At 20.4% G+C, this 72,089-nt stretch overlaps 2 pseudogenes; both read left to right on the top strand.

Annotated features, from left to right (window-relative positions):
* The first annotated feature begins 51,429 nt into the window (after positions 1–51,429).
* LOC149514048 (uncharacterized) lies at positions 51,430–52,937 on the top strand (annotated as a pseudogene).
* An 8,389-nt stretch (positions 52,938–61,326) lies between these two features.
* Positions 61,327–62,739, top strand: LOC111274756 (mediator of RNA polymerase II transcription subunit 15a-like; annotated as a pseudogene).
* Positions 62,740–72,089: the final 9,350 nt, after the last annotated feature.

The raw sequence follows: 72,089 nt of genomic DNA, 5'->3' as shown, positions 1-72,089 counted from the left end.
TATTAAAATATTTAATTGTTCAAATCGTTATCAATTAATAAAAAGCTTAATATTAATATCGATATTAAATTAGTATTAATATTAAACAATATTGATAATTGTTCTTATCAATTATGTTATTTGAAATAATAAAACTACAATTATATAAATATCGGATAAAATAATATTAATCTAATTAATTACTTGAAAATTAATTAACTTATTTAATATTTTAATATTTTTATTGATATCTATATAACTAAAGTTATGTACTTGCCATTAGATGTTGGATTGAATAGTTCAACTCTTTTCAAGATGTAGTTTGATTTTTATGAGTTCAGTTCAAAAAATAATCAAGCAACTTAAGTTTGACTAATTAGATTTTGTTATGATTAATTTGTACAAGAAGCATGAAATTATAATATTGTATTATTAAAATTATTAATTAATATTTATAATGTATTAAAAATATATTAATATTATTATATATTTATTAATAATATATTATAATAATATATCAATATTACAATAATTATAATAATATATAGTAATAATATTTAATAATATTAATTTAATTTAATTAATAATATTTAATCTTCATTTATAAATATAGTATAATAATATCTAATTTATTAGTTAAATTAATTATAATAATATGTAAATTAAATAAAAAATAATTTTTAAAATATTATTAACTATTTTAAATAATATTTACCATTATAAACAACAATTATATATTATTTATTTCAGTTAATATATAGTACTATATAATTAGTAAAATTAATTTAAAATTTAAGTAATAAACAATTGTTTATTTATTCCATTAATTATCTATTTTAAATAAATTAATTATTTGATAATATAATTATCAAATATTACTAATTTAATACTATATTATTCTAATCTATTATAATTATAATAATTATAATTATAATATTACAAAAGGATTAAGTTATTATATTTATTATTAGAACAAGTAAATTACTAATAATTAATATTATTTAAAATAATTTAATAATATATTTGATAAATATACAATAATTGATAATATTGTTAAGGTACAAAAGTAATAATATTTATGTATGAAATAAATTAAATCTATTATATTAAACTTGTTTGATATTATATTAATTATTTAATTTTTAGTTATACTTATAAAAATAATTTATAAATAGTTATTAATAAGACAATTAATAAGTAAAAGATTTAAAAAATAAATGTATTTATCGAACAAATTTAAATCATTATGACTATATGAATAATTATTTATTTCAAATTCTTATGACTTTTTTGTTTTGTCATAAAACAACTGTTTAGAATAATTATACTATAATTATTATAGTTAAATAAATTAACAATATAATTATTATTAGTGTTAATATAATAACTATATATTATATTAATTTTATGTATATAATTTAGTAATTAATTATATCTAATGAATATAATATAAATTACTATATATTAAATCTATTTAAATAATTGATATTATTTAATAATATATATTATATTAATAATCTAATATAAATTAATTTATATATTATATCTATATAATATAAATTTAATATAATATCATTATGAACATTGTTAAGGAAAGAAATATAATTAAATGTATATGTGAATAGTCTAATTTATATTATATATATTATAAATTAACATAATATTAAATAAGTATATTTTGATATTAATATAAATTATTATTATTATAAATATAATATAAGTTATAAACAAATTAATATAATATTATTAATATATTATAATTTATTAATTATTAGTATATAATTATAATATATTATTTCTTTAAATAATATTTAATATATATTACTTTATTTTATAAAATTAATATTTAAATCTCTTATTAATTTTCAAAATAGTAATAAAATAGTATTATTTTATTTTGAAGAAACAATTGGTTTTGGAACATTAATTTTTAACTAAATTTATTTTTAAAATTTTTACTTATTAATTTTTGGAACATTAATAAATTTATATTATTTTATTTGAAATAAGCTTGAATGAATAGAACAATTGTTTTATGACAAAATAAAAGGTTGTAATGTTTTGAAATAGATAATTATTAAGATAGTCCTAATTATTTGAACTTGTTCGATAAACAGATTTATTTTCTTAATTCTCTTACTTTTTAATTTTTGGAATATTAACAAATTAGTATTATTTTATTTCAATTAAGCTAACATGAATTGAAACAATTGTTTTATTACAAAACAAAATGTTGCAATGATTTATTAATATATTAATGAATGATTAGGTTTTTATATAGTATTAGTAATAATGTTATTAATAGTTATAAATTATAAGAACATAATTATTTATCTTAATTATTTAATTTATCAAATAATATAATTTAAATAATAATATAATAATACTATATAAAAATTAAGATTCGAAATAATACTAATTTAATAATATTTTGAAAATTAATAAGTGATTTAAAAAATAAATATGTTTTGTAAACCAATTCAAATAGTTAAAAAAATTAGAATAATTATCTATTTCAAATCGTTCAAAACTTTTGTTTAGTCATAAAATATTTGTTTCATGTCTTACAAGCTTATTCAGAATAAAATAATCCAAATTTATGAACATTTGGAAAATTAATAGGCAAAAGATTTGAAAAAATAAATTTATTTACCAAACAAGTTTAAATAGTTATGACTACTTGATCAATTATTTTTATAAAATCACTATTAGTACAATTATTTATTAATAATTATTTATTATTTGATAAATTAATTATTTTATTATAATAATATATATTTCAATTTACAATATATAAATTAAAAAATAATTAAAACTATAATCATTGATATTTTCATTATTACTATAATGAAAATATAGTCTTAAATATATTATATCAAATTTTAATTTTATTAAAAAAAACAATTGTCTTAAATAATAATAATATTATTATATATAATAAATAATAACAATATAATTTGAAACTATCTATTTATAATTATTAATTATCGATAGATAATTGTTAATTTTCTTTTTTTTATTTTGTTCCAAAGGATAGAGAAGTGTCCAAGAGTTAATTAGAAAACATAGCTTCAAACAATCTATGTCTGTATATATATATATATTTATTTAATACATTCATTTAACATACATAAAATTTAATTTTCAAAATACTATTATAGATCATATAGATTTTAATAATTATTATATTAGTTATATATAAAAAATAATCAGTTATTATAGTATTAAATTAAATAATACTAATTATATTTAATAAAATTTTCAAACTATTTATTAATAATAAACTAATATTTTATAAATCTTTAATAATTTAATTAATTAACATTTCAAATATTATAATTATAATAATTTTAAATAGATAATTATTTAAATAGTCATTTATTTGAAATTATTCAGTAAACAAATTTATTTTTTTAAATCTCTTGCTTTAATTTTTCGAATGTTAATAAATTAGTATTATTTTATTCCAAATAAGTTTGTATGAACTGAAATAATTATTTTATGACTAAACAAAAGGATAGAATGATTTGAAATAGATAATTATTCTGATAGTCTTAACTATTTGAACTAGTCGGCTAACATATTTATTTTTTAAATCTCTTATTAATTTTTGAAATATTATTAAATTAGTATCATTTTAATTCGAATAAGCTTGTATGAAAGGAAACAATTGTTGTATGACAAAATAAAGATCATTATGATTTGAGATAGATAATTATTCAAATAGTCATAACTATTTGAACTGGTTTAGTAAATAGATTTAGTTTTTAAATCTCTTATTAATTTTTAAAATATTAGTAAATCAAAATTATTTTATTTTGAATAATTTTGTATGAATAGAAACAATTATTTTATGATAAAACAAAAGGTCATAACAATTTGAAATGAATAATTGTTCTAATGGATGTAACTATTTGAACTTGTTCAGTAAATAGATTTATTTTTTAAATCTCCTACCTATTAATTTGCAAAATATTAATAAAGTAGTATTATTTTATTTTGAATAAACTTGTATGAATAGAAACAATTGTTTTATGACAAAACAAAAGATCACTACTATTAGAAATAAAAAATTGTTCAAACAATTGTAACTATTTAAGCTTACTCAGTAATTATAACTAAGAATAAAGATACTTAAAATAATAATTATTATTAATTATTTAGTGTTAATTATATAACTAATTTTATAGTTAAACTCTTTATTATAACTTCATATTTAATTAATAATTTAATTACAAATAATAATATCAATATCATGTATAATTATTCAAATAAATAATAGTACAATTGTCACTTAGATGTCCTAATTTATTTAAATTATTTTAAATTATTATATTTATTTAAACTATTCAAATAATAGTACTAATCGATAGTATATATTCATAAGTGTATATATTTATTAGTATATTATAATAAATCTATTATAATATTATAATAAAATAGTTATTTTATTTTGGATAAACTTTATTAATAATTATAATAGAAATTATTAATAAAGTTATTAATATTATAAAAATATTAATTACTTTTAATTTAATAATTAAAACTTATATTATATTAATTGAATTAAATATTAATAGTAATTATTAATATTTTGATAAATTAAAATTTATAATAAATAATTAATATTTATTATTAATAAGTAATATAAATAAATTATCTATTAGCTTAATAAATTAGAATAATTTTTAAATTAATTATTATTAAAGAGATTATTAAAAACTATTTGAATGTTTTATAACTAATATTATTATAATTATTATAATATTTGGATAATTTATTCATATAATTGATAATTATTAAATAACTAATATTTAAACGTTCAATTAGCTTATAATAATTAATATTTAATTAAAATAAATTAAAAGTACATAATTTATAATTTTATCATAGTATAATAATTATTAACATATAAATTCATATGTTATGTACAATTTGTTTAATTAATATAAGTATTAGTTTATTGATAATAAATTATAGAATAATATTATAATAATATTAGAAATCTAAGATAATTAATAATATTAATTATAATAATAATTAAATAAATTATATTAATATAATTATTTATTGAAAAATTATAATTTGTATATTACTTTATTATCTAATTTAAATGATTATAATAATTATAATATTATAATATTATTAATTGTTTAATTATTTGAATTATTAAAATTATAATTTATTAATATATACTAATTTAATAGTATAACAATTTATTAATTAATATTTCTAATATATAATAATGATAAATAGTAACTTCATTTATAAATATAGTAGAATATATAATTATAATTTAAAATTATATAATATTAACAATTATATTTATATATAATTATAAGTTATTAATTAATTAATATTTTATATATTATTATTAAATTAGTTTACTATTCCAAAATTTAGTACTATATAATAATGATTATAAGTATCAATGACTGTTAGAATTATTGTTCAAATAATTATAATATAATATTATAAACATTTATATTATAATATTATATTACTGATTTATTTTAGATTATATTATTATTAAATATTAAATGTTAAATATAATTATAAATTATAAATTATAAATTGATTAATAATAAATTAAATTGTTAATTATATAATATAATAAATTTTATATTATAAATTTATAATATTAATTAACGATAATAATGCTTATAATTAAAATAAGGTTTTTTAATAATACTATTTTTAATAAATAATATGACAAATAATATTATTGTTTATTAATTAAATATTAATTAATTAACATTAAATTGAATTAACAAAAATATAAATACAAAAATAAACTTTAAAACATAGCTTGTTTTATAATAAATTCATAATATATAATTAATGTTATTGTTTATTAATTAAATATTAATTAATATTAAATTGAATTAACAAAAATATAAATACAAAAATAAACTTTAAAACATAGCTTGTTTTATAATAAATTCTTAATATATAATTAATTTAGTTTATTAATTTATAAATTAATTTGTAAATGATAAAATATCATTTTATAATTGCTAAATGACTTATGATAATATTATGTTAGCTTTATAGGTTAGATGGTGATCCAAGAGGCGACGTGAATTGGATCTCTCCAAATTCTTCCCAAATAATGATTTCAATATAGTTGAATGGAAATTAAGACAATAAGCCCTTTTGATGAAAATATAATGAAAACAATAACAATTAATGAACTTAAAATCAAATATGAACAATAGTAAATTATAAGGAGATAGGGATAAAGAAATCAAATACAATTGTTTATAAAGGTTCGGTCTTTCTTCACAAGGCACCTACATCCTCTCTCTTGGTTGTTCACACCAAGGCTCCAATCCACTATGTGTTGAAGATTACAAACAAGCTTCTCAAAGCTTTACAAACTCAACACTACACACTCTTAAGGGTTATCCTCCCCCTTAAGCTTACAAGCACACAATACAAATTTTTTGAAGTGTTTTGCAAACTCTAAGAACCTTTCAAAGGTTAGGTGTTTGCTAATTTGAAGTATACAATGGTATAGACAAGAAAATGATGAATGAACAATAAAAATAATTTGAATACAATAAATGCAAAGATATAGACTTTGAAGCTCTAAAAACTCTTGATTATTTAAGAGGATGAAAATATTACTTGTTGGCTCTTTCTCTCTTGATTCATCAATCTTCTTGGTGTGTTGGAGTGCCCAATTTATAGAGAATTTGAAGAAGCAGCCATTGGAAATGTTTGGGAAGTGAAAGTAGCCATTGAATCCTTGATAAAATAGCTGTTGGAGTGATTTTGGCCTTCAGGGGATCGATTGGTTTATGTTTTGAACCAATTTCCCTTTGAAAATAGCCTAATCGATCGATCCCTTTTTTGGATTTTGGGTCATGGGAGCATTCTGTTTGAAAACCAATTGATCCCTTCTAGAGGAGATCGATCATGTCCATGCTGGGTGGTAGTTTCCCATTTTACACCCTACTTACTAATTTGATTATAACTTGAGTTATACAAATCCAAATCACAAACTGTTTGAAGATTTAGAAACTAGACTTAAGGGCTTTCTATCCATATGAAGTTCATCACTAATTCACTGTGTACGAATTATAGTGAATTTTCAAAGTTATGCCTTGTGCAATTTTTTTACAACTACAAAGTGTCTAGTAAAAATTCAAAATCTTTTCTTAGAAAATTTGGATTTTGATTTTGTTTAATCCATTAGAAAGTAGACTCAAAGATCTTTCTAACCATATAAAATTCAAATATTAAGACTTTGTGAATTAATACAGAAAAATAAAACAAGTTCAATGTTGGAAAACTTTGTTCTTGTAAAATAGCTTTCTTAAGTTAATCTATTTCTCAAAACCAATATTATCAAAATTGTATTAAGTCCAAAATGAATAAGTTCACATTAAAACCAACAATTGAACTTTCATTTAAGCTCAAATAAATAATCTTTAAAGGTAGATTTGGTTTGAGAAATATGAAAACAAAGAAAGGTTTGTTTAAGCTTTGAAAATCATATTATTTATTTAGTACCAAAATATAAAACTTAAGAACATGTACTAAATAAATCTTTTTCAAAATCTTGATCAAGTTTATTTAACGTTAATGTTTTATCATTTCAAAATAAGGATCAATTCAAGGCTAACAATCTCCCCTTTTTTGATATGACAAAACTTAAAGATAAATTTGCTTGATGAAAAGCTTTCTTTGAAACATTTAAGATTTTGAAAGACATTTTGGAAAACTCCCCCTCAATTTATGCAACCTAATCCAACACAACTCAACAAACATATGTTAGAGCATATATAGCAATTAAGCATGCATAAACATATGTATATCAAGCACAAGCAAATTTGTCTATATGATATTTCTCCCCCTTTTTTTCATAGCAAAAAGACATGTGCATATTAATAAGCAAATAAACACAAAGAGGCATCATTAACAAATATATTCATGAAACATTTCTCCTCCTTTTTGTTGATGCTATTTATACCAAATGTTTAAACTCCTATATCAATTGCAATAAGCATACAAGAAGAAATATCTCTAAACTTTCTCTCCCTTTTTGTCATTTCAAAAGAAAGAGAGATCAATTCAAAGCATAAGACAAAATGCTTGATACCAATAATATCACAAGTATTTTGAGTGCATGTAATCAAGTGTAATATGTACAATGAAGTTCACATACATGTATTCAAGCACAAAAGTATAAGTGTATCTAAATTTGGCATTTTAGCACAAGTCATCAAATTTACTACATGAAATTTATGAGCAAAGGATAATGAATGATATGCAATCTACTCATAAATCATGTTATCATAAGATGTGCTTAGAACCTAAAACATCAATAGCAATTAAGCATAAATTCAAGCACATGCATACAAGCTCATACCAATTATTAAAGATATGTCATCAAGAAGCATACCGATTGTTATCACAAAACAAATCAAGCAAAATTGTATTATAAGATTTCTCATCATTTTCAAAATAAGGATTAATCAATATAAGGCACACACAATTTTTCATGAGAGGTACAAGCTATATCAATGATAGGCACATAAATAAGCATCTATGAAAGTTAAAAAATCTTTAGCAATTTTGATACCAATCGTTACCAATTGTTAGCAATTTTATATAACTTTCATAGAACAAACATACTTTAAGCATATGAAAGATTCATTCAATACATGCGTAAATGATAATAGTAATCTTTCATAACCTATCCTATCCAAACAAGAACCAAAAGCTCATATGTATATAATAAATCATAAGTACTAATGAACAATGAGGTTTAATTATCATCATGTCATAACAAAAATTATATAAGCATGATTTTCTAAACATGATGAGCACATATGCTATAGCAAAGAAATAATGAAAGCATAATTGTTCAATTATAATCCAAATTATTTCAATGCATAACAATGTATTTAATCTAAGCATATGCAAGTAATCAAACATATATTTATTTCAAAGAAAATCACACAAGCATGTGCAAGAACATTTCAAAGCATGTATAGCAATATACCAAAAAAAAATGCCAACTTTTAGACACAATATGGTACATGCTATCTCAATGGACTCAATCAATGAACATGTTCAAAGAAATCAATCTATTTAACTCATGTCAATGTCCAAAGATTCAAACGAATATTCATGCAATTAAAACTATCAATCAAAGCAATCAAGAACTAGGCATGAATATTAATGAAGGTGAATTAATCAATCCAAGCTTTAAAAAAATATATTAAGACAAATTTTATCAAGTAGCTTGGTGATTAATTTGTGCAAAGTGTTCACAAATTCAAACACAATATCTCATTTTTGCACCTATAAAAGCAAGCATTTATCAAATCATGCATTAAATATTATAAATCATAGGCATATAGTATAGATTCAATACAATTACCTTCATCCTTATCGAGCTATGTTGTTGTACTCATTGTAGTTGAGTGAGGCTTTGAATCCTCCAATCCACATCATTTGAGCTAGTCTTTAATGTACTTGGGCTTGATTGATGGGGATGACATGTTCTGCTTGCTATACTTGAAATTTAAAAAATGTAGGCTCATCCATTCTTATTTCAAGTTCTCCTAGCATAGACTTAGAAAAATTTCTTGACAAAGGATTTTCATTAGAAGCATCAAGAAAATCAATTGATCAAAATTATACCAATTGTTAAAAAACAATTCCATATTCTAAGTCATTATAGGCAAAAGAAAATTTATTCACTAAGCATAAGTTGCCAATTGCAAGGGAGATATATACTTAAGCTAGAGGCCATATATCAATTTAAACATCAAATAGCACAAAAGCAAAGATTCTCATGTAATGTGCAAAAATCAAACCTTTTAGATCATTCATGAACACAAAATGGACATATTCAATATTCATTGTCATAACGTCTAGATCCGAGAATCTATTGCTAGACATTTACTTAAGGAGTCGCCACTAATCTTTTTTATCTAGGTGCGATTGGCCACCTAAGGAATCTATCCTTTCGGGGAACACCTAAGTTTAAGGATCCCTAAAAGAATAGGTTCAGGTCTACTAACCAGAATAGGATTTGGGAGTTTGGTTACGTGTGAAGAAATTTATAGCACCCTCACAACGCCCATCGAAAGATGGTACCGGTTTAATTTTGTCTTATCCAATAAGCCTTAAAAATTTGCCAAGTAATTTATTATTGGAAATTACTCTCAATTGACTCTAATACTTTTAGCAAAAAATTGAGAAAATTCCCTCACCTCAAGAGTACGCAAGAAAACTACCGTTTCACTTGCAGAGGCTCCATCGTTGGATTACTCAACATTAAAAAAAATTCAAAAAAATAAAAAGAAAAAAAATGATTGCTTTTGTACTGAAAAAATTGATACTTTCAACTTTTCCCTAAAATATTTTTTTAAAATTTTAATTTCAAGGAAAATTGATACTTTCAACTTTTCCCAAAAAATATTTTTTTAGAAAGCTTATTTTCAAGGAAAATTTTAGAAAGCTTATTTTCAAGAAAAATTGATACTTTCAACTTTTTCCCAAAAATATTTTTAGAAAGCTTAGTTTCAAGGAAAATTAATACTTTCAACTTTTTCTCAAAATTTTTTTTAATTTTATTTAAAGAAAATAAATAAAATAAAAATAAAGAAATAAAATAAAATAAAATAAAAATAAAATAAAAAGTATTAAACAATTCTAATCTAATCAATAAATAATAATAATAATAACAACAACAACAATAATAATAATAATAATAAATAAATAAATAAATAAAATAAAATAAAAAAACCTGGGAACGGCTCAGCTTCAGGAAGAAAAACAGCTCAGAGACGTGGCTCAAGGCGTCGGCTTGGCTCGAGAAACGCCTAGGAGACGCGGGTTGAAAGCGGGTTGGCCCTCGGGTCGGGTCGCTCGACTTCAAAACGCACAGATCCTCTGGGCACAGTAACGCCAAAACGACATCATTTTCAGTGAGTATAAAAGGCTATCCCTTCTGTTTTTTCAGTAGATCTCTCCTCCCCTCTCTCTCTCTTCCCTTTCTTTTCTCTCTCTTCTCTCCAAATCGATGAAGAACTCCGATTGAATCTCGTCGGATTCTAAAAATTTTGGTCGAAATCTGGGTTTTTGCCGAAAGTTCATCAGAAAACTGATCGGTTTCTAAAAATAGTCGTCAAAAACTGGGAAGCTGGCCGAAAAAGTCACCGAAAAATTCAAACTTCGCCAAAAAATTCAACCGAAATCTTAAAATTTTCCAAAAATTTTTAGAAAAAAAATTCACCAAAAATCCTAAAAAATTCACACCGATTCCTAGAGCTATTTTAGCGTACCAAAACCCTTCTTTAACTTTTATTTCCTCTCTGTGTCTGCGTTTCTCTTTGTTGGTCCTTTGATTCGTGGATCTATTTATAGGGATTGATCAGAAGAGTTTCTAATCAATCCCACTTCCTACTTGGATTGGGATTCAATCATTGAATCTAATATGGACTCTGATTGAATCCTCATTCACGGTAGGATTCCCCAAAAATATTCTAATCTCAGTCGAAAAAAAGAAAAAAAATCAAATAAAAATATTAATAGATAATTAAAAGAAAATAATCAGATAAATCAAAATATTAACAAATAAATAAAAATAAATAATAGATAAATTATAATATATAATAATAAATACATATATATAATAATATATAAATAGCTAAGTAATAATAAATATATATATTAACATAAACAAATAAAAAAATAAAAATTAATAAATAGCAATAATAAATAAATAAATAATACATAAGATACAAAGAAGAAAAAAATATAAAATATAAAATATAAATATAAATATAAAAATAAAAAATAAAAAAACAAAAACAAAATGGGCCTACCCATTTGGACCAGGCCCATTTGATCTAGGCCTAGACCAAATTGGGTGTCTATAGCTGTCCCTCTTTGCATATTTTCTGTGAAACAGAAATTGCGTAAAGACGTAGACACCTATTCAAGACTCAACTCGACCTTTTTTTTCATTTTTTTGTGTTAAAGATTTGATTAAAACTCCTCTAAGCAAAGGCTCAACGACTTTGAAAAACATAAACAATGCTCATCTAATCAGAGGCTCCATGACTTTGAAAATGAATAAAGCTCCTCTAATCAGAGGCTCAACGACTTTGAAAATGAATAAAGTTCTTTTAAACAGAGGCTCAATAACTTTGAAAAATAAATAGCTTCTTTAATCAGAGGCTCAACGACTTTGAAAAAATAAATTGTTCCTCTAAATAGAGGCTCAACTACTTTGAAAAATAAATGGCTCCTCTAATTAGAGGCTCAACGACTTTGGAAAATAAATAGCTCCTAGCTTCTCTAAATAGAGGCTCAACACCTTTGAGAAATAAACGGCTCCTATAATCAGGGGCTCAACGACTTTGGAAAATAAATAGCTCCTCTAAATAGAGGCTCAATGACTTTGAAAAATAAATGGCTCCTCTAATCAGAGGCTCAACGACTTTGAAAAATAAATAGCTCCTCTAAATAAAGGCTCAACGACTTTGAAAATTAAATGGATCCTCTAATCAGAGGCTCAATGACTTTGGAAAATAAACTGCTCCTCTAAATAAAGGCGCCATAACTTTTGAAAGTAAATTGCTCCTCTAAATAGAGGCAACCATAACTTTGGAAAGTAAATTGCTCTTGAACAATCATGTTCAAAGGAGTTATAGATCGTGACTGAAAGAATTTTGTAATGGGAACTCAAGGATTCATAATTTGAGTTCAACATTTAGAGGTTCAGATTTGTAAGAATCTTTTAACTTTGTAAGAATTTACTGAAATTTGATTCTCAAAATTTCAGTTTCATTCAAATTTGTAATATCTTGAGATTTGCATTTGCAACTTGCAAGACTCGCATCCAAAATTTAAAGATGTTTATTTGAATTTTGGAGATTCATATCTAAAAGTTCAAGGCTTTTCAAAGGTTTTTATTTGGCAAACTTGGAATTTATATCCAAAAATCTAAAGCTTTTTGTTCGAATTTTGGAGATTCACATCCAAAAATTCAAAGCTTTTCATTTGAGTTCAAAGGCTCACATGTAATAAAACTTAAAGTTTCACATCTAAGTTCAAAAGTTCTCATTTAAAAATTTAAAGATTCATATCCAAAAAGTTGAAGCTTTGTATTTTGGATATTCACATCCAAAAGTTCAAAAGTTTTCATTCTAGTTCGAAGATTCACATTCGATGAACTTTAGGGTTTCACTCCTCAAAGATTCTCATTTTGAAACTCAAAGATTCTCATTTGAGTTCTTAAAAATTCTCATCAAAATATTCATAATTTGTTTTTCGAGTGACTCAAAAATTTGCATGAATGAATGTTATGACAAAAAATGCAAATGCCTTCTTAATGATGCAAATGCAACAACCTAGATTCTCATAGTGCCATGCATGTCCAAACAAAGTTTAATTCATCAAATTATGTGTATGTACTATTCAAGCAATGATGCCAACATGATACATGTAATGTGGATGTCAATAATGTCATGAAATCCTAAATTATTATGGTAATATGGCTCTCAAAACTCCACCATTTCACATTTCTTCCTTGTTTAGTTTCTCAATACTTTGGAACAAGTTTCATCAATTGATCATCACTTGACCACCATTCATGAACTTTATAGCACTAACAAATTTAAGAACAAGTTTCATCCACCATCATGAGTCATTACTCATAGGTGCATTAACCATTCCAAATCAAACTTTGTCCACTGATTATTTTCATCATTCAATCATAGCTCGCAAGTCATGTCGATCAATTTATTCTTGTATTCATCACTTGGTCATAGCATCTTTTCAAGTTTTTGCATTCTCTTCATTTGTTGACCAACCTAACACCATTTTCATCATTTGATCACACTTCGTGTTATCTTAAATCATCATTCTTAGGTTTCTATGATCTCTTCATTTTCTTTATCATCTTGGATTTCTTTTCAAAAGGATGCAAGACTCTTCTAAACACATATTCATTCATTCATTATCATTTCAATTCTTGACAAACATAATGCAATCAAACGTTTCCTCGATTCACTTTAGGGTGTGAGAACAAAAGAGCATATAGTGCATTGCGAGAAAAGCAATCAATGAGAAGTGAGTCTTAATGTAAAAGTAAATGGGGAAAAAAACAAGTTGGCTGTATGTCATTAGGACAAATGAATATTCAGACAATTTTGAACATTAATTCAAGATTTTTTTTCAAAAACTCATTCCATTAATTGTCAAAATCATTTTGAGCTTATCAAACTTGACCCCAGTTTTGGAGGATCTTTGGATGCATTGATCTTCTATATATTTGAACTGTTCATCTAACTTTTAGCTCAGAGATTTGGTCTACCCAAATTGCCCTTTCGAATTTTTAATTTGAGTCTTCATTTTTCCTCCTTTCATCTTTTTTCTTTCTATTTTTTTTCACTTTTCATCATTTTTTTTCTCATCATTCATCCATTGTTGATATCTCTCACACATTAATCTTTAGGGCAATAACATGATGAGCACACCTTTGCCCAACATATGATTATTCAATTTGAGCATTCACACTTGATCCAAATAGACTTTTCAAGGTTGTAATATAGGCCATGGTATAGGGTAATGAAAGAAATGGATAAAATAGGCTCAATATATGTTTAAAGGGTTCAAAACCAAAGGATCATCACTTGATGTAGCTTGGCATTTTTCCTCACTCTATATCATTTTAATATTTTTCCCTTTTTCTATCTCATTTTAAAAAAATTCTCATTTCTTTGCCCTAAATCATTTGTGGCATTTTTCTTTGTTTTCTTTTTTCTTCTTACTTTTTTTTTAAACCATTTTTGGTCTTTAAGCTATTTTCTTTCTCAAAATTTACCCTTCAGTGTGGAGAGTGATCCTTGGTCGGGGTTTTTTTTTTAAAAAAAGAAATCATAGCAAGCTCAAAGGGGTAGCAATGAATGGTTTTTCAAATGATAAAAGAAAAATGGTCATTTTTCATCTCAAATGTGGATACTTTCCTCGAACATCATCTATTGAGCAAAAACAAGCTCATGGATCTATATAAAAGACTGAACATCTTTAAGACATATTAATTTCACACCTGCTAGTAGCTGGCTTCTTTTACTCAAATAATTTCCTCAGATCAATGTGAATGAGTTCTCAAAATTAAATCCCAAAATTATTGCTATCATTGTCTGAACATTCATCACTTGAAATTTAAGAAAGGTAACAAAGCATGGGATAACGAAAGAGAAAATGTAATGAAATAAATTATCCTTGCCTTTTATTAAAATGCTAACAAATGAAATCCTATTCCCTAAAAGAAATCCTCACATTACTTTGAAAGAAATCCTAAAATAACAAAAAACTTTCAACCAACCTTATCTCCATTCTCCAAAATTGTCCTCTTATGCAATCAGGTGAAGAATCTCTATTGACATCTTGCCCCTCAATTCATTGTGACTCTTTGAACCCTTTCTGACCAATGTGTTCTTGATTTTCACTCAGAGCATTAACACTGTGATTTGGTAATAGATTGCCACTAACATTAGGTGTTGTTGCTTTTTCTTGATCAAAACTTACCATTCCATCATTGATCAACCATTGCACCTTATGCTTTAAAGCAGTGCAATTTTTAGTAGAATGGCCAGCAATTCCATGGTGGTAGTCGTAGTGGGCTGTAGGATCATACCACTTAGATAGAGTGGCTTAAGTGGCTCCACATGGTTGGGGGCAATCAAATGGCTATTATAGAGTTCTTGATATAACTTCATATAAGTCATGGGGATTAGATCAAATACAAGTTTTTCTCGAGTAATCCATTTTTCTCGTGAACCACTTGTTGGGTTAGTAGGGTGAATTTAGGCTCTTGCAGGAGTTTGAATGTTAAGGCTATATGTAAGATCTTGAAGACTAAAAATTGATCGGTATGTAGATGAATAAGCTGGTTGTGGGGCTGGTTGGTATGGATAAGATGAAGTATTGTTCACAGCAGGATAGTATGGAGAGTAACCTTGGGGTGGATAAGGTTGATATCCCCTGAACTGTCTGTCAAAGCTCACAGCTTGAGCTTCAGTTTCTTTCTTTTTTGATGCCTTTTTGGTTTCTCCTCCTTTCAACTTGCCCTTCTTGATGGCACTTTCAATAATTTCTTCAGAGATCACCATGTTGGTGAAATTCTTTATTGCATTCCCTAGCATCTTTTCATAATAGGGAGATTTCAAAGTGCTGACAAACAACACTATAGTTTTTTTCTCAGTCAGAGGAGGTTGTACTTGAGAAACAATATCCCTCCACCTCTGGGCATACTCTTTAAAAGTCTCATTGGCCTTTTTTTCCAGGTTTTGTAAAGACAAACAATTAGAGGCCAAATCCATAATATGTCGATATTGACTGATAAAATCATGGGCCATGTCACTCCAGGAACAGATGAGATTTTTGTCTAACTAGATATACCACCTAATAGTAGAACCAATAAGACTATCTTGAAAAATATGCATTAGTAGCTTTTCGTCATGAGCATGGACTGCCATCTTTCAACAATACATGGTAATATAAGTTTTTAGGCACTTTGTGCCATCATATTTTTCAAATTCTGGTACTTTGAACTTAAGAGGAATGACCACATCAGGGACTAAGCAAAGCCCAGTAGCATCAACTGAACTATAGAAACCAATTCCATCCATAGCTCATAGCCTTTGTTCTAGCATACTAATTTTAGAGTTTTTCTGAGCTTTCACTTTTATCTTCTCTTTGTCTTTTCCTTTCAGTTCATCTAGATCAGGGATTTGAATTGGTTCAACTACCTTTTTAGTAAAGATAGGATTCACATAGCTATGGTAATGTCCTGGATTAGAAGCTGATGACATTCCAGGATATGTAGGATATGTGAAGTGTTATGGTGGAACCTTTTATGTAGACTGGGCTTGAGGTGGACCAAAACCAGGTGGATATAGGGGGTCAGTCACTTCTTACGATACAAGGCCTTGTTGGCTTGTATTCTCTTCTACTCCTTTCCCCTTATTTAATTTGTTAAGAGCATCCAAAATTTTACTTAACTCATTCTCAATCTTTTCTTGAGCTTTTTCCAATTTTTCAAATCTGTGAGAGTTTTTCTGCTCCATTTGTCTGGCTCTGGATCTTATGTTGTATCGATGGACAAGGTTCTCACTAAATGGAGCTATCCTTGAACCTTTAGCACCACAATTATGATTAGAAATGCTATGCTATGCTTTATGTATGATATGTTGATACATGAATGAAATGTACATTTTCATGGATGAAATCTAATATGAAATGGATGCAAATGATAATGTTAAAACATAATCATGAAAATAATACAGATGCACAAAATTAGACAAACAACATAGTTAGTTTCACAGATGAACTAAAAGTGATGCACAAAGTCAGACAATCAAAATGATTAGATAAACACCCTTTTTATGTCCTAGTTTTAGGGTATATCTATTATTGGGTAAAAAGGGCTCTATCTCAGGGTTAGGCACTTATAAGGTTCACTTATATGTAGTTCAAGGCTAAAGTCTAAGGGTTCCCAAATTGCTTCTTATATCATTGTCCATCACAAATTAGTAAGGCACCCTAATCCTCACCTATTACAGGCTACAAGTGAAAAAGGTTCAATTTGAGTGGGAGTATTTCGCTAGCCACTACGGAGGCATTAAACCTCACGAAAGCAATAGGTACTTTACTCCCTCTAGAGGGATGGAGCTCGGGTATAGAGCTCATGTTATGCATATGCATATGAATGACATAATTAATAAAGTAAATAAACATGAATGAATAATAACATATATATACAAAAAGGTTCAATTTTATTAGGCTTTTGGATAACACAAATTTATTTGCTGGCCTGACTCTTAGAGATCCCCAGCAGAGTCGCCAAGCTGTCATAACGTCTAGATCCGGGAATCTATCGCTAGACATTGACTTAAGGAGTCGTCACCAATCTTTTTTATCTAGGTACAATTGGCCACCTAAGGAATCTATCCTTTCGGGGAACACCAAAGTTTAAGGGTCCCTAGAAGAATAGGTTCAGGTCTACTAACCAGAACAGGGTTCGGGAGTTCGGTTACGTGTGAGGAAGGTTATAGCAGCCTCACAACGCCCATCAAAAGATGGTACCAGCTTAATTTTGTGTTATCTAATAAGCCTTAAAAATTTACCAAGTAATTGATTATTGGAAATTACTCTCAATTGACTCTAATACTTTTAGAAGAAAATTGAAAAAATTCCCTCACCTCAAGAGTATGCAAGAAAACTACTATTTCACTTGCAGAGGCTCCATTGTCGGATTATTCAACATTAAAAAAAATTCAAGAAAATAAAAAAGAAAAAAAATGATTGCTTTTGTACAGGAAACTTTCAATTTTTCCCCAAAATATTTTTTTTGAAATTTTAATTTCAAGAAAAATTGATACTTTTAACTTTTCCTCAAAAATCCATTTTTGAAAACTTATTTTTAAGGAAAATTGATACTTTCAACTTTCAACTTTTTTCCAAAAATAATTTTAGAAAGCTTATTTTCAAGGACAATTGATACTTTCAACTTTTCCTCAAAATTTTTTTTTTTAATTTTATTTAAAGAAAATAAATAAAATAAAATAAAAAGTATTAAACAATTCTAATCTAATCAATAAATAATAATAATAATAAATAATAAATAAATAAAATAAAATAAAATAATAAAAAATGAAAAAAAAAACCTAGGAACGGCTCGGCTCAGCTTGGCTTGAGGAAAAAAAAAGGCTTGGAGACACAAGTCGCACGCGGGTCGAAAGCGGGTTAGCACTCGGGTCGGGTCACCCGACTTCAAAACGCGCAGATCTTTTAGGCACAGTAACGCCAAAATGACGTCCCTTTTAACGAGTATAAAAGGCTATCATTTTTATTTTTTCAGTAGATCTCTCTTCCCCTCTCTTTCTCTCTCTTCTCTTCCTTTTCTCTTCCTTATCTCTAAACCGATGAAGAACTCTGGTTGAATCTCGTTGGATTCTGGAAATTTGGGGTGAAATTTGGGTTTTTTACCGAAAGTTCATAGAAAAACTAATCGGTTTTTGGAAATAATCGTCGAAAACTAGGAAGCTGGCCGAAAAATTCAAACTTGGTCGAAAAAGTCGTCGAAAAATTCAAACTTCACTGAAAAATTTAACCAAAATTTGAAAATTTTTCAAAAATTTCCAGAAAAAGATTTGCCAAAAATCCTAAAAAATTCCCACCAATTCCTAGAGCTATTCTAGCGCACAAAAACCTTTTTTTAGCTTTTGTTTCCTCTTTATGTTTACGTTTTTCTATGTTGGTCCTTTGATTCGTGGATCTATTTATAGGGATTGATCAGAAGAGTTTTTGATCAATCCTAATTCCTCCTTGGATTGGGATTCAATCATTGAATCCAATATGGACTCTGATTGAATCCCCATTCATAATAAGATTCCCCAAAAATATTTCCATCTCAGCCAAAAAAAAAAAAAGAAAATAAAAATCAAATAAAAATATTAATAGATAATTAAAAGAAAATAATCAGATAAATCAAAATATTAACAGATAAATAAAAATAAATAATAGATAAATTATAATATATAATAATAAATACATATATATAATAATATAAAATAGCTAAGTAATAATAAATATATATTAACATAAAAAATAAATAAATATATATTAATAAATAGTAATAATAAATAAATAAATAATACATAAGATAAAAAGAAGAAAAAAATATAAAATATAAAATATAAATATAAAAATATAAAATACAAAATAAAAAAACAAAAACAAAAACAAAATGGGCCTACCCATTTGGTCCAGGCCTATTTGATCCAGGCCTAGATCAAATTGGGTGTCTACATTCATGTATATTCAATAAATCACCAAAGAATATGCCAAAATTATTTTTAGGCCATATGAAAACTAGAAACTTAAAGAAGACATATTTATCATAAAAAACATATTCAAGAAAATTTTAGCACAAAAGCATAAATATGTCTACACAAATTATAGGCCATAATCAACAATGACTTAAGCTAAAAATAAGCATCATAAGAAAATCACTCATTTAAGTCATGTTGCAAGCATGTCAAGTCAAGAGAAATCACATTTATCATATATGCACACACTTGACAAGAACAATAGATGAACCAATAACACATATCATTTACAAGTAGTTCATCATATTTAAAGTCACAAATAAGAAATATATCAATTGAGCACAAGATCCAAAATATTTCACAAAATTAATAAAACATTTTAAGCACAAAAATAAGCATATTTCACAAAATATCTTTCACAATCAAGAGATAAACAATTCAAGCATTTTAACCACAAGCATTAAGGTCAAATTGAATTAATGATCATACAAGCATATATCTTGACCAAGACTAGAGATGAACCTAGAATCAATATATTCCATTTAAGCACATAATGTTCATCAATTCATCAACACAAGAGAAGAAATAAATCTTGAATTAATAAGGATAAAGAATTAAAGCATATTTCAAGACTATTTCATAAGAAATCAAAAGATGAACAATCAAACAATAATATTTATAACTTAAGCACAAGATGTTCATAAATTCATAAATCAAGAGTTATAACAATTTAGAATATAACAATCAAGTTTAAATAATATTTCACAAGATCCAAGCACTATAAACAAATTGAGAAATTTTTAAACATCATGGTCATTCATGTTAAAATCATTCCAACAAATAAATTTATGCAAAATAAATGCATGTTCAATTCAAGCTCATATTTTCTCAAGTAAAATCAATATATTCAAGATATATCAATAAAGCATATACCAATATCCATAAGCATCCTATGTCTAAACAAGAATAGACAACCAAAATTTCCATAATCAATCAAGCATCCAAATTTCATCAAGAATAGGTAACCAAATTCAAATCTTCTTCAAATAAAAGTTTAGAGGTTACCCATCTCCATTGTGTGTCTAGAGTATTTAATCTTCAATCTCACATTGTAGCTCCTTGCTCTAGCACACCTACAAGAGATAATCTCATTTGATTTTTAGTACCCAACTTGCTTTGGGTTCTTGAGAGTTAGTCACCAAGTCTCTTGATCCTTTTGGAACCCATACTTGCCTAATTTTAAATGGAACTTTTCTTCTAATAGGACAAGTATGTGTAGTATGACCATGAAAATTACAAAAATTGATTTAATCATTTTACTACTTAAACTCTTGTTTAAAAGCTCTTGTTTTTCATTCATCAAAACTTCAAATTTCTTTCTCAATTCTCAATTCTCTTTTTCTAGAATTTCATACCTATTTTGAGAGGTTTGAAAATTTATTTTCAATTTTTTATTTTTTTCTAAAGCATTTTTTGTATTCATTAAAAACTCGTTCTCTACATTCAACTTTGAAATCATTTTCTTATATTTCTTCTTTATTGATTCACATTCAACATATAGCTCATTATAAGCATCTTGCAATTCATCAAAAGCATATGAATTTGAATCAATAGAATTAGAGGTTACCTCCGGATCTTCAAGAGCCATGAGACATGATGCATTTTGGTTGGATTGTTGTCTTTCATGTATTTCATCCAACTTCTCCTATATCTCATTTAAGGTTAGACACTTTGATACCAAGTTGAATTTGTGAGAGTCAAGAGCTCCATATAGTAAGCACTTGGCCTTGGCATCATCCATCACTTGCCTCATGTATTTTGCATCATTTGAAGAAGTTTCAAGCCTTTTTTCAATCACATTCCAAGCTCTAAAATCTTGGGCCATAATGAATACCTTCATCCTTCTTTTCTATTCACAAAATTTAAATTTATTAACCATAGGTGCTTTGAAGACTTCCTCACCATCTTGGAACCAAAATTGAGCCATAGAATCTTTACTCAAGGTGGTTAAACTTACAAAAAGATACTAAAGCTCTTATACCAACTGTTAGCTTTATAGGTTAGATGGTGATCCAATAAGGGGTGAATTGGATCTCTCCAAATTCTTCCCAAATAATGATTTCAATATAGTTGAATGAAAACTAAGACAATAAACCTTTTTGATCAAAAATATAATGAAAACAATAACAATTAATGAACTTAAAATCAAATATGAACAATAATAAATTATAAGGAGATAGGGATAAAGAAATCAAACACAATGATTTATAGAGGTTCGATTCTTCTCCACAAGGTACTTACGTCCTCTCTCTTGGTTGTCCATACCAAGGCTCCAATCCACTATGTGTTGAAGATTACAAACAAGCTACTCAAAGCTTTATAAACTCAACACTACATACTCTTAAGGGTTATCCTCCCCCTTAAGCTTACAAGCACACAATACAAATTTTTTGAAGTGTTTTGCAAACTCTAAGAACCTCTCAAAGGTTGGGTGTTTGCTAATTTGAAGTATACAATGGTATAGACAAGAAAATGATGAATGAACAACAAAAATAATTTGGATACAATAAATGCAAAGATATAGACTTTGAAGCTCTAAAAGCTCTTGATTATTTGAGAGAATGAAAATATTGCTTGTTGGCTGGCTCTTGCTCTCTTGATTCATCAATCTTCTTGGTGTGTTGGAGTGCTCAATTTATAGAGAAATTGAAGAAATAGCCATTGAATCCTTGATAAAATAGCCATTGGAGTGATTTTGGCCTTCAGGGGATCGATTGGTTCATGTTTTGAACCAATTTCCCTTTGAAAATAGCCTAACCGATTGATCCCTTTTGTAAGGGATTGATCCTTTTTCTGGATTTAGGTCATGGGAGCATTCTGTTTGAAAAGCAATCATTCCCTTCTAAAGGCGATCGATCTTGTCCATGCTAGGTGGTAGTTTCCCGTTTTGCACTCTACTTACTAATTTGATCATAACTAGAGTTATACAAACCCAAATCACAAACCATTTGAAGATTTAGAAACTAAACTTAAAGGGCTTTCTATCCATATAAAGTTAATCACCTAATTCACTGTGTACGAATTATAGTGAATTTTCAAAATTACATCTTGTGCAGTTTTTCTGACAATTACAGAGTGTCTAGTAAAAATTCAAAATCTTTTCAAAATTTGGATTTTGATTTTGTTTAATCTATTAGAAAGTAGACTCAAAGAGCTTTCCAACCATATAAAATTCAAATATTAAGACTTTGTGAATTAATACAGAAAAATAAAACAAGTTTAATGTTGGAAAACTTTGTTATTGTAAAACAGCTTTCTTAAGTTAATCTATTTCTCAAAACCAATATTATCGAAATTGTATTAAGTCCAAAATGAATAAGTTCACTTTAAAAACAACAATTGAGCTTTCATTTAAGCTCAAATAAATAATCTTTAAAGGTAGATTTGGTTTGAGAAATATGAAAACAAAGAAAGGTTTGTTTAAGCTTTGAAAATCATATTATTTATTTAGTACCAAAATATAAAACTTAAGAACATGTACTAAATAAAATCTTTTTCAAAATCGTGATCAAGTTTATTTAACTTTAATGTTTTGTCATTTCAAAATAAGGATCAATTCGAGGCTAACATATTAACATATAATAATTTATATATGTATAATTAATAAGTTAATATTTTTTAATTTATATAATAATCACTAGTTTATAATATTAATTATTAATAAAATATTGATAGTTATAATAAATATAACATTATAAATATTAATAAATATTTTAATAAACTTATTAAACTAGGTAACATCTATATTTATTAATGAATAAATATATTCCAAATTATAATTTCAATATATTAATAATAAACTTACTATTTAATTATAGAATTAAATATATTATATACTAATAATATAGTAAATTATATTATATTTATATATAATATAATAATTATTATTATTTGAACTGATTCGATAAACTAATATTATTAACAATTAACAATTATTTTAATAATTGTGTTATTGAAAATTAACATAAGATTTATAGTTTAATAATTTATATTATAATGTATTAGTAAAAAATTAATTAATTTTATTATAATTCCATAACTATTTTTATAATTTAATATTAAATTATATTAAATATAATTAATAATTATAATTTACTAATTAAAATATTATATTTTATGCATTATAATATATTATAAGAACTTAATTATATTTTAATATAATAATTATTGTAATGAACATATTTATTTATGCTTATATTAGATATAAAAGAAAGCATTTGTTCATTGTTTTTAAATTAATTAATATTGATTTAATTATTTATTATAATTAATGTATATTTATAAACTTAAATTAATATACTTATAAATTAGTATATTATATATTATTGTTTATGATATTGAGTAATCTAATATATTACTCAATGTATTATATTAGATTATAATATATTAAATTATAATAATTTATATACAATTAATATTAACAATATTAACTGTTACTATATTATAATTATATAATATGATTAATATTAATTATTAATTTACAATTATAATTATATTAATATTTTATTAAATATTATTTATTTAATAAATTTATAAATAATTATAATAAATAATAATAGATTATAATTATTAATATAATTATGATAATTCGATTATTAATCTTATAAATTATTTATTAAATATAATACTATATTTATAATAATAAGTTTATAGAGATTATAATATTTCAACAATTCATATTATATACATTATAATAGATTATAAGTATAACGTAGAAATAATTATTCTTAAATTATTATAACTTATAATAATTTAATATTTTATAGTAAATTATATTTATTTTATTTTAATGTATATAATACTATTCCCTTTTCAGCTTATTCTTAATTATATTATAATTATAAAACAAATAATTATTTGGTTAATTATTATTATATATTAAATAGAACAATTGGTTCTATTCATGCAAGTTTATTTTGAATAAAATAATTTAAATTTATTAATATTCCAAAATTATTACAATTAGTTATAAATATTTTATTTGTTTTGTTTAAATTATACATAACTATTATTCAAATAGTTATTTAATTAAATATTTATTCCTAGAACCTTTTTGTTTATATTCAATTAATTCTAGCTTAAGCATTAATAATATTTATATATTATTAATAATATAAAACAATTAATTACTTATAAGTAAATTACCCATTACTATTAATTATTTTATAGGTATATTTTATTATATAATATAATAAAATTAATATTATAAAAATATTAAATAAATATAACATTAGATAATTAAATATATATCATTAAATAGGAAATAAATACGTTAATATAAACAATTTATTATTTATGATAGTTAATATGTAATAGAGTTAATATAAATTATAAGATATTTTATATATAATAAGTATATATTAGTATTATAATTTAATATTTGTATATATATTAAATCTATATACTATTTTCATATTTACTTAATATTAATAATTAAGTTAATATTTAATTTTATATCATATAAATAATTATTTATTTAATTATATAATTAAATAATTAATTATACTATTCATATATACATTTAATTCTATTTTAATAATTGAATTAAATTAATTATAATTAATTAGTTTTTCGTTAAATATTTATAAATATAGTATAATAATATCTAAGTTATTAGTTAAATTAATTATAATAATTATTAATTAAGTTAACTAATATATATAAAATAATATGTTGAATTTTTATAAATACTAAATAATATTTTATAAGATTTAGTAATTTAAATATATATAATAATTTATGGTTAATTATAATATTATTAGTATAAATTATTTTCATATTAATTAAAATTATTTTAATTTATGATATATATTTTATAGAATTAATTAATTAATAGATATTGATTCGTTAATATTATTTATATTTGTTAATTAATATATATAAAATATTTATATATTTTATCTTATAGTGTTTGAACGATTATCTATTTTAATATTAATATTATAGCCATAATGATTTATTTGGATAATTGTTATTATACATTTATAGTATAAATTAATTATTATTAAATTTATTGGTATTTTAATATTATAAATATTTAAATTATCCATAATAATTAATTTAATTAGAATATATATTATTAATTATTATTAAAACTTTGACAAAAATTTATTAAACAATATTAGGTATAAATATTATTAATTAAATTAATAATGAATAATCATAAACCTTATTATTTTAAGTAACCAATTTGAGTTTGCTATCTGATTGTTCTTTTTAGAGCTCAAAGTTGTTTCTTTTATGATTTTACTAGAGTCTTTGCATTCCATTCCTTCCAAAAAGTTTGTAAACAATATTGTCTTTGCATGTTGTTGCCTATTTTGGATGTTGCCCTTGAGAAGATTTTTGTTTGATTGAAGCATTTTCTTTATTTAATAGCACATAGGAAGGCAGAAGGCTTATTATTTTCTTAAGAACCTGATACTAATGTTTTCCCATGCATTGGTTGATTTTCATCTAACATAAGCATCTCACAAGTTTTATTCACTATTCTGTGTCTTGTACAAACTTCGGAATCTCATTTCATAAGTTACTATTTTGATGAATGTTTAAAGATGTTGAATAATATTTATCAAGTTATAGTAGGTAATATTTAAGGAAATAAAACAAAAGAAATAAAAATGTTTGGTAAAGAACTACTTACATTTAAGATTTGTCTCTCTGTTCTATGTTTGTATATAGTCCATAACCTTGTAAGACTTTTGTCATACTTCTAGTGGCAGCTTCAACAATGTGCTTATCATTGTGACTTCCAATATTGTTTGCTAAAATTGCTCTCTTCCCAATGATTGTTGTCAAAAAGTTGGACTTTGAGAAGAGAAGTTAGTTTTTTTAGGTTGAAATTGAAAGAAAGCAATTAAATTACCAGTGGTGGACATGGTAGTGATGGCAACTGAAAAATAATTTGACTTATCTCATTCTTTCTTATCCTTGATATTATCTAAACAAAATAATACTAATTTTTGTTGTTATGATTATTTATTATTAACAGTTTAATAATTAATTGTAATTAGTATTATTATATTATTATTAAACTACTAATTAATATTGTCATTATTTAATTTATTATATTAATATTATTATAATATAATAATTAAAATATTTTTATAATATTAGTAATTTTGTTATCCAAAATTAGTTATGACTATTTAGTAGATTACTTATTATTAATATAGTTATTAATTAAAATAAATTAACAAATATTAAAAAAGGAATATTTTTATCGATCAAGTTTAAATAATTATGACTATTTAAATATTTATCTATTTAAAATCGCAATAACCTTTTGCTTTGTCATAAAATAATTTTTTCGTTCATAAAAGCTTTTTTTGAATAAAATAATACAAATTTATTATAAAATTGATCAAATCTACCATTTTGGGACAGTTTATAATTTCAATTATTAAATCTCTTACTTATTAATGCTTCAAATATTAATAATTAATATTTTAATTAATAATTAATTTTTAATAAACTAATGTTAATATTTGACTATTAATAACAAGCAATTATTAACTTAATTATAATAAAATAATTATATACGTAAAATTTACTTTTCATAACTAATTTAATGATTTAATAATTAATAGTTAAAAGCATAAAAAACTATATTTTCAAAATAATAAATCAAAATAATATCATTATAATCTATTAAATTATTTAATATTCTAACATAATGCTCCACGGAGTGTTGCATAAGTACTAGGCCCATGATAGTTGGTATTAGAGTAGGTTTTGGTTAAAGTCATGTTTAGTTTGCACTCAAGGTGTTCAATAAAAAATAATTATTAAATATTAATTAATAAATCAATTCTATACTTCATATCAATTTATTAATCATAATTTAATAATTTTAAAAAATTATTTTAAACTAATTACTAAAATACGAATAATTAATAAATTGTATATTAATTTATTATTTGTATAATATTAACTGAATATAAATATCTATTTATGTATTATATTTATTAAATAATTAAAATTAAAATTAATAAATTAATTTAATAAGAATAAGAAAATCCTTAATATTATAATAATAAATATTATAATAATTTATATAGATTAATTTTAAATTATTATTCATAATAGATTATTATGAATATTTTAATTATTATTCATAATTAATTAAAATATAAATATTTAATTATATTTACTAATCTTAATTCATTTTTAATTAATAATTTTTAATTAGATTACTTTATTAATATATAATATAATATTAATAATAGATTAATTATTATAAATAATTATTAACTATTTAAAATTATTATATATAATATAATATAATATAATATAATATAATATTAATAATAGATTAATTATTAACTATTTAAAATTATTAATAATTAATTATTATTTTGAAAATAGAAATATATAAATTTTTTATTTAATTAATTTATCCTTTATTATATCTTATTAATAATAATTATATTATAGTAAACTTAATTAATAATTATATTAATTAATATAATCAATTTAATTAATTAATATTAAATATTAAATAAATAGAATATTTAAATAATTAAATAATATTTAATTTAAATAGCAAATTAATAGACAAATAATTATCTATTTTCTTATTATTTTTTAAAATTGCTTGTTAATATAGATTATTACTAATATCCAAATAATTGCTTATATAATAAAACAGAGTTCTAATTATTATAAAATTATATAATTAAATATTTATTTATTATAAAGAATTGATAATAATTATTTATTTTAATTTTTATAAACTTATACCTATTTTATTTATTCATATATTAGTTATTCGAATATTAATTATTGTTTATATAAAATTGAAAAATTAATTATAATTTTTGTTATTAAACAAAATATATTAATATAAATTTGTTAAGTAATGTATCTATTATTAACAATTTAATAATATTGTATAATATATTATAACTGTAATTATCAATTTATAATTATAATTATATTATTTATATATTAATAAATATTAATTTATAGTATTATTATTAATGACTATAATAATAATTAATATTTGAATTATATAAAGGAAATCATATAGTATAATATTGACTTGTTAATATTGTATAATTTTAAATTATAATTATATATTATACTATATTTATAAATAAAGTTACTATTTATCAATTAACAATTTACTATAATATTTTTAATATTAATTATAACTAATTATAATACTAATTAACATTAGTACAATATTAATTATTAAATTAGTTATAATAATAAATATTAATTATTATAATACTTATATTTTATCTATATAATAATAAAATAATTAATATTTTAAATAACTAATTTTATAATTATATATAATATTAATAATAAATTAGTATTATTTTATTTTGATTAAGCTTATATTAATTGATATAATATTTTCAATTATATATAACTAGTAATTATTACAAATACTAATTATTACAATATTATTTATAAATTAGTATAAATTATAATAATTATAATAATAATATTATTATATTAATAAAATAATAAATATTATTAATAATCAAATATTATATTATTTATATTATACCTATTTTATTATTTTAATAAAAATAAAAAATATTTATTTTGAAAGGTCATAATTATAATTATATAATATTATAATAGTTTGATTTAAATACTTCGTTATAACAAAGTATAATCTTTATTTAATATTTTTAGTTTTAATAAAACATGTTAGATAATTTATTTAATAACTATATTAATTATATAGTTTATATAAGATGAACTATAGTTATAATTACTATTAGGACAATAAAATAATTTGAATAATATATATTATAATTTATAATATTTGATTTAATGATTATACTAATATTTTAAATTCAAATATTTAAGTAATTAATTAATAATTATAATTATTTATATTATTAATCTTAACTTAATTATTATAACTAATAATATTACTAATTGTATATATAATAATATTTATTATAAATTTAATATTTAATAGTTATATAAATATTAATTATAATAATATATATCATTATATATATAATGATAATTGACCAATTAAACCAAATTTAATTGTAATCTAAATATTAGATTAAATAATAATTCAATTAAAATTTATAATATGATATTTATTAACTATTTATTGTAATAAATTTTAAATAAATTTAGATTAATTAAGAAAATTTAACCTATTAAGTAATTGAATTTAAAGTATAATCACAATTGTTTTGTGATTAATACGTAGTAATATATATGTAGGCTATTATATAATTTTGCTTATATTATAAACTATTATAATTTATCTATAATATTAATATTATTATATATTTAATAATAATTAATAATTGGTTTGAATAATTATTCTGTATGAACAGAATTAATATTAACTTAGTATATATAACATATGCTTATATGTGAATTTTAATATTTAATATAATCAATTAATAAATTTATTAACTAATTTATATAATTATATAAAATATTGTATATAATTAACTGTTTATTAAAATATATTAAAATATTAAAATAGTATTTGTTATAATTTTAATAATATATAATATATAATTTTAATTTTAATTTAATATATCCTTATTATTTAAATAATAATTAATTTGTTAGATACAATAAATATAATAATATTTATTTATATGAAAATTATAATTTAATATTTAATATTATAATTAATATTATAAATTATTTAATCTGTAATATATTAATTATTAATATTATAATAAAAAATTAATAGTATAATAATTATAATTTATAGATATAATTGTTTTTAATAATTATATTATAATCTATTTAAAAAGTTATAATTATTATATATGTATTGGAGTTTATATTAAATTATAAATTATAAGTTATAATAATAACTAGTAAATATATAAGATATATTAATTATTTTATATATATAATAATTATTAATATTAATATTAATATTATTTATTAAATAAAACAATTTAATTAATAATATTATCTAATATAATATAATTTTATTAATTATATTATACTTAAATTATTATTAAATATTATTATTATTTAAATTAATTTAAATGAAGATTAAAATTATTATTAAATAAGTTATTTATTAATAAATATTGTTAGTCATAAAATATTAATTAAACTACTAATTAATAATATTATTATTAAGTTAGAATTTTAAAATTAGTTTTAAATATATTTAAAAAATTTATATATAGTATTATTATATAATTTAGTATTTTATCAAATAATTATATTGATGTATCCATATTAAATAAATATATTATTTTAATAATAAATTTTTTGCTTAACTTATATGCTCGATAGTCAAGCAAAATAAATGTAAAATAAAATAAATTATATAAATTATTTATTTTAAATAAATAATAAATAACTAATATAATCTATATTAGTTATAATATAATCATTTTAATCTGCCATAGCTTTCACTAAAATTTTCTCGAATCCCACTGTTTTTACTTTTTCTCTATAGTAGCTGCAAACCAACAGCAGTTATCCACCATCGTCATTTGCATCCACATTAACAAGAGCTCATGGCTTTCTCTTTTTGTCATATATTGTTGCATTAGTAGATATTCAAATCGACTCTAATGATGAATTTCTTGTGGAATGCAATCATATGCAAAATCAATTCGCAATCAAGGAAAAATAGTAATGGGGTATCAACCTATATTATTTATATATTAATATTCATATATTAATAATTTTAATATTTATTAATTATACTATTAATTATTTATAATATAATTAAGCTATTAGATAAATATTAATATAAATATTGATTATATATTAATATTAATCAAATTATTAAATATTAATAATTAATACGCATGTATTATAATAAATCATAATTATATATTTAGTTTTATATAATAATTTGGTATAAGTAATTAAATTATAATTAATTAAATTAAATTATGATATATTAGTTAAAATAAATATCTAATATATAATTAAGCTAATTATTAGAATTAATAAGTAATTAAATTATTTTATTCTGAATAAGCTAGTATGAACAAAAATATTAATATTATTAATTATATTATTTGTAATAATATGAATATATAATTATTCATATTAATATTAGTATTAATAATATTTTAATAAAATATTAAATTAATTTAACTAATAAATTAGATATTATTATACTATAATGATATTGACTCAATATATTATAAATAATTATATAACTAACAAACTTATTTTTATTAATTTAAATAATATATTTATCTAATTGCCAAACTAGTTTAAATAGTTAAGACTATACAAACGATTATCTATTTTAAATCATTATGACTTTTAATTTTGTTGTAAAACATAAATATTTATATTGTTAAATTATATAATAATATAATAATTTATACTTAATATATAATTATATTTAATAATTAAATATTTATTATTATAATAAATAAAATAATTCAATAATTTGTTATATAATAATATGTGAACAATAAATTTATAACTAATATATAAATCGAATTAATATGGATAACTACTTCAATTAATTATAACAATTTGAACATTTATTTATTTCAAATCATACTAAATTAATAATTTGTTAATAAATTTGAATTGTACCTTTTGTAATTTAAACTTATTAAAAGTTTTTTAATTGAGTTGTCATAAAACAACAACTAAATAATTAGAAAAATATTACCTTTTAAATCTCTTAGTTATTAATTTTTTATATGTGAAATCTTATAATTCAAATATTCGTAACTATTTGAATATTATTCTAATTTAAGTTTAAATTTGTTTAATTTAAAAATTAAATATTTAATTTCTATAATAAATTTATAGTTACAATATTTTAACATCACTATTATAATATAAATATTAAAATATTAAAATAATATTTAATTTTATTGAATTAAATTGATATAATATATATACCATAAATATTATTTTATTAATAATTATAATATTTAAATTATGCAAATCATTTAAATACATGATTAATATGCTAACAATTTATATATAATATAATATAATAATATATTATAATTAATATTTATAATTAATTTTAATTAATTTATTAGTATATCTCTATAATTTATTTAAATAAATAAATTATTAATAAAATAATTTAATATAAAAATTATATATTAATAATTATATATTTAAATAATTAATAAAACAAATTATATATATTATTAGATTCATAATATATAATATTATTATAATTATATAACAAATAATAATATTATTTATTATTTATAGTTATTATAATGTTATAAAAATAGTATTAAGTTATCCTATAAAATTATTATATATATATATATATTATAATGTTATATATTATAATAATTTTATATTATGTTAAAACAATAGTTTCTATTCTGTTACTCTTTAATTTTTGGAATATTATTTTAAAATATTAATAATATTAAATTTATATATATGATTAATTATTATTTAAATTATATTTGAATTAATATACTATTAATATTACTAATTAATACTAAGTCTTGATAATATATTGAATTATATATTATTATTAATTATACTATTGTTCAAATAGTATATTATAAATTATAAATAATATCATTTTATTAATATTAGAAATTATTCAAATATAATCATAAATTATAATAATATAATAATATTATTACTTTAATATGAGATTATATAATTTTGTTATTATATATAACTTAATAAATATAATGATATTAATAATTAGCAATTGTTTTATAAAATTAATTATAATTAATATTTGATATAGTTCATAAACTATTTTAAAATAAATTTTATAACTATTAATTAATCTATTATATAATAATATAACAATTAACAATTATATAGTTAATACAATAATAAAAAATTAATAAAAAATAATATATAATTTAATTATAATTAAATTTATAACTTATATATAATAATCTTTTAATAATAGTGAAATAAATATGATAATATAATTATAACTTATTTTGTAAATTATTAATTATTAACATAATATAAACCAATTTTGTTTTAATAACATAAAATAATAATTAAAGATAATTAATTCAAATTTATTGTTATAATTATCGATTATAACTAATATAATAATTTAATTATAATTAATTATTTTAAATCACTTATTAATTTTTGAAATATTATTAGATTAGTATTACTTTATTCTGAATAAACTTATATGAATAAAAACATTTGTTTTATGACAAAACAAAAAGTAATAATGATTTGAAATATATAATTGTTCAAATAGTATAATTTTTTGAATTGGTTAGGTAAACAGAATTATTTTTTAAATCTCTTATTTATTAATTTTTGAAATATTAACAAATTCATTTTATTTTATTTCGAATAAGCTAGTATGAATTGAGAAAATTGTTTTATGACAAGAAAAAGGTCATAACAATTTGAATTAGATAATTGTTCATATAGCCTTAACTATTTGAATTGGTTCGGCAAAACAATTAATTTTTTAATTCCCTTAGTTATTAATTTTTTGAATATTATTAGATTCGTATTATTTTATTTTGAATAAGCTTGTATGAATAGAAATAATTATTTTATGACAAAACAAATGGTTATAATGATATGAATTATAGAATTGTTTAAATAGTCATAACTATTTAAACTAGCTCGATAAACAGATTCATTTTTTAAACTCTTACTTATTAATTTTTGAAATTATTAATTGTTTAATATTTATATAACTATTTGAATATTATTCTAATTTAAGTTTCTATTAAAAATTGTATCAATTATTAATAATTAAATTATTTGTATATAGATATATTATATCTTAATTTATATATTATAAATATATGTTTAAATATTATAATATATAATATTTATATTAACTAATAATATTAATAATTTAAATTAATATATATAATTTAATTTAAATAATAATAATATAATTATAATTTTATATAAATTAAATATTGGATATTTATATAATGTTATAATAAATATAACATTATAATAATTAATTATTTTATATATTAATTTAACTTATTATATTATCATAATTTATAATTGTATTAATTATAAAATTAATACATACTTTAATAAATTATATTATATTAATATAATTTTTAATAATAATATATTTAAATTTAATAATTTAACTTTAAAAATATTAATAAATTATATAAATATATAATTATTTATAATTATAAAGTAACTATTCATAATATATAATTATTATTAAATTATGTAAATTAGTATTAATTTATTAAAAACTATTTAAACAAAAGGTAATAAATTAGTATTATTATTAATAATAAATTATTTCATAATTGCAACAATTATCACTATTTTAAATTTTTATTATTTAATTAAGAATGTAATAAATAATGTTATGATAAAATAATAAGCTATTATTTAAATTATTTGAAATAGATAATAGACAATTATTTATTTGAATAATTATACCTAATATTGATATTATTATTTGCAATCTATATATTAATTAGTTATAATATTATTTTATTATAATATAGATAATATATTTTCAAAAATTATTTACTACAAATAATAAATTTTATTATTAAATTAGTAGTAATAATTGTATAATAATAAATTTAATTATTAGTTATAATTAAATAGTTTTAAAGATAACAAAAAATATAATATATCTATATTAATATATCATAATATAGAGCATTTGTTTATAATATAAATTTAATTTGTTTAATTATATAAATATTTTGTTTAATTAATAAATTGTTGTTACTAAAATAGATAATTAAATTAAATCATTTTAACTATTTGAATTGGTTCACAAGCAAATTTATTTTTTTAAATCTCTTACTTATTAATTTTTGAAATATTATTAAAATAGTAATATTTTTAACCAATTAAGTAAATAAATTATTCATAAATTTATATAACTATTAATATAAATTTACAATTTATATTAAAATTATAAATTTAATACATAATTATAAATATAATGATATTATATAAATATTAATTAATTAAAAAAATACTACTAATCTAATAATATTATGAAAATTAATAATTAAGAGATTTGAAAAATAAATTTATTTGTTGAACCAGTTCAAATAGTTAAGGCTATATGAATAATTATCTATATTTTATATATTTATATTATTAATTATTTTTATGAAATTGTTATAAAAACAAATTACTAATATTTAAATTATAAGCAAATTTAATAATTAATAATTGTCTATTCATATTATTTATTAGATAATTAATCAAATATAATTAATAAACATATATTCATTAAAATATATAATATAATTATAAATAATACTAATTTTTCTATTATTATTATCAAGTTATTTATTATTTAATTATATATAATAATTATCATTAATTTTAAAATATAATTATTTATTTAATTATGACCTATTTAACTCATAGCTTAAATAATTAATGAATAATAATATTTATTTATAATATTATAGCTTAATTATTATTTTAATTAATAAATTAATATAATAAGTTCAATTAATATTTTTATAATAATATAAATATAATTAATAAGCTAATATTTTATATATTATATATGCAATTATATATAGTTAATTGTAATATAATAATTAATTATAAAATAATACTAAGCTAATAATATTCTAAAAATTAATAACTAAGAAAACTAAAAATAAATTTTTTATTTTTAATAATGAATTAGTATTAATAAATCTAATAATGAATCTCATATGTTATTTTTATGTCATAATGTTTTGAAATAAATAGTTGTTTAGATAACGAGTAAAACCTTTGTTTATCATTAAACAATTAAAAATAACAATGATTATAGTAGCATGCCATTATGATAACTATTTAAATAAGTTTGCATGAATTTAAATGTTATTTCAAGATTGGAAATTTAATTTTTTAAAGACTAATTTATTATATTTAACGAACCTGTTATGATAGTTAAATGCATCAATTGCTTAGATTCATAAATAGACTTGAGGGCAAAGAACAATGTAGAATATGAATAAGTACTTTAATTTAATTATCTATTTTAAAATTATTATTCTATATAAATTTTATAATTATATAGAATAATTATATATTTATTTGAAATTATATATATAATTGAATTATTTATTATATATTTAATAAATTTTGATTATCATTTTTATTCATTTTATATTATCTTAAGTTAAAAATACTGTAGTTTTAATATGAATAAATTACTGTATATCATATAATTAATATATTATATGACAATTATAAAATATATAAATTATATAATAAATTGTATACATTCTAATAAATTAGAAATATTATATAACTTATAATTTAATATTAATAATTATTCTAATTATTTTATCATTTTCTATAACGTATTTTAATTTATGGCTATTATAAAAAATTATAAATTAATATAATAGTTAACACATTAATTAACCTTTTATTTATAATAAGAATATAAAACAATAATTGTATCATTATAATTTATAATAATTATTCTTATAAATTAAATTATAAGCTATAATTTATAAATTATTAGTAAAGATTTTTTTATAATTTTTAAATAACAATTTTTAAATCCCTTTTTTTAAGTATAATTAAAGTCGATGAACCTTTATTTTTCAAAGTTGTTATGCCTATGTTTAGAGGAGCATTTTATTTTTCAAAGTTGTGGTGCCTCTGTTTAGAGGAGCATTTATTTTTCAAAGTTGTGGTGCTTTTTTTGGAAGTGTATTTTATTTTTCAAAGTTGTTGAGCCTCTATTTAAATGAGCATTTTATTTATTTTTCAAAGTTGTTGGACCTCTACTTAGAGAAGTTTTGTGTCATTTAGCCAGTTTGAGTGTCTGCTTAAAAAAATAAAAAACATAAAAAATGAACCGTTGGGATGATTATTGAATGTGAGGGGTGTCTACGTCTTTGTACAATTTTTGTTGCATAGGAAATGTACAAAGAGGGGCAGCTGTAGACACCTCGATCTGTCCAGGGTGTCTATTTTTAATAATGAAAAAACACAAAGAATTAGGAAAATTCTAGGTGGTTGGATTTGTTTTGGATTGTTTCTGTGAGGTTATTAAAGTTGGGATAAACTCGTAATTGAAGATTGGAAGAAATCAAAACTCTTTTCTTGTTTAGGGTTCCTAAAATATAATATTTTAATGTTATAATTAATGTTAATATATATAATTATCTATATAATTAATACATTAAAACTATATAATAATAAATTGATTTGAAATATTAAATAATATTTGATATATTAATGTTAATTATAATTTTATAAATGAAATTATATAATATTAACTATTTATTTATAATATATTAATAATTATTATAAATCAATTAATGCTTAATTTAATTAAGTTAATTATTATTTTCAATATTTCTATTTATAATAATATTAATTCATATTAATATAATAATATTAATATAATTATAAGTAAATTAACGATTATAACTTAATAAATAATATTATAAATTGCTTATTAATAATAATAAATATAGTTATTAATATAGAAATTATTAAATTATTTTAATATAATAACAATATTATATTACTAATACTATAAATAAAGTAACTTTATATAATTATATAAATTATATATTAAATTAATATTATACTTTAATTATTCAACTTGTATAATGAACATTTAAATGACAAACAATATTAAATAATTATTATAATATATGCTCTAGACAATTTTTAATTTAATAATTATATAAAATTGTTAATATTAATATAACATTTAACTATTTAAATCCTGATTTATATAATAATTAGAATTAAATTTTATTATATAAGCAATTATTTGTATATTAGTAATAATCGATATTAACAAGCAATTTTATAATATATCAATTTATATATTAATAATTTAGATAATTATTCTATTTTTAAAATTATTATTATTATTTGAAATAAAATAATAGTAGCTTTTTAAATTTGTTATAATTATAATATTGATAATAATATTGATTAAAAATAATATTAATCTATAACATAGATTAACATAATTAACTTATACAAATAATTGTCTATAAATACAATTATTAATATATTATTAAATATAATAATATTATATTTTAATATAATTGTATAATAACTATTAATTAATAATTTAATTAATATAATTATATTTATATACTTTTATATAGTTAATAAATGAATTAACTTAAATTAATTACAAGTTTGTTATATCAATTTATACAATTAATAATTATTGTTATATAGAGATTATAATACTTATAATTATTAATTATTATAAAATTAGTGACTATTTAAATTATTAATATTATAATCTCTATATTAACTAATAATTATACTATAATAATTATTATTACATTATAATTCAAAATAGTAATTATTATAAGATATTAGTAATTAATTTAGTAATAATTATAAAAAATTATTAAATTTGTATTATTAATTATTAATAATATATTATATACTTATTAATATTATTATGCTATTACTGATTGCAATTATTTTAAATAATTTATTAATTATTAAATCTATTTAATAGATTGTATATTTATATAATATATTATTTTTTTGGCTTCTTGATTAAAAATAGTTAATAGCTATATCAATATTATATCTATTAATTAAAATATTTAATAATTATCTATTAAATATTTTGTTACTAAATTTGTTTTTTAATTTTTACTATTTCAGTAATTTATTTAAAAATTAAATATGTTTATTTCTTAATTGATTAAATAAATAGCTATTCGAATAATTTAATTATTTTGATTTGTCATAAAATAATTATTTCAATTAATACAAGCCTAGATGAAATAAAATAATACTAGATTATTAATATTTTTGAAATTAATAAGTAAGAAATTTTAAAAAATAAATTATTTATTTAATTAATCAAATTATTCATGATTTAAATAAAATAAACATTAAATAAATATATAATTAATATTAAATTAGAATAATCAATTAAGTCATGATATTAAAATTAATATTTGATATTGATTTATAATATTCATATATTCTAACTATATCAAATAGTTAATAGTGAAATGCGGAACCTTTATTATTAATTTAAATTAGATAATTGAAATATAATTAATAATATAATAAATATTAAATTAAAATAATTTGTATTCATTAATTATAATATATTTATAAGTATAATTATTTAATTCTCAAAGTATATTAACAATTAATATATAAAGTAAACAATTATAGTATATAAAATATACTTAATTATAATTAAATAACTACTAATAATATTTATAATTATATTTATAAACTATTAATTATATTATCAATAATTATTTAACAATTTAATATATTTAATATTAATATAATTAATATTATATTTTTTAATATAACAATTTTAAATAATCAATTAAATATCTTATATTTAATTATTAATAACCTTTAATTATAATTAATTTACTTAAAGAATTATTGAATTATTAAATATAATTAATTAATTAAATTAAATATTCTATTAAATATTTACTAATAACATTGTCTTACTATTATTATGCTATTAATTAATTAACTTCATTCTTATTTAATTAATAAATATTTAATTAACTATATATATTAATAAATTTATTAACATAAATTATTAAATAATTATTTTTTAAATAATTTAAATAAATTATTAATAAATATAATTTATTATTGTTATATATATGACATTATATTTAATATGTAAAAATAATTAAATAATTATTTTTATATTGATAATTTATTTATAGGATAATAAATTTATATTATTTATTTTTATCCAATATTTATAATTATTATAAATATTAGTTTATTAATAATATACAATATAATATTATTATCAATTAAATATTTAATTAATTTAATTAAATATTAATATTACTAATAAATTATAATTTTAATTATTATTAATTATTTTATATTTGCTAATATAAATAGTTATGACTATTTTATCATTAATTAATAATTTTCAAAACAATTAGTTAAATTATTTAAAATAAATAAAATAATATAGAAATTTATTATTATATATATGTTATACTAATCTAATTCATTTTAAATTTAATAGAAATAGCATTTTAAATTAATAAATTACATTAATTATTTAATTTATATTAATATATATAAGGTTAAATTAATTATTATAATTAATAATTTTTGTTATATCTATTAAACAATAAAAAGCTCCCATATATTAATTATTAATTTTTATTATGTATTTTTTATTATGATATATAGTTATTATTTTTAAATAAATTAATAATTAATAAATAGATAAATCATTTTAATAATTTAATATTAAAATTAAAATTATTTAATTTAATTATATTATATAAATTTAATGATAAACAAATTAAATTAGTTAAATAATCATTTTTATTAATTAATAAATAAATTAATATTAATAATAACTAAATTGATAATATTAATTATTGCAAAATTATTTATATTGTTAAGTAATATTACTTAATAAAATTTAATGTTTTAGGATAAAACAAAAATCATAACAATTGGAGATAGATAATTGTTCAAATAGTTATAACTATTTGAATTGGTTCGGTAAAGAGATTTAGTTTTTAAATCTCTTATTAATTTAAAAAATAGTATTATTTTATTATGAATAATTTTGTATGAATAGAAACAATTGGTTTTGAAACATTAATTTTGAAATAAATTTATTTTTAAAATTTTTACTTATAAATTTTTGGAACATTAATAAATTTATATTATTTTATTTGAAATAAGCTAACAAATTGTTTTATGACAAAACAAAAGGTTGCAATGTTTTGAAGTAGATAATTATTAAGATAATTATAACTATTTGAACTTGTTCGATAAACATATTTACTTTTTTAATTCTCTTACTTTTTAATTTTTGGAATATTAATAAATTAGTATTATTTTATTTGAAATAAGCTAACATGAATTGAAACAATTGTTTTATTACAAAACAAAATGTTAAAATGATTTGAAGTAGATAATTATTCAAATAGTCATGACTATTTAAACTTGTTTGGTAAACTTATTTTTTTAAAATCTTTTACTTATTAATTGTTGAAATATTAATAAATCAATATTATTTTAATCCAAATAAGCTTGTATGGACGGAAACAATTGTTTTATGACAAAACAAAAAAGTCATAAGAATTTGAAATAAATAATTATTCATATAGTCATAACGATTTGAATTTATTCGATAAATAGATTTATTTTTTAAATCTTTTACTTATTAGTTGTCTTATTAATAACTATTTATAAATTATTTTTATAAGTATAACTAAAAATTAAATAATTAATATAATTAATATAATATCAAACAAGTTTAATATAATAGATTTAATTTATTTGATATATAAATATTATTACTTTTGTATCTTAACAATATTATCAATTATTGGATATTTATCAAATATATTATTAAATTATTCTAAATAATTTTAATTATTAGTAATTAACTTATTCTAATAATAAATATAATAACTTAATCCTTTTGAAATATTATAATTATAATAGATTAGAATAATATAGTATTAAATTAGTAATATTTGATAATTATATTATCAAATAATTAATTTATTTAAAATAGATAATTAATAGAATAAATAAACAATTGTTTATTACTTAAATTTTAAATTAATTTCACTAATTATATAATACTATATATTAATTGAAATAAATAATATATAATTGTTGTTTATAATAGTAAAAATTATTTAAAATAGTTAATAATATTTTAAAAATTATTTTTATTTAATTTACATATTATTATAATTAATTTAAGTAATAAATTAGATATTATTATACTATATTTATAAATGAAGACTAAATATTATTAATTAAATTAAATTAATATTATTAAATATTGTTATTATTATATATTATTATAATTATTGTAATATTGATATATTATTATTACCGATAATTAATTTTAATATTCATTAATTTTATAGTATATTAATGAAATATTATTAATAATAATTATATAATTACTAATATAATAATATTATATGTTTATAATTATAATTAATATCATAAATTAAAATAATTTAAAATTGATAATAAATAAAATTGCTTATGAGCATTTATTATATCTATTTCTAATTTTTTAACATTAAATAATATTGATATTATTTTATTATTTGTAAACAAAAATTTATTTCATAATTTTTGTTATTTTATATTTTGTGTATAAATATCTTAATTGTATATAATTAATTAATAAATATATTTATTCATTACAAATAAAAATATTTGTAATAATTAATATATTATATAATAAGTATATACATTTTAATTATAATTTAAATAAATAAATAATTTAATATAGTTTTGTTATTTGATTTATACTTTAAATATATTAATTAAATAGTTAATAATTAATATTACTTTAAATATATTGTTTAAGATTAATATTTTATAAAAATTTATATTAATTATTATATATTATAATTATATAATATTTGTATAATAAAATTATTTTTGTATAGTTATTTGTATAACTATTAAATAATAATAGTTAATTAAATAAATACTTAATTTATTTAATATATTAAATAAATTCTTATTAATTATTTAATACAATAGAATATTAATTAATTAATATTATTAATTATCCAAATATTGGTTTGATAAATTATACATAACTATTATTCAATTGTTTAATAAAATTAATATTATTATATAATTATATAATATTTATTATATTATAATAAATATTTAATATATAATAATATTATATAATTATCGTAATAATATTAATCATTATGTTAATAATATTAACTATTAATATAAATTAAAATATAAATTAAGTACTTTAAATTTATTTTAATTAAATATTAATTATTTAAGCTAATTGAACATTTAAATATTAGTTATTTAATAATTATCAATTATATGAATAAATTATCCAAATATTATAATAATTATAATAATATTAGTTACAAAACATTCAAATAGTTTTTAATATTCTCTTTAATAATAATGAATTTTAAAATTATTCTAATTTATTAAGCTAATAGTTAATTTATTTATATTACTTATTAATAATAAGTATTAATAATTACTGTTAATATTTAATTCAATTAATATAATATAAGTTTAAATTATTAAACTAAAAATAATTAATATTTTTGTAATATTAATAACTTTATTAGTAATTTCTATTATAATTACTAATAAATTTATCCAAAATAAAATAACTATTTTATTATAATATTATAATTATCGTAATTATTATTAATATTTATTTTTAATATTAAATATAAATTAATTTGTATTATTTCATAATATAAATAATTATTATATATTAATCTATTTATTATATAATAATTATTATATTTATTTATCTATCAATATTAATTATTTTAATTAATACTATAAATTAATAGTTATAATATTAATAATTATTTAATTTATTGTAAAACTAAACCTTTTATTTATAATGTAATAAATTGATATTTATATATTTATATTATTATTAAGAATAATTAATTATTACATCAATTTTTTTAATAATTAATATAATAATTAAATTATTATATAATTTATTACTTATAATTATAAATTAATAAATTAATAAATTAATATATCAATTATATATTATAAGATTATAATATTTATTTAAATAATAAATAATTATAAATAAGGTATATTAATTTATAAAATAATAACTATAATATAATTATAAGTTAGTAATATTATAATATTTTTAATTAATTTAATAATAATTATAATATATTAATATTTATACTAAATAAATAAATTATAATGTAATTTAATACTATAAATTAATAATTATTATATTATTTAATAATTATTTCATATTTTTGTTCATAGAAGCTTATTCGAAATTAAATAATACTAATCTAATAATATTTTAAAAATTAACAACTGAGAGAATAATTATAAATAACTGATTTTATAACTGATTTTAAAATAATTAATATTTTAAATAACTGATTTTATAATTATATACAATATTAATAATAAATTAGTATTATTTTATTTTAATAAGCTTATATTAATTGATATAATATTTTCAATTATATATAACTAGTAATTATTACAAATACTAATTATTACAATATTATTTATAAATTACTATAAATTATAATAATATTATTATTATTATACTAATAAAATCATAAATATTATTAATAATCAAATATTATATTATTCAGATTATGCCTATTTTATTATTTTAATATAAATAAAAAATATTTATTTCAAAAGGTCATAATTATTATTATATAATATTATAATAGTTTATTTAAATACTTCGTTACAACAAAGTATAATCTTTATTTAATATTTCTAGTTTTAATATAACATTTTATATAATTTATTTAATAACTATATTAATTATATAGTTTATATAAGATGAACTATAGTTATAATTACTATTAGGACAATAAAATAATTTGAATAATATATATTATAATTTATAATATTTGATTTAATAATTATACTAATATTTTAAATTCAAATATTTAAATAATTAATTAATAATTATAATTATTTATATTATTAATCTTAACTTAATTAGTATAACTAATAATATTACTAATTGTATATATAGTAATATTTATTATAAATTTAATATTTAATAGTTATATAAATATTAATTATAATAATTTGTATATATCATTATATATATAATGATAATTGACCAATTAAACCAAATTTAATTATAATCTAAATATTAGATTAAATAATAATTCAATTAAAATTTATAATAAGATATTTATTAATTATTTATTGTAATAAATTTTAATAAATTTAGGTTAATTAAGTAAATTTAACCTATTAAGTAATTGAATTTAAAGTATAATCACAATTGTTTTGTGATTAATACGTAGTAATATATATGTAGGGTATTATATAATTTTGCTTATATTATAAACTATTATAATTTATCTATAATATTAATATTATTATTTATTTATTAATAATTAATAATTGGTTTGAATAATTATTCTGTATGAATAGAATTAATATTAATTTAGTATATATAACATATGCTTATATGTGAATTTTAATATTTAATATAATCAATTAATAAATTTATTAACTAATTTATATAATTATATAAAATATTGTATATAATTAACTATTTATTAAAATATATCAAAATATTAAAATAGTATTTGTTATAATTTTAATAATATATAATTTTAATTTTAATTTAATCTATCCTAATTATTTAAATAATAATTAATTTATTAGATATAATAATAATAATAATAATTTATTTATATGAAAATACTAATTTAATATTTAATATTATAAATTGTTTAATCTGTAATATATTAATTATTAATATTATAGTAAAAAATTAATATTATAATAATTAGAATTTATAGATATAATTGTTTTCAATAATTATATTATAATCTATTTAAAAAATTATATTTATAATAAATGTCTTGGAGTTTATATTAAATTATAAATTATAAGTTATAATAATAACTATTAAATATATAAGATATATTTATTATTTTTATATATAGTAATTATTAATATTAATATTATTTATTAAATAAAACAATTTAATTAATAATATTATCTAATATAATATAATTTTATTAATTATATTATACTTAAATTATTATTAAATAATAATATTATTTAAATTAATTTAAATAAAGGTTAAAATTATTATTTAGAATTTACTTATTAATAAATATTGTTACTCATAAAATATTAATTAAATTATTTAATTAAACTACTAATTAATCATAATATTATTAACTTTTTATAATCTCTATTTTAAAATTAGTTTTAAATATATTTAAAAATTTTATTATATAGTATTATTATATAATTTAGTATTTTATCATATAATTATATTAATGTATATATATTAAATAAATATATTATTTTAATAACAAATTTTTTGCTTAACTTATATGCTCAATAGTTAAGCAAAATAAATTAAAAATAAAATAAAATATATAAATTATTTATTATAACTATTATAATTATATTAGTTATAATATAATCATTTAAATCCGCCATAGCTTTCATTAAAATTTTCTCAAAACCCACTACTTTTATTTTTTCTCTACAGTAGCTATAAACCAAAAACAGTTATCCACCATCGTCATTTGCATCCACATTAACAAGAGCTCATGGCTTTCTACTTTTGTCATATATTTTTGCATTAGTAGATATTCAAACCGACTCTAATGATGAATTTATGGTGGAATGCAATCATATGCAAAATCAATTCGCAATTAAGGAAAAATAGTCATGGGGTATCAACCTATATTATTTATATATTAATATTCATATATTAATAATTTTAATATTTATTAATTATAATATTAATTATTATATTTAATTATAATTAATTATTTATAATAAAATTAAGCTATTAGATAAATATTAATATAAATATTAATTATATATTAATATTAAACAAATTATTAAATATTAATAATTAAAACGTATGTAGTATAATATATCATAATTATATATTTAGTTATACGTAATAATTTGGTATAAGTAATTAAATTATAATAAATTTAATTAAATTATGATATATTAGTTATAATAATTATCTAATATATAATTAAGCTAATTATTAGAATTAATAAGTAATTAAATCATTTTATTTCGAATGGGCTAGTATGAACAAAAATATTAATATTATTAATTCTATTATTTGTAATAATATGAATATATAATTATTCATATTAATAATAGTATTAATAATATTTAAATAAAATATTAAATTAATTTAACTAATAAATTAGATATTATTATACTAGAATGATATATTGACTCAATATATTATAAATAATTATTTTATTTTATATAGTATTAATTATAAATACCTATATAACTAATAAACTTATTGTTATTAATTTAAATAATATATTAATCTAATTACTGAACTAGTTTAAATAGTTGAGACTATATGAATGATTATCTATTTTAAATCATTATGACCTTTTATTTTGTTGTAAAACATAAATATTTATATAGTTAAATTATATAATAATTTAATAATTTATACTTAATATATAATTATATTTAAATAAATAAAGTAATTGAATAATTTGTTATATAATAATATATGAACAATAAATTTATAACTAATATATAAATTGAATTATTATGGATAACTAGTTCAATTAGTTATAACAATTTGAACATTTATTTATTTCAATTCGTACTAAATTAATAGTTTGTTAATAAATTTGAATCGTACCTTTTGTAATTTAAACTTATTAAAAGTTTTTTAATTGAGTTGTCATAAAACAACAGCTAAATAATTAGAAAAATATTACCTTTTAAATCTCTTAGTTATTAATTTTTTATATTTGAAATCTTATAATTCAAATATTCATAACTATTTGAATATTTTCTAATTTAAGTTTAAATTTGTTTAATTTAAAAATTAAATATTTAATTTCTATAATAAATTTATAGTTACAATATTTTAACATCATTATTATAATATAAATATTAAAATATTAAAATTATATTTAATTTTATTGAATTAAATTGATATAATATATATACCATAAATATTATTTTATTAATAATTATAATATTTGAATTATGCAAATCATTTAAATACATGATTAATATGCTGATAGTTTATATATAATATAATATAATTATATATTATAATTAATATTTATTTAATATTAATAATTAATTTTAATTAATTTATTAGTATATCTCTATAATTTATTTAAATAAATTAATTATTAATAAAATAAATTAATTATTAATAGAATAATTTAATATAAAAATTATATATTGATAATTATATATTTAAATAATTAATAAAACAAATTATATATATTATTAGATTTATAATATATAATATTATTACAATTATATAATAAATAATAATATTATTTATTATTTATAGTTATTATAATATTATAAAAATAGTATTAAGTTATTTTATAAAATTATTATATATATTATAATGTTATATATTATAATAATTTTAGATTATGTTAAAACAATAGTTTCTATTATGTTGCTCTTTAATTTTTGGAATATTATTTTAAAATATTATTAATATTAAATTTATATATATGATTAATTATTATTTAAATTATATTTGAATTAATATACTATTAATATTACTAATTAATATTAAGTCTTGAAAATATATTGAATTATATATTATTATTAATTATACTATTGTTCAAATAGTATATTATAAATTATAAATAATATTAATTTATTAATATTAGAAATTATTCAAATATAATCATAAATTATAATAATTTAATAATATTATTACCATAATATGAGATTATATAAATTTATTATTATATATAACTTAATAAATATAATGATATTAATAATTAACAATTGTTTTATAAAATTAATTATAATTAATATTTGATATAGTTTATAAAGTATTTTAAAATAAATTGTATAATGATTAATTAATTTATTATATAATAATATAATAATTAACAATTGTATAGTTAATACAATAATAATAAATTAATAAAAAATAATATATAATTTAATTATAATTATAATTAAATTTATAACTTATATATAATAATCTATTAATAATAGTGAAATAAATATGTTAAATAATTATAACTTATTTTATAAATTATTAATTATTAACATAATATAAACCAATTTTGTTTTAATGACATAAAATAATAATTATTATTATTTATAAATAATAATTAAAGATAATTAATTCAAATTTATTGTTATAATTATCGATTATAATTAATATAATAATTTAATTATAATTAATTATTTTAAATCACTTATTAATTTTTGAAATATTAATAGATTAGTATTACTTTATTTTGAATAAACTCATATGAGCAAAAATATTTGTTTTATGACAAAACAAAAAGTAATAATACTTTAAAATATATAATTGTTCAAATAGTATAATTTTTTGAATTGGTTAGGCAAACAAAATTATTTTTTAAATCTCTTATTTATTAAATTTTGAACTATTAACAAATTCATTTTATTTTATTTCAAATAAGCTAGTATGAATTGAGAAAATTGTTTTATGACAAGACAAAGGTCATAACGATTTGAATTAGATAATTGTTCATATAGTCTTAACTATTTGAATTGGTTCAGCAAATAAATTTATTTTTTAAATCCCTTAGTTAATAATTTTTTGAATATTATTAGATTCATGTTGTTTTATTTTGAATAAGCTTGTATGAATAGAAATAATTATTTTATGACAAAAAGGTTATAATGATATGAAGTATAGAATTATTCAAATAGTCATAATTATTTAAACTGATTCAGTAAATAGATTCATTTTTTAAACTCTTACTTATTAATTTTTGAAATTGTTAATTGTTAAATATTTATATAACTATTTGAATATTATTCTAATTTAAGTTTCTATTAAAAATTGTATCAATTATTAATAATTCAATTATTAGTATATAGATATATTATATTTTAATTTTTATATTATAAATATATGTTTAAATATTATAATATATAATATTTATATTAACTAATAATATTAATAATTTAAATTAATACTATATAATTTAATTTAAATTACAATAATATAATTATAATTTTATATAAATAAATATTGGATATTTATATAATGTTATAATAAATATAACATTATAATAATTAATTATTTTATATATTAATTTAACTTATTAATATTATCATAATTTATAATTGAATTAATTATAAAATTAATACATACTTTAACAAATTATGTTATATTAATATAATTTTTAATAATAATATATTTAAATTTAATAATTTAATAATTTAACTTTAGAAATATTAATAAATTATATAAATATATACTTATTTATAATTATAAAGTAACTATTCATAATATATAATTATTATTAAAATTGTAAATTAGTATTAATTTATTAAAAAATATTTAAACAAAAGGTAATAAATTAGTGTTATTATTAATAATAAATTATTTCATAATTGCAACAATTATCACCATTTAAATTTTTTATTATTTAATTAAGAATGTTATGAATAATGATATAATAATCGATATAATAATAAGTTATTATTTAAATTATTTGAAATAGATAATAGACAATTATTTATTTGACTAATTATACCTAATATTGATATTATTATTTGTAATTTGTATATTAATTAGTTATAATATAATTTTATTATAATATAGATAATATATTTTTAAAAATTATTTACTACAAATAATAAATTTAACTCTTTAGTTATAATTAAATAGTTTTAAAGATAATAAAAAATAATATATTCTATATTATTATATCACAATATAGAGCATTTGTTTATAATATAATTTAATTCGTTTAATTATATAAATATTTGTTTAATTAATAAATTATTGTTACTAAAATAGATAATTATTCTGATCATTTTAACTATTTGAACTAGTTCTACAAGCAAATTTATTTTTTAAATCTCTTACTTATTAATTTTTGAAATATTATTAAATTAGTAATATTTTTAACCAAATAATTATATAACTTATTCATAAATTTATATAACTATTAATAGAAATTTATAATTTATATTAAAATTATAAAATTAATACATAATTATAAATATATTGATATTATATGTAGACATCCCATTTTGTCCGAGATTCTTTGTCAATTGAGACTAATCCAAGCTCAGTTGCAGGGATTTTTATTCATATTTATCATTTTTTTTATTTTATGATTTATTTTCTTTTTCTTTCTTTTGATTATCTGATTATTTAAAAAAAAAAGAAGAAAGATTGAGATTAAGTTTGATGATGATTAGAAAAGATAATTAGGTGCTAATCTTTAGCATTTGATGACTAATGGGAATCAAACTAAAACACAATCACTTGGTTTTATGTGTCATTACAATTCACAGCAATAGGGGGACGGGGAGAAAACAGAAGCAAAACAAAAGGGGAAGCCCCCATCGCCACCAAGCCCTCGAGGCTTCCCTTTGGTGGGAAACCTTCCCTTCATTGACCTTGACCTTCACTTTTACTTTGCTGTACTAGCTCATACCTACGGGCCACTTGAGAGTAGGATTGGTATCCTGGTGATCTCTCCAACCATGACCCGATGAGTGTTTAAAAACCAAGATTTGTCCAATCTGATAGAATTGCTCTAGGTTTAAGGGGAAGAGGACCTTCTTAGAGATCTGAAATGTCTGATGATTGGATTTTCCCCGCATTTGGTGCTTCCATCCCCGCATTTAGTGCTTCCAGAAATGGGCAAGTTGCTTCAAGAAGAGCTCCAGCTAGTAGCTGCTTGGATGGTGGGTCACCCGAAGTTCCAACCGTCGTACCTGGACCAGGTTCTGGAGAACATGTTGGAAAATGCGCTCCACTTTGTTACGTTGAGGTGGGACCGAAACGCTGCCTCATTGGTGTGCAAGTCATGGTACAAAGTCGAGTCACTGACGCGGGGTGCAATCTGGTGCAGCAACGTGTATGGCTAAGATGGTGGAATGTGCAACTGATCCTCCTTTGGCTGTTTTTCAGAAGCTGTGTCCAAGGATCTACAAGCTGTTAAATAATCAAAATTTTATGGCTAAGGTTTCCCTTTTGCCGGTAATGGCGAGTTTGTCACAGGTGGGAGCAATTGCATCTCAGAGCTTGGAATCCTTGCTACAAAGCATCCATGAATGCCTTGGGAGAACAGATTGGGTGATGCGAAAGACAGCAACTGATGTCACAGATGCAATTACAGTCTACTCAGCTGCAGCAACAATTGGGTTTGCAACAGCAGCCCAATCAATTACACCAAAATATGCAGCCAAGGATTCACGCATCAGAGCTGTTCCAGAGACATCATCAAATTCCACAGCTCAATCAGGACATGCAAATGGGGGTGATTAGCAAGAAGAGGTCTATCAGAAGATCAAGGCCATGAAAGAGACATACTTTCCTGAATTAAATGAGATGTACCAAAAAATTGCTGCCAAGTTGCGGCAGCATGATTCTCTTCCACAGCAGCCAAAGTCAGAGCAGCTTGAAAAGTTGAAATTGTTCAAGATCATGCTGGAGCACATTATATCTTTCTTATCAGTTCCCAAAGCCAGTATCGCACCCACTTTCAAGGATAAGTTGAGTTTGTATGAGAAGCAGATAGTAAATTTTTTAAATACCAATAGGCCAAGGAAGGCAGTCTTAGCACTATAGCAAGGACAGCTTTCTCCGCCTCATGTGCATTACATGCCGCAGCAACAACCTCAAATTAATCAGACACAGTCTAATGATAATCAAATGAACCCTTAGTTACAGTCAACGAATTTACAGGGTTTTGTTCCAACAATGCAGCCGAAGAACATGACAAGTTTGCAGCATAATTCTGCGTCTTCCTTAGCTGGGGTTGCAACAGCATAGTAGACCATGTTAAATTTACTGCAGCGCAGTTCCAATTTGGATGCAGGACAACGTAATGCCCTAGGCTCAATGCAGCAGGCTGCTGCAGGACCTTTACAACATAATCCTTCAAATTCCAACATGCTTCAGCACCAGCATATGAAACAACAACAGGAACAGCAAATGCTGCAGTCACAAATGTACAAACAACAGTTTCAATTGCTTCAGATGCTGCGGCTACTGCAACTACAGAACGCAACAAAAGCAGCTGCATGAAATGGATGATATAAATGACATGAAAGCAACAGCAACAGCAACAAAAGCAGCTGCATGAAATGGATGATATAAATGACGTGAACATGAGACAGGGAATTGGTGTTAATCTTGGGGTTCTTCAAGCAAATCTCTCAACTAGCCAACTTTCAGGTTATTCATACGAGCATTCAAAACCAAGTGCCCAATTTCATACATCTTCACCCCTACTCTTTCAGGCTCCATTTGTCTCACCGTGAATGCCAATTTTTCTTGAAAATAAGTTTTCTAAAAATATTTTTGGAAAAATATTGAAAGTATCAATTTTCCTTAAAATTAAATTTTCAGAAAAGGTTTTTTTTGAGAAAAAGTTGAAAGTATCAATTTTCCTTGAAAATAAGCTTTTCACAAAAAAAAAATATTTTGGAAAAAAGTTGAAAGTATCAATTTTCCCTACACAAGAACAATCATTCTTTTCTTCCTTTCTATTTTTTTTAATGTTAAATAATCCGACGATTGAGCCTCTGCAAGTGAAACAGTAATTTTTTTACATACTCCTGAGGTGAGGGAATTTTTTCAATTTCTACTAAAAGTATTAGAGTCAATTGAGAATAATTTTCAATAGTTAATTACTTGGTAAAATTTTAAGGCTTATCAGATAATACAAAATTATGCTGGTACCATCTTTTGATGGGCATTGTGAAGGTGTTATAACCTTCCTCACACGTAACCGAACTCTCGAACTCTGCTCTGGTTAGTAGACCTGAACCTATTCTTTTAGGGGCCCTTAAACTTAGGTGTTCCCTGAAATGACAGATTCTTTAGGTGGCCAATCGTACCTTGATAAAAAAGATTGGTGGTGACTCCCTAAAAGTCAATGTCTAGCGATAGATCCCCAGATCTAGACGTTATGACAGCTTGGCGACTCCACTGGAGACTTTGAGAGTCAGGCCAGCAAATAATTTGTGTTATCCAAAAGCCTAATAAAATTGAACCTTTTTGTATATATGTGTTATTATTCATTCATGTTTATTTACCTTGTTAATTATGTCATTCATATGCATGTGCATAACATGAGCTCTACACCCGAGCTCCGTCCCTCTAGGAAGGAGTAAAGTACCTATTGCTTTCGTGAGGTCTAATGCCTCCGCAGTGGCTAGCGAAATACTCCCACTCAAATTGAACCTTTTCCGCTTGTAGCTTGTAATGGGTGAGGATTAGGGTGCCTTACTAGTCTATGATGGACAAGGATGTAAGGAGCAATTTGGGAACCTTTAGACTTTGACCTTAAAACCGCATATAGTAAACCTTAAGAGTGCCTAAACCTAGGATAGAGTCATTTCTATCCAATGATAGATATACCCTGAAATTAAGACACGAAAAGGGTGTTTATCTAATCATTTTGATTGTTTAACTTTGTGTATCATTTTCATTGTCATATGTAACATTATGCATCAGCATCACTTTCATTTTATCCATAGAACTAACTATGTTGTTTGTCTGATTGTATGCATCTGTATTATTTTCATGATCATATTTTAACACAATCATTTGCATCCATTTCATATTAGATTTCATTTAGAAAAATGTACATTTCATTCATGCATCAAAGCATCATACATAAAGCATAGCATAGCATTTTTAATCAAAGTTATGGTGCTAAAGGTTCAAGGATAGCTCCACCAAGTAACTCCACTCATCAATACAACACAAGAGCTCGAGCCAGGCAAATGGAACAAAAAATTCCAATTGAGAGATTAGAGAAAGCTCAAGAGAAGTTAGAAGAAGAGTTGAATAAGATATTAGAGGCTTTGAACAAGCTAACCAAGGGGAAGGCAATAGAGGAGAATGCTAGCCAAATGGAGGAGGATGACCCATTGTGCCTTTCTAGTTTCGAGCTACATCAAGCCTAATCTGTACAAGGTCTACTACCACAGCGGTTCACCTATCCTGTAGGGTACACATATCCCAGAATGCCATCAACTTTAAATTAAGGACAATTCTTGTCTTTATTGAAAAGCCAGTAGAACCAATATCAATCCCTAATTTGGATGATCTAGAAGAAAAGTTGAGGCCTAAGGAGAAGAGGGCTTTAGAAGCCTCAAAAGCTGAACAAAAGATGAACATGTTAGAGAAAACGCTGCGAGCAGTGGAGGGAGTTAGTTTTTATAGCTCAGTTGATGTTGCTGGGCCCTGTTTAGTTCCTGCTGTGGTTATTCTTCCAAAATTCAAGGTGCTGAAGTTCGAGAAATACGATGGTACAAAGTGTCCAAAATTTCACATTACTATGTATTGTCGAAAAGTGACTGCCCATGCCAATAATGAAAAGCTTTTGATGCATGCATTCTAAGACAGCCTCACTCGCTCTACTGCTAGGTGGTATGTCTAGTTGGACAGGAATCATATTGCTTCTTGGAGCGATATGGCTTATACTTTCATTAGTCGATACCAGTATATAATAAACTTGGTCCTTGATCATCTTTCTTTACAGAATATGAATAAGAAAGCAACTGAATCATTCAAAAAAAATATGCCTAAAGGTGAAGGGATATTGCTTCTCAAGTGCAACTTTTTTTGATTGAAAATGAGACCACCATATTGCTTGTTAGTACTTTGAAATCCCTCTATTATGAAAAGATGATAGGGAATGCCAGGTGAAATCATTGAGAATGGCAAGCTGAAATGAGAAGAAACCAAGAAGACACCCAAAAAAAAAGAGACCGAAGCTCAAGCTGTAGGCTTTGACAGATAGTTCAGGGGATATCAACCCTATCTACCCTCAAATTACTCTCCATACTATCATACTGTGAATAATGCTTCATCTTATCCATACCAACTAGCCCTCACAACCATCTAATTCATCCATATACTAGCCCATTTTTATCCCCCATGCTCTCATATACAGCCTTAACAGTCAAACTCTTGCAAGACCCTAAATTCATCCTATTAGCTTGAAAAATGGTTCACGAGAGCAATGGACTATTTGAGAAAAACTTGTATTTGATCCAATCCTCATGACTTATATAGAGTTATACTGAGAGCTCTATAATAGCCACCTGATTGCCCCCAAGCCATGTGGACCCTCTTAAACCACCTCATCCTAAGTGGTATGATCCTACAGCTCATTATGACTACCGCTATAAAATTTTTGGCCATTGCACTGAAAATTACACTCCTTTAAAGCATGAGGTGCAACGATTAATCAATGATGGAATGAGCTTCAACTTCTGGCACTGTTCGTACCAAGTATTTACGGGCCATCGTTCCTAAGATAACAGAGAGAAAATCTGAATTAGCAAAGCTTGAGCAATTGATTACGGGAAACTACTTGATGAAGCAACTTGGGACATTGATGATGTTGCTGGATGTTTTGAGTACTATACATACCTTACTGAAGGTTTAGATGCAAAGCAAAAGATTGTGTTGCAATACTGAAGCCTTTCGGGTTGGTACCTATCACCTGTTTGGAGCTGGCTAATGTATGTAGTAAGGTTGGTTTTCCTCCAGATGTCTTGAATATTCTGACTGGATTGGGCCTGAAAGTTGCGATTCCTTTGGCACATCATCCCAATGTTGACAAGATTGCCTTTACCAGAAGCAATACAACAGGGAGCATGATAATGGAAGCAATCGCTCAAATGGTCAAGCCTGTATCTTTAGAACTCGACAGAAAAAGCCCAATCATTTTGTTTGAGGATCAAGAATATGAAGAGTCACAATGAATTAATGGGATGAGATAAAAATCCTTCACCTGGTTGCCCAGGGGCATGATTTTAAAGAGGATGTTAAAACTGGTTGAATGCCACTTGTCATTCTAAGAGTTCTTTTAAAGTAATGTTAAGATTTCTTTTCTGCAATATGATTTCACTTGTTATCATCTTAATAAGGGCAAGTTAATGCATTTCATTACATTTTCTCTTTCACTCGACCATTATTCCATGTCCTGTTACCTTTCATAACTTCACATTCTCATTCTCAAATTTCGGATGATGAATATTTAGACAATGATAACACTAATTCTGGAATTTAATTTTGAGAACTCATTCACATTAATATGAGAAGATGATTTGAGCAAAAAGTAAGCTGTTACCGGAGGTGAAATAGATATGGCTTGAAGATGTGCAATCTTTTATACAGATTCATGAGCTTTGTTCAATAGATGATGTTCAAGAAAGGTATTCACAATTGAAATGAAAAATGGCCATCTTTTTTTTATCATTCGAAAAATCATTCATTGCTACCCTTTTGAGCCTATCATGATTTTTTTTCTGAAGAACCCCAACCAAGGATCACCCTCTACATTGGAGGGTAATTTTTGAAAAAAAAAATACCACAAAAGGTCTCAAAGATGGAAAGAGAAAGAAAAGCAAAAGAAAAATAAATGCCACATATGATTTGGGGTAAAGTAATGAGAATCCTTTGTGTGAAGAAAAAAAAATCGTGAAACGATGTGAGGGCAAAATGCCAAGTTGTATCAAATGATCCTTTGGTTTTGAACCCTTTTAATACATGTTTTGAGCCTATTATGTCTATTTTTTTTATGACCCTTCACCTTGGCCTACATTACAACCTTGAAAAGTCTATTTGGATCAAATGTGAATACTCAACTTGAATGATCATATGTTGAGCGAAGGTATGCTCATGATGAAGCAATGGAATCATGCTACATTGCTGTAAAGTTTGATGTATGAAAGATATCAACAATGGATGAAAAATGAGAAAAAAGAAAAAAAAGATGATAAAAAAATATATAAAAAAAGAAAAAAAAAGAAAAAAAGAAGAAAAAAATGAGAAAATGAAAAAAGAGATTCAAATTGAAAACTTGAAAGGGTGATTTTTGGTAGAAAAAGATTCAGGTCAAATGGTTCACATGAATGGAAGATCAAAGACATATGAAGATCCCTCAAAAACTGAGGCAAAGTTCACCAAGCTCAAGATGACTTCAACAGTAAATGGAATAAGTTTTTGAAAAAGAATCCTAGATTAATGTTAAGATTTGTCTGAATATTCATCATTTAGACATACCATCCATCCCAATGACCTGTATCCAATTTATTTCCTTTCCCATTTGTTTTGTACAAAAATAGATCTTCATTGATTATCTTTACCATAATTCACCTTGTGTTCTCTTATTATTACACCCCTAGAATGAATTGAAAAAATGCTTCATTGCATTGTATTTGTCAAGATTTGAAATGATAATGAATGAATGAATATGTGTTTAAAAGAATCTTGCATTCATTTGAAAAGAAATCTAAGATGATGGTGGTAACAAAATGAAGAAATGGTAGAAACCTAAAAGAGATTATTTGAAAAGATATATAATGTGATTAAATGGAGAATATGATGGGGCAAATCTTGAAAAGTGGTATAACCAAGTGATGAGTACAATGATGAATTGGTCGATATGACTTGCAAGTTATGATTGAATGATCAGAACAATCAGTGGACAAAGTTTGTTTTGGATTGGTTAATGCTGAGACACCTATGAGTAATGACCCAGTGATGGTGAATGAAACTTGTTTTGAAATTTGTTAGTGCTGAGAAGTTCATTGAATGATGGTCAAGTGATGATCGATTAATGAAGCTTATTCCAAAGTATTGAGAAACTGAACAAGGGATAATGTGAGATGGTAGGGTATTGAGGATCATATTCCACAATTATTTAGAATTTTGTTACATTGACATCTGCATTACATGCATCATGGTGACATCATTGCTTGAATAGTACATGCACATAATTTGATGAATTAAACTTTGTTTAAACATGCATGGCACTATGAGAATATAGGTTGCCGCATTTGCATCATTAAGAAGGCATGTGCATATTTGGTCATGACATTCATTCATGCAAAATTTTGAGTCACTTGAAAAACAAATTGTGAATATTTTGATGAGAATTTTTGAGAACTCAAATGAGAGTCTTTGAGGAGTGAAACCCTAAAATTCGTCGAATGTGAATCTTCGAACAAATGAAAAGTTTTGAACTTTTGGATGTGAATCTTCAAAATACAAAGCTTCAACCCTTTGGATATGAACTTCTAATGTTTCAAATGAGAGCCTTTGAACTTAGATGTGAAACTCTAAGTTTTATTGCATGTAAGCCTTTGAACTCAAATGAAAAGCTTTGAATTCTTGGATGTGAATTTCCAAAATTCAAATGAAAAGCTTTAGATTTTTGGATATGAATTCCAAGTTTGCCAAATGAGAACCTTTGAAAAGCCTTGAACTTTTGGATGTGAGCCTCCAAAATTCAAATGAGGATCTTTGATGCGAGTCTTGCAAGTTGCAAATGCAAATCTTGAGATCTTGCAAATTTGAATGAAACTGAAATTTTGAGAATCAAATTTCAGTAAATTCTTACGAAGTTGGAAGGTTCTTGTGAATCTGAACCTATTAATGTGAACTCAAATTGTGAATCTTTCAGTTTCCATTACAAAATTTCTTCAATCACGATCTATAACTCTTTTGGACATGATTTTCAAGGAGCCATTTATTTTTCAAAGTTTCGTTACCTCTGTTTAGAGGAGCAATTTACTTTTCAAAGTCGTGGTGCCTCTGTTTAGAGGAGCAATTTACTTTCCAAAAGTCATGGTGCCTCTGTTTAGATAAGCAATTTACTTTTTCAAAGTCATGGTGCCTCTGTTTAGAGGAGCAATTTACTTTTTCAAAGTTGTGGTGCCTCTGTTTAGAGGAGCAATTTACTTTTTCAAAGTCACGGTGCCTCTGTTTAGATGAGCAATTTACTTTCCAAAAGTCATGGTGCCTCTGTTTAGAGGAGCAATTTACTTTCCAAAGTCGTTAAGCCTCTGTTTAGAGGAGCTTTGATAAAAAAAAATAAAAAATAAAAAAACAAAAAAAAAAGTTACCTGTATTTAGAGGAGCTTTGTTTATGTTTCTCAAAATCATTAAGCCTCTGTTTAGAGGAGTTTTGATCAAATTTTAAAAAAAAAAAAAAAGCAAAAAAGGAAAAAAAATGGACAAACAAAAAACAAAAAAAAAGTTGCCTCTATTTAGAGAAGCTTTGTTTATGTTTCTTAAAATCATTGAGCCTATGCTTAGAGGAGCTTTGATCAAAATTTTTTTAAAAAAAAAAGCAAAAAAAAAAGGTAAAAAAACAAAAAAAAATCAGTTGAGTCTTGAAGGGGTGTCTACGTCTTTGCATAATTTCTGTTTCACAAAAAATGTGCAAAGAGGGGCAGCTTTAGACACCCCATTTTGTCCGGGATTCTTTGTCAATTGAGACTAATCCAAGCTCAGTTGCAGGGATTTTTATTCATATTTATCATTTTTTTATTTTATGATTTATTTTCTTTTTCTTTCTTTTAATTATCTGATTATTTAAAAAAAAAAAGAAAGATTGAGATTAAGTTTGATGATGATCAGAAAAGATAATTAGGTGCTAATCTTTAGCATTTGATGACTAATGGGAATCAAATTGAAACACAATCACTTGGTTTTATGTGTCATTACAATTCACAGCAATAGGGGGACGGGGAGAAAATAGAAGCAAAACAAAAGGGGAAGCCCTCATCGCCACCAAGCCCTCGAGGCTTCCCCTTGGTGGGAAACCTTCCCTTCATTGACCTTGACCTTCACTTTTACTTTGCTGTACTAGGTCATACCTACGGGCCACTTGAGAATAGGATTGGTATCCTGGTGATCTCTCCATCCATGACCCGAAGAGTGCTTAAAGACCAAGATTTGTCCAATCTGATAGAATTGCTCTAGGTTTGAGGGGAAGAGGACCTTCTTGGAGATCTGAAATGTCTGGTGATTGGATTTTCCCCGCATTTGGTGCTTTCAAAAATAGGCAAGTTGCTTCAAGAAGAGCTCCAGCTAGCAGCTGCTTGATGGTGGGTCACCCGAAGTTCCAGCCGTCGTACCTGAACCAGGTTCTGGAGAACATATTGGAAAATGCGCTCCACTTTGTTACGTTGAGGTAGGACCGAAACACTGCCTCATTGGTGTGCAAGTCATGGTACAAAGTCGAGTCACTGACGCGGGGTGCAATCTAGTGCAGCAACGTGTATGGCTAAGATGGTGGAATGTGCAACTGATCCTCCTTTGGCTATTTTTCAGAAGCTGTGTCCAAGGATCTACAAGCTGTTAAATAATCAAAATTTTATGGCTAAGGTTTCCGTTTTGCTGGTAATGGCGAGTTTGTCACAGGTGGGAGCAATTGCATCTCAGAGCTTGGAATCCTTGCTACAAAGCATCCATGAATGCCTTGGGAGCACAGATTGGGTGACGCGACAGACAGCAACTGATGTCACAGATGCAATTACAGTCTACTCAGCTGCAGCAACAATTGGGTTTGCAACAGCAGCCCAATCAATTACACCAAAATATGCAGCCAAGGATTCACGCATCAGAGCTGTTCTAGAGACATCATCAAATTCCACAGCTCAATCAGGACATGCAAATGGGGGTGATTAGCAAGAAGAGGTCTATCAGAAGATCAAGGCCATGAAAGAGACATACTTTCCTGAATTAAATGAGATGTACCAGAAAATTGCTACCAAGTTGCGGTAGCATGATTCTCTTCCACAGCAGCCAAAGTCAGAGCAGCTTGAAAAGTTGAAATTGTTCAAGATCATGCTGGAGCACATTATATCTTTCTTATCAGTTCCCAAAGCCAGTATCTCACCCACTTTTAAGGATAAGTTGAGTTTGTATGAGAAGCAGATAATAAATTTTTTAAATACCAATAGGCCAAAGAAGGCAGTCTCAGTACTGCAGCAAGGACAGCTTTCTCCACCTCATATGCATTACATGCCGCAGCAACAACCTCAAATTAATCAGACACAGTCTCATGATAATCAAATGAACCCTCAGTTGCAGTCAACGAATTTATAGGGTTTTGTTCCAACAATGCAGCCGAAGAACATGACAAGTTTGCAGCATAATTCTGCGCCTTCCTTAGCTGGGGTTGCAACAGCATAGCAGACCATGTTAAATTTGTTGCAGCCCAGTTCCAATTTGGATGCAGGACAAGGTAATGCCCTAGGCTCAATGCAGCAGGCTGCTGCAGGACCTTTACAACATAATCATTCAAATTCCAACATGCTTCAGCACCAGCATATGAAACAACAACAGGAACAGCAAATGCTGCAGTCACAAATGTACAAACAACAGTTTCAACTGCTTCAGATGCAGCAAATGCTGCGGCTACTGCAACAACTACAGTAACGCAACAAAAGTAGCTGCATGAAATGGATGATATAAATGACGTGAAAGCAACAGCAACAAAAGCAGCTGCATGAAATGGATGATATAAATGACGTGAACATGAGACAGGGAATTGGTGTTAATCTTGGGGTTCTTCAAGCAAATCTCTCAACTGGCCAACTTCCAGGTTATTCATATGAGCATTCAAAACCAAGTGCCCAATTTCATACATCTTCACCCCTACTCTTTCAGGCTCCATTTGTCTCACCGTGAACGCTAATTTTTCTTGAAAATAAGTTTTCTAAAAATATTTTTGGGGAAAGGTTAAAAGTATCAATTTTCCTTAAAAATAAATTTTCAGAAAAGTTTTTTTTTGAGAAAAAGTTGAAAGTATCAATTTTGCTTGAAAATAAGCTTTCCGCAAAAAAAAAATATTTTGGGGAAAAGTTGAAAGTATCAATTTTTCCTGCACAAGAACAATCATTCTTGTCTTCCTTTTTATTTTTTTTAATGTTAAATAATCCGACGATGGAGCCTTTGTAAGTGAAACAGTAGTTTTCTTACATACTCCGAGGTGAGGGAATTTTTTCAATTTTTTGCTAAAAGTATTAGAGTCAATTGAGAATAATTTTCAATAGTTAATTACTTCGTAAAATTTTAAGGCTTATTGAATAACACAAAATTATGCTGGTACCATCTTTTGATGGACGTTGTGAGGGTGCTATAACCTTCCTTACACGTAATCGAACTCCCGAACTCTGTTCTGGTTAGTAGACCTGAATCTATTCTTTTAGGGGCCCTTAAACTTAGGGGTTCCCTGAAATGACAGATTCTTTAAGTGGCCAATCGCACCTTGATAAAAAAGATTGGTGGCGACTCCCTAAAAGTCAATGTCTAGTGATAGATCCCCGGATCTAGACGTTATGACATTATATAAATATTAATTAATTAAAAAAATAATACGAATCTAATAATATTATGAAAATTAATAATTAAGAGATTTGAAAAATAAATTTATTTGTTGAACCAGTTCAAATAGTTAAGGCTATATGAATAATTATCTATTTCAAATCATTATATTCTTTTATTTTATCATAAAACAAATGTTTTTGTTAATATAATTTTGTTTGAAATAAAATGATATTAATTTATTAATATTTTCAAAATTAATAAAAGATTTAAAAAATAAATTTGTTTACCAAACTAGTTCAATTAGTTATAACAATTTAACAATTAATTATTTCATATTATTATAACCCTTTGTTTTGTCATAAAACAATTATTTCTATTGTTATAGTTTTATTCGAAATAAATTAATGCTAATTTATTAATATTCTAACAATTAATAAGCAATGAATTTAAAAATTGAATCTATTGGCCTACCATTGCAAATAGTGATAACTATTATAATTATAATTATTTAATAAATACAAATATTATACATTTTTAACAGTTATTATAAATTTAATTAAATAAATTAAGATATCTAAGTGACAATTGTACAATTATTTATTTAAATATATATTAATATACTATGTTATATAAAATATCTAGTTATTATATTATAATAAACAAAAAAGTTAAATAATTCATTTGTTTTTTTTAATTATGTTTTAATTTCTATGTTATACTTAAAACTAAATTATTATATCAGATTTATTACCAATAGTTATTAATATTAATAATATTAATATTTATTATTAATAATATTAATCAATATATTAATTAATAATTTAAATAATATTATTAAATAAATTAAAACTGATTATAATATTAATTATAATATATTGTTTGTAACTATTAATAAAGTATATTAATTATTATATGATGATATTGTGTATCAAATATTATTTGTAAACATATACTACTGTTTATTAAAATTAATATCCAATTTTGTTTAATTAAAAATTATATTACAATTAAAATTATAATATTATTATAATTAAAATAATACTATAGTTATTATTAAGAATTTATATTTAAAATAATTTAAATAATATTTCATTAAATAATTATAATATCCATAATTATTAATAATAAAAATGTATTAGCTAATACATGTTATTTAATAATAATTGAATTAATAAGATTTAAAATTAATATTAATTAATTAGAAATTATATTTGAATTAATAATTTACATTATAATTTTTATAATTATAAATTTAATATAATTTAATTATATTATATAAATAAATATTATTAATTTATTATATAATTTATTTAGTACAATATTATCTAATAATATGGAATTATTATCTTATAATATAATGTAAATATATTATATTTATAAACTATATTATATATAATTAATATTTATAATATTGTAAATAATTATTATTTAATAATATATTAATTTATAAAATATAATAATATAATTATTTAACTTGTTTATTTATTATAATTACAGCTTATAATATGAATGTAATTTATATAATAAATATATATAAATTATTTATATATAAATAAATAATATATAACAATAATTATTTTTATAATTATAATAATTTATAATATATTACCAAATCTGTTTACCAAACTGGTTCAAATACATAACTATTTGAACAATTGTAAACTTCAAATATTATAACCCTTTGTTTTGTCATAAAATACTAATTTAATAACATTAATTATTTATAATAATAAATAATTATTATACTAATAATTTAATAAATTTATAAAATAAATAGGCTTTCAAATTATAAATGTTACAAGAAAGTTATAAATAATTTGAACTATTAATAGTTTATTAATAATTCATTTAAATTAATTATAATAATTAAGACTTAAATTATTGTAATTCGAAATTATTGTGAATTATTAAATTAATAAATATAATTTCATTATATTAAATTATACTTATCAATTTTATATTTAATGTAATACTAATGTATAAATATTATTAATTATATATTTAACATATATTAATTTTCTATTTAATAAAAATAGCAGCATGAAAAATGAATTTGAAATACTGCATATTTATAAGTTCTCCTTTTATCATTTAATCCTATTGTTTGCTCAAGAAAATAAGAGAAGAAAAGTTGATGGTTAATTAATTATTATTAATTTTAACAATTATTAATTAATTATTAGTTATTATTAATATTTATATAGTATTAATTTTGTTCTATCATAAAACAATTATTTCTGTTCATACAAATTTATTCAAAAAAAATAATTCTAATTTAATAATAGTCTGAAAATTCATAATTAAGTGATTTAAAAAATAAATTCATTTGCTAAATCAGTTCAAATAGTTAAGACTATATGAAATAATTATAAATTAATATTAATATATATTATGTGTTTAAATTTATTAACTATAATTAGTAATAATAAAAATTATAGTATAATAATTATAATTTAATGATTATTTAACAATAGATAAATTGTGATAAATTAATTTATTTACAGATAATAGAGATTTATAATTAAAATAATATAATTCCAAAATTTTGAAATAGATAATAGACAATTATTTATGAACAATTAATAAATTATTAATATACGATATTTATAACATATAATAATTAAATAATATTTTTAATGTTACAAATAATTATATATTAATTATTAAATTATAAAAATATAAATAATTTGATATTATTATTATTATTATTATTAATAGTATTTAAAAATATATTGATATAATTCTATTATTAATTATAACAAATTATTTATATGTTCATATTTAATATTTAATATTAATAATTAATAGAATATATAAATAGCCTAATTGTTAATTAAATATTATATTAATAATTCAAATACAATTATTAAATTAGTATATACATAATATAATATGTATAAAATATTATAATTGAATAATAATTATTCAATTATTATTCGTAGTAACTATTAGTTTTGAAATATTAATAAAAATTTATTAATTAATGATTATACTAAATTATATAGTCTATATAATTATTAAATTAATTAAATAATTATTAAAATTACTAGTTATATTTAATACTATAATATATATTAATTTTAAATATTAAATCTAATTTATTTGTATAATTAAATCAAATAGATTAATAAAAGTTAATCTATACAGTTAATAACTAGTAAAAATATTATAACTTAATAATATTAATTTAGTATAATCTATTATGAATTATATTAACTTATTAATTAATCTATATAATAATAATTAAAAATATTATAATTTAATATATAATAATATGATATATTACTAAATAAATTATTTGATATTTATATATTAAATCTATGGATAATTGTTGAAATGACCATAATTATTTGATTATTTTATTATTAAGCTTATAGCTTAATTCTTTTATATTATTTAAAAATCATTAAAGGTAATTTTAATATTAATTTATTAAATATAAATTCTTATTATATATATTTTTACTTAATTATAAATAATTATAAATAGTTAAATAAATTCTAAATTCTTATGATTTAATATATAATTTAAATTATATAATTTATTAAATTATTAACTATAAATATTACTCAATCATAATCTATACAGTTAAAATTTAAACAAAAATTTAAATAATTTTAATTACATAAATAAATTAGATTTAATATTTAAAATTAATATATATTGTAGTATTAAATATAACTACTAAAAATATATTTAATTAAATATTTATACTTTAATTAATCAATTAAATAAAATTTAAATATTTATTATATTTATGAATTAATTTAAATATATAATTAAACTAATTATTTATTAAAAACTTATAATTAAATCATTTAATAATTATAATTAATTATAATTAATTTATATAGTTTATTATTATATTATAAATTATATTATAAAAACTACATAATATAATTATAAATTATAATTATGATAATTGTAATAATAAGTTTTTGACTGTTTTTATATATAATTTAATTATCTTTCCCACTCTTTTTTGAAGTATGATTACTATATTACTTAATAATAATTTAATAATATTATTATAGTAATAATATAAATATAGTTATATAACAAAAACAATAATTATTATTAATATTATATATATTTAGTTAATACTATTAATTAAATAAATAAAATAATAAAAAAATTTTAAAAATTTTTTCTCATTAATTTTTGGAACATTAATAAATTAATATTATTTTATTTTGAATACGCTTGTATGAATAGAAACAATTTGTTTATGATAAAACAAAATGTCATATCTATTTGAAATCAAATAGTCATAACTATTTATTAATGCAATTATAATAATTTAAGATTAATTATTAAATTAATAAGTTTAAGATTTAAAAAATAACTATGTTTATTGAATAAGTTCAACAGTTATGACTATTCGAATAATTATTTATTTCAAATCATTATGACATTTTACTTTTCCATGAAACAATTATTTTGTTCGTACAAGCTTATTCAAATTAAAATAACATTAATTTATTAATATTTTGACAATTAATAATAAAAAATTTTAAAAATATATATATTTACCGAGAAAGTTCAAATACTCTTAACTATTTGAATATTTATCTATTTCAAATCGTTATGACCAACTGTTTCATCATAAACAATTGTATAAGTTCATATAGGCTTATTTCAAATAAAATGATACTAATTTATTAGCATTTCAAAAATTAATGAGTAAGAGATTTAAAAAATGAATCTATTTATCCAAAAGGTTGAAATAGTTATGACTATTTGAACAATTTTCTATTTCAAATCGTTATGACATTTTGTTTAATGGTAAAAAAATTGTTTCTATTCATACAAGTTTATTCCAAATACAATATAAACTCACAATAGATTAATTTATTAGTCTTAACAATATTAAGACTTATTAATTATATTAATAAGTAATTATTAAATTAATATATCTTTAAGTTATATATAATTATTAAATTAATTAAACTATTGTTTATTAATATTAAAGTAAAATAACAATTGTTTTATAATATATAAATTATATTATATGTAATTAATAATAAATTAATATAATTAAATATTATAACTAATATTTATAATATTAACTTATAAATAAGTTATAATTATAATTATAATTAATTATAATATTATATTTATAATATTTAATAATTTTATCAATTGTTTTAATAGTTATATTAATATTGTTATATAATATTTTATTATAACTATTGAAATAGTTATAATAGTATAATTATTGTGGTAAATAGATTATAATTAAATATTATAATTCAATAAACAGATTTATTATAACAAAGTTATGATAAAATTATTATTTTATCATAAGTTATTTAACTATAACAATTATTTATAAGTATATTGTTATAATAGTTATTATTTTATAAATTAACTTATTATTAATTTAAAACTTGCATGCTATTTAATATGCAAAATTAATACTTATTAATAATATATAATTTGGTAATTATTAATAGAAATATATTTATATATTAATATTATAAAAATATTATAATTATTATATTATAATAATATTAATTATTAGTAATATTATAAATATTAATATAATAAATTAAATAGTGATAATATTAATTAGTAGTTTAATAATAATATAAAAATATTAATTACAATTGATTATTAAACTGTTAATAATAAATAATCATAATAATAAAAATTAATCAATAAATAATTAAATGTTATTATTAAAATCAATAATAGTTAAATAATTAATAAACAAATAAAATTAATATTATACTTTAATTATAAAACTTGTATAATGAACATTTAAATGACAAAAAATATTAAATAATTATTATAATATATGCTCTAGACAATTTTTAATTCAATAATTATATAAAATTGTTAATATTAATATAACATTTAACTATTTAAATCCCGATTTATATAATAATTAGAACTCTATTTTATTATATAAGCAATTATTTGTATATTAGTAATAATCAATATTAACAAGCAATTTTATAATATATCAATTTAGATATTAATAATTTAGATATTCTATTTTTAAAATTATTATTATTATTTGAAATAAAATAATATTACCTTTTTAAATTTGTTCAATAAACAAATTTATTTTTTAAAACTTTTTCTTATTAATTTTGGAAATATTAAGAAATTAGTATTATTTTATTCTAGATAAGTTTTTATAAATTGCAAATAGTCAGATCTATTTGAACATGTTCAAAAAATAAATTTATTTTTAAAATTTTTACTTATTAAATTTTAGAATATTAATAAATTTAATTATTTTATTCGGAATAAGCTTGTATGGATAGAAACAATTGATTTATCACAAAGGCAAAGGTCATAACTATTTGAAATAAATAATTGTTCAAATAGTCAAAACTATTCGAACATGTTCAAAAAACAAATTTATTTTTAAAATTTTTACTTATTAAATTTTGGAATATTAATTAATTTAATTATTTCAAATAATTAACCAATTCATATTTTAAATATGATCATATTTAGATTCTTTATTTATTATTTGTTTAAATATATTCTTTATATTAATAATTGTAACTAAGTAAAAATTAAATGTTATTAAAAATGAAAATATTAAAAATTTAATATATTTTAAATTAATAATTAAATATTCAAAATTATTAGTTAATAATATAAATTGTACTATATTAATGTTTAGTTGAGTATAATAATTACTTAATAATCAATTAATAATTAATTAAAGATTCAAATTAGTTTAATAATTTATAATTATTATATATTTATAATTTTATGAAATTATTAATGATTATATATTATTATATTAATATTACAATAATAATTAAATAATTATTATAATTATTTGGAATATTAACTATTTCTTTTTACTATTGAATTATTATATTAATTACTATTATATTAATTAATATTATTAATTATTATATATCAAAATAAAATAGATATAATAATTATTTAAAAATTATATAATTATAATAACCTTTATTAATAGTAAATTTTAACATATAATAGTTAATTATTATTAATTAAATAATATTTGATATTATTTAAAATAATAATGCTTATAATTTAAATAAGGTTTTTTAATAATACTATTTTTAATAAATAATATGACAATTAATATTATTGTTTATTAATTAAATATTAATTAATTAATATTAAATTGAATTAACAAAAATATAAATTCAAAAATAAACTTTAAAACATAGCTTGTTTTATAATAAATTCATAATATATAATTAATATAGTTTATTAATTTATAAATTAATTTGTAACGTGATAAAATATCATTTTATAATTGTTAAATGACTTATGATAGTATTAACATATAATATTATCAATATAGTAATAATCGTTAATATTCAACAAGATAAATTTGATATAATTATGAATAGATAATTGTTCAAATAGACTTTTAATAATAATAATAATATTTGATTATTATTATTTATAATAATATTAGGAATAAAGTAATTATTTATTACTTATAATCTTATATAATTTAATTAAATGATTAAATTAATATAAACTAAATAAGTATTTTATTAATTTGTTCAAACAGAATTATTTTATCAATAATCCAAAAAATTAAACATTATTAATTATTAATTAATAACAATTATATAATTAATTAACTTATTAAACTAATATCTAATTAACTATTATTTAATTTATATTTAATTAAAGTTTAATTATTAAATAACTAATATTTAAATGTTCAAATAATGTTATCATTTAATAATAATTTAGTTTAATTATTATCAATAATTATTAAGTTATAAAAACATATTTATTATTAATATTTGAATTAATAAATTAGTATATTTTATTTCAAATAAACTTGTATGATAAAAAATAATTGTTTTATGACAAAATAAAATGTCATAACTATTTGAAATCGATAATCATTCAAATGGCTATAATTATTTGAACTAATTCGATAAACTGATATAGACCCTACCTGAGATATCAGCTAACACCAAAAAATCCCTTCACCTCACCTTCACTTACTCCAGTATAAACCCTACCAGTACCAACTGAACCTATGCACACCAAACTCCTCTCTTATCGGTACTAGCCCTTGGCCTACCCGCTAACATCAATCCCTACTTTCACGCAAATCCAATCTCATCCTCATTTGGATCACCCACCTGAGCAATGAAGCACCGTTTACCCCAACCAAAACCTACCACTAACACTAAGCCAAACACCAACATCAACCTCACACACCATAAAATAATTTTTCCCCATCCAAAATGTCCCTTATCAAATAATATTTAACAATAAATATAGTTATGTCAATATTTTAATAACAAAATATTAATCAATTGTTTTATAAGCTATTTTCATAAATTAATTAATAAATTTAACAATTAGAATATTAATCTCTTACTTATATTAAACTTGTATTTTAGTTAAATTAGTTTATTTTTTAAATTTTTACATATTAACTATATTTAATACGCTAATAATTTTTTATAATTTTTATAGAACCTATACCTTTTAAATCTATTTACCGAACAAGTTTAAATAATTATGACTATTTGAACAATTATTTATTTAAAATAATTATGTCCATTTGTTTTGTCATAAAACAATTGTTTTAGTTCATAAAAGTTTATCCAAAATAAAATAATACTTCTTTAGTAATATTTCAAAAATTAATAACTAATTTAAAAGAATAAATCAATTTACCCAATCAATTCAAATAATTATAGCCATTTAAACAACTATCTATTTCAAATTGCTAT

The sequence above is a fragment of the Durio zibethinus genome, chromosome 17 (assembly GCF_047325235.1).
Source record: "Durio zibethinus cultivar Kanyao isolate XHJ-2024 chromosome 17, ASM4732523v1, whole genome shotgun sequence".
Taxonomy (NCBI): Eukaryota; Viridiplantae; Streptophyta; class Magnoliopsida; order Malvales; family Malvaceae; genus Durio; species Durio zibethinus.
This window is presented reverse-complemented; position numbering and strand designations above follow the sequence as displayed.